Source organism: Seriola dumerili, unplaced genomic scaffold (assembly GCF_002260705.1).
Source record: "Seriola dumerili isolate Sdu_G_001 unplaced genomic scaffold, Sdu_1.0 BDQW01000550.1, whole genome shotgun sequence".
Lineage (NCBI taxonomy): Eukaryota > Metazoa > Chordata > Actinopteri > Carangiformes > Carangidae > Seriola > Seriola dumerili.
The window spans coordinates 784,128-854,130 of NW_019174805.1; the positions used below are offsets into that span (position 1 = coordinate 784,128).

Below are 70,003 nucleotides of genomic sequence, written 5' to 3' on the forward strand. Positions count from 1 at the left end.
TCAGAACTCGGTGACCCCTCAGATTTATGTGTTGTCCCAGTATATAAAACTGTATATAAAATAGTTCATATTAATGGTGTCATATATCAGTCATACAGACCAAACAAGTACTTTTATTTTAATACTTCTGCAGCTTTTTTACATTACTGTGTTGGTATTTTTGCTTAAGTAAAAGATCTGAATACTTCTTCCACCACTGGATTCATCCTCTGGAGACCATGAGTGTTTGTATCACATTTCTAATTGCAATGAATCTTGTAGTTGTTGAGGTATTGCAGTCTGTTGGACAGACTTACTGGCAGACGTTGTCTAAATATACCTTACTATAGTGGTCAACTTTTCATGAAATGTCCAGATCCAGTTCCTGCTCTCCAGAGGATGAAGCCTTTAAATTTTGAAGGCCCTGTGATTTTTCATGTGGTGTCACATCCAAGACAAACTTCAACTGTCCAACACTTTCAGATTGTGGTTGTAATGAACACTGCAGCCTCCGGCAACAGTAGCAGGATTTCAGTGTTACAATATAGGTTCTGTGATATTTGTGAATGGTCCTTTAACTCCTCCTGTTTGGCCTCTGCTCAGTGTTTCATAGAGAAGAGTATAGAAGCAGCTGGTCTACAGATTAGCTTTAGTGTTAATGCTACTGACGGGCTTTAACGCTGCAGCATGCGGGCGGGACCTGCGGGACGCCAACCTCCACTGCCTTCTGTCCATCTGCCACCAATGCCATCACAACCCTCATCCTCATTTGATTTGCTTTGATAAAGGATCTTAAGTTAATTAAAGTTAATTTGTTATGACAGAGCAGCCTGCATGTACATGTCTTGTAGTTCCATGTTGGGGTGGGACATAACATAAGGAGGAATTTGTTTGAAAGTGTAAACAAATGGGATTTAATGAAAGGAGAGAAGTATCGAGTCATTTGATGGGGAGAGCCAGAAGATTGGGAATGTTCAAAAACATAAGCGTTACAAAAACATTTAAACTTTAAAGATTACAAGACAAACACTAGAATTAAAGATAAGGGACATTAAATTGTGAATTAGCAATTAAACATGCATCATAGAAGAATTAGAAGAAACTTCACATACTCGTGTTAAATTTACAGGGTTATGGTGAATTAGTTTCCATTTCAAACTATTAATTGAATGTATTAATTCAGCCAATAGTAATAGTCAACATTTAATGCAAGAAATATCAATTTGTACAGATAGATAAAACAAACTTTAATTACAAGCTGTTTGGAGGCTCCTCCCTATTTTGAGGGCCTTGGATACCTCTAAACAAGCCCAAACCTGGGTCATTAGAATACTGAAAAACCATACAGTCTAAAATATGATTTTAGGATTTTATTTCGTATAGATTTTGGGCAATTTATGACGATTATAATGATGGTTCTTCTATTTCATTCAGTCAAGGGGAAACAGCCTACTTTTTGTTTTTTGTTTACCTTAGGTATTTATTTAATACAATTTTTTATTTAATTTTCTGTAACAAATTACTTTATTTCTATAGAAATGTGGTGTTATTGTTATTAGTTTTGGTGAAATATCTGAATATTTTATTATTTTCCCTAACAAAGCCATCATATACTCAAAACATCCATCATTTTATAAATTATTTACATTTTATATATGGCTCCTCCCCTCTCTGCGTCACACTCCCATCCCGTTCCACGCGCTCCTCCCTTTCCCTCCGCAGAGCTGGAGCTGCATTCCTGCTGCCACATCGGACCGAACCATTTTGTCTTAGCAACGACATTTTAGCCTCGCCGCGAACCAAAAATACACATTCATCGCAGCTTTAACGTAAAGATTAATGTTAAATAATTTCGTTATACCTGTCTGGTCGCCAACTTCATAATGTTATCCACGGTACAGCGAATAATTATAGTTTGTCCAAAGCAACACCCCCCTCTCATCCCTTTTTAAAGTGGTCTGCTCCGTCTTGCTGCCATGTTGGATGTACGCATCGCCGCTGCAGCTGCTGGAGTTTCCGAATGAAAGTTGAGCGTTTATCTGTCTACAGACAGATAACGTATCCTTAATTTTACAGTTAACATTAAACGGAGGAGTTCAGATTCTTTCTTAAGCGGGACCAAGTCAGGGAAAACACTCCCCGTCCTCCTCCTCCGCCCTCCAGCCCGGAGTCGGACTCAGCGGAGATGATCCGGTTGCAGGCCACAGCAACCGGAGCCCGCATGGATTTTCTGTAATCAGCAGAGTTTGCAGAGCCCGTCCGGGGATAACCGCATCGTTTCGGGGTTAACTAGAAGAATTCGGAGCCATGAACAGCCACCCGCCGCCCCGCAGGGTCGCTAACGTCGGCTCCCTCCTCCTGACCCCGCAGGAGAACGAGTGCCTGTTCGGCTACCTGGGCAGGAAATGCGCCGTAAGTTCCCCCCGTTTGTTTATCACCTGCATGTTCAAGAAAAGGCGCAGGTACATTCACCCACACAAAATATAAAAATGCCAGCCTGTGCTTTTTCCTACACTTTACCTGTTTAAGATAATATGAAGCAGCAGAATCATGATTAGACACCTCGGGGGCTTTCAAACCGGTGCTACAATGAAATCTGTGACCCTTTGGACTCTTTGACGTTTTAACTGTTTACACATATTTTGATAGCCGTTAAAAAAACATGGCGACACCGTCTTCATCTGGTTTGTCCGTCAGATTCTTTTAAATAACTGCACGTTAAAGGTACAATCAGTGATGCAGGTGTAAACAGTTCATGAGCTTCTACCTCAAAACTTTGAAGCTGCTTTCAATCTACATGTGATTTTTACAGGTTTTTAAATAGGGAGACTAACAATAACAACAATACACACGAAGTAAATCCAAACATATTAATTACAGTAACACTTGTTAAAATATTTAAATGCTATTCAGGCACCAGAAGTCCAAAGTTACCAGTTTCTATTTTTGTTGAAGGTTTGTTTACATCACTAACGTGTGTTGCTTAGTAATGCTAACTTTCCCGAACGGGAAATGATCATTTGTTATCCACACATCAACAAAACATTAATTCAAATATTCATTTAAATATTTGCTGGATTTTGGCTCTTGGCCAGGCTAAACAAACGATGTGTGAATATGTTAACTTGAGGTTTAAGAAATTGCTAGGCCATTTGTCACTATTTACTGACAAACAACTTGATTATAAATCATAATATATATAAATTATAATATATATATTTATATTTATAGTTATTTATTTATTTCGGTTCTACTTGATTAATTGACACTAAAAATAATTCCTAGTCCAAACTGATGGCCCCTAGTGTGAAGTCTGACTGTAACCACAGTTTATCTGTGGTAACACCTGGAACAGCAGGAGTCCTAGGAAGGCTGCAGGTGGCACACCGGACATGTCAGGCTGTGTTATTAAACTTCATAATGTTGGGTTTGTTTTTATGTGGTTAGAAGTTGGCATGGTGACAGGATGGATAACAGGTTGGGTTATTGTCACCAAGTCTGTGAAGATGCTGAAGATGCTTGAGGCTTTTTTTTTTTAAATCAAATATTAAACCTCTTCAGAAAATGTAAACTTTGTAGCACAACACAACATCTGGCTCCAAGTATTAAATAGGCTCCATTTAGTCTAAAAATAGTAATGCCTTCTTTGTAGCCACTTTTCCTTGACTTGATTGAAAACATCATGAGGTTAAGTCATTTCCAGTTATAAATCCCCAAATGTTTGCGTCATCTGAAAAACTGGTGCAGGGGCGAGGAATTGTTGGGTGGTGGGAGGATGGTTGTTTGTCCTCTGACATATGGAGACAGGAAGCTGTTATCAGTGATGCCACTTGGACACTTCAGGGCCACTTCACGTAGCTAAAAACCAGAAACCTGACATGAGCATCTGAACATAGTTTTATCCTTGCAGCACTTCTACTACCTATAAAAACCCTCTTGGATAAGGACAAAAACTCATAAAATGTGAGCCTGTGGTTTCATCTGATGTAATGTGGTGCTTTGCAGACAAGCTCAGCAGGTTTTAATGTCAGCTGCTGCAGGTTTCAGAGGTGAACTGGAGCAGAGCCTGCAGGCTTGACTACAAGAAGCAGCTGCGTGCACGCAAAGTAAAACACCTGAGCTCAGAGGAGACCGGTTAGGTAGAGGAGGTTGCACTGACCAGTAGGGCTGTGTGGTAAAGCTGAATACTGTTTGGTACTGACTGAAATGTCTCTGCAGCACCAGGTATCAAAAAATGTCATGTGCACATGTTTCAGAAAACTTAAATTAAACCAGTGAAGAAGGAAAAAAAGAGCATTAAAATTATTCACTGAAACTGCCTTCTTTTATATCGTAAACAAAATATGCGACATTGCAGCTGGGACTAACCCTAGCTGTTACAGGATAATTGGTGTGTAATTTAACTCCACTATTGTTTGAGTCACTAGAGTAAGTGTCGATTAAAGACCAGCATTAAGAGAACTTGTATTTCAGACTCGACCTCCTCCTCCTCCACACACAGATGGAGGGTTGTACTCGGAGGGGTATTTCCCGAAGCAGGATTAGAAAGTTAGACAGATATCTATGATGATATTAAAGCTAAATCTTCTGATAGAGATTGAAATCTCAGAATAAAAAAAGGGTTATTACATCTGGTATTAGGGTTCAGTTACGCAAGGTGATGGTTTCTTAAATGGAAAAAAACATAATTTCAGAGAATATCAGATATATAATCTTCCTAAAGTTATGTGGCTAATTTGCTAATCCAGATTTGTGGAGTGCCCCTCTGCACTTTAGATGGCTCAGTGGTGGATTTATCTGAACGCTGAGTGAATACAAAGTTTGCCGTTTTCATCCTTTCATCCAGGGCATTTGGGAGGTTGCACCACTGTTGCACCTGCCTTTACCAACCAAACAAAACCTTTCAACTGGATCTTGTGAAGTCCTTCGACAGAAACGGTGAAGCGATTCCTGTAGAGCTGATTGGTTAGTTTTTGTCACATGACCTGCAGTGCACTTGCTGCATTCGAAAAAAGATGATACACCTGAAAAAACAGGAGCATGTCTCCATAGAAACTACTGAATTTGCACATGCAAAAGACAATACACCTGAACAGCCCCTAAAAGCTAGTATTTCAGTTTCATGATCCATGTTTTAGGTCCCAAAATTCTGTAGATTTTACCACTTTTTATGCAGTTTGTCTCACAGTCTGAGGCAGAAATAAAACATGTTAAACATCTTGTAGCATCGACCACATACTGTATTACAGCAGGCCTAGTGTTTAGTCTGTTAACTGCAGTGCATCTTCCAACATGCTGCACTTTAGAGCTGCACCATTCACCTGATGTGGGTCAACAAAGTTCACTGCTGCATTAAACAGCAACTAAACTAAAGGCAACTAAATGTTGATTCTGATGGTTGAACGATCTTCAGCGAGTTAAAAGTGTCTGGAAGCCGATTTTTTATATTTTTAGAAATAGGAATTCAAACGAAAGCTGCAACTAATTATCATTGTCATCATTAATCAATCTGGTAAGTTTTGTTTAATCAGAGTTTCCAGTGTTCAAGATGACATGTTCAGATCTTGTTTTTTGTCTGATTAACAGTCCAAAAGCTAAAATAAAGTAATAAAGTATAAGTATAGAAGATGGTAATAAAAAACTGCCATTACAGTTTCCCACGGCGATGGATTTAAATAGTTTTTTTGTCCTAAAACCAAAGATATTCAGTTCATTGGAGAAGCTGCAGCCTGAGAACTACTGATGATTTGTTTTGATTGATGAATTAAACGAATCATCTTTTCCCCAAATTAATTCTCTGTTGCGTGACTAATGGATTATTTGATTTAGGACGAAATGGCTGCCTCGAGGGGAAAAACTAAAAACTGATGACTGATCTGGAAAAGAGGCAGAAATGTTGTTATTGTTGTAAGTTCGGTGCTGAGGTGTTAGCTGCTGTAACCTGCAGAGAGCCTGTTGGTCTGCAGTGCCTCAGTCTGTCTTTATTGCTGCATACTTTCCCTCGGTGAGAATTTACAGAGCCTAAATGAGGCTTTTAACAGGTGACCTTTGACCTTTCCTGTGTGATGCTGAGCGGTGATTTCATGGTGAAAAGTGTTTCCTGCTGCTCCTCTGACCTGCGCTCATAAATCACAGAGGAGGAAACCGGCCCAGCGGCATTTCCTCTCCTCTCCCCTCAGCGGAGGAGAGTAACTCCAGCCGCTGAGGGAGAAATCCTGGCAGAGGATTTAACGCAGCGTGACCTCTGCAGAAACCTCGAAACCACAACCCAGAGCGATCTGAGGACGGGACAGTGCTGAGGACAGCAGCTGGACTCTGCTTCCTGTCCTGCAGAAGTGAAGGTTAAACCCTGTGGAGAAATGTCAGATACACTGGATTTCACATCAAACAACAACTGTGAGGTTGAAGATGTTCACATTCACCCTGGAGGGACAGTCGAAGACTCGCGACCCAGTTTACACACAGGCCTCCGGTTGCAGGACGGTGCAGGGCGACGGAGATCTGTCAGACTGTCATGCAGACGGGGCCAAACAATGAAGTGTTTTTGGTGGCACAAGTCAGTCACATGACCTCAGTTGATCTGGCAGTGTGTGTTACAGCTGAAGACCAAACTGAAGGCAAAACAAGAAGGAAGTGAAGTTCAGGCCTGACGGAGCACGAACAGGGAAGAGACGCATACTTTTGGTGTGGGTCTGTTTTTCCTTATTCAGGCCCCTTAGTTCCAGTGGAGGGAAATTTTAATGCTGCAGCACACAGTGATGATTGTGGTAACAAGGTCTGCCCCTAAAATATAGATAATTCTTATAATAATTTAAACCTCGTGTTGTTGAATCATCTCTCCTCTTTCAGCGGTTTGGTTCCAGGGCTCCACTTTGGTCCAGACTGCATCTCAACAACAGCTGTTGATTGGTTACCATGAAATTTTATACACATTCTAAGGTATCAGAAAAACTGACTGGTCACCTGGCAGTGAAATATTTAAACTTATAACAGATGGATTGGCACAAACTTGAGACTTTCATGGTCCCCTGACAATCTGTGTTAAAACAGAGCTGTGTTGTTGAGGGCGTGTTATTTAAGGTAAATAAAGGTGTTTAAAGGCGTATAATAGACACACATGATATTACAACTCAGGAAAGTTGTCATGGTGGCAATTATTTCCTCTTTCATCACAACAATCACAAGGTAAACAGTAAAAATACAGTTTCATGTTACAGTCATCTACTTATAATGTGCACTTGCATGTATGTGATTGGTCAATGCAGCATCTTGCCAGATTTCTGCAGGGCAGCCCTGTTTTCTCCTCCCTGCTTGCACAGACGAAACTGGACTTCATTCATATAAATGAGAGGGCTGCGTTTCTGCACTCAGGGCTCACTTCAGTCTGAACACAGCCTTGGGGGGGGTCACCCTGTTTCACCTCCCTCCTTTCTGCTCGCTGCTCCGATGCTCTCGGCTGTGGTGCTGAATGTTCATGAGGTCTGCAGAGCTACTGGTGAAACCAGATGTTGGCACTGCTTCATCCGGAGAGATGCTCGGCAGTGTGGTTGAGACTATGAAGGCAGAGAGATGCTCAGAAAGAACCAGTCTGTACCGTGCGCCCGTGACTATGTCAGATGTGTTTCAACCTGTTCCTGATGATGTCACTGGAAGGCTGGGTAAGAAGCCCGCCGTCACAGAGAGAGAGAAGATGTGATGTGAGCATCGCGTTCTCAAAGATACTCATCACATTCTTACATGAGAAGTGACAGAAGTAGCTGTGTGTGTGTGTGTGTGTGTGTGTGTGTGTGTGTGTGTGTGTGTGTGTGTGTGTGAGAAAAGAGAGCTTGAAAGACGAGTTCAAACCCTGCTTGCTTTCTCACCTCGGGACACCAGGCTCGCCACTTTTTAATGTCACAAAAGTGATGAGGGAGGATGCGTCAGATGCTGTTTGACCATCCAACAAGCTCTTCAGTTGGAGTCGACTGAGGCCTTAAAAGTCAGGATAGCTCGGCCTCTACTGCTTTGAATTTTACTTTTGCTGCTCTTCACCTGAATGTAAAAGCACTTTGATATAGTTGTTTTGTTATTTTAATGTGCTGGAGTCCAAAGCCAAGCAAAAGAATTAATCCATGTTTTTCTGCACATTTGAGGATCCACTGTTAAGATATTTGCATCTCTGACTCGTAATCCGATTTCATATTTTGCATAATGTTGAGTTTTGCATCACGCAGGTTTCTACTTCCTGCTCTGTTGCTGCTCTGTCACACATGTGCAGCTTTGAGGCTTTTAACAAGGCACCAGATGTGTGTGTGTGTGAGAAGTGTGTGTGAGAAGTGTGTGTGTGAGAAATCTGGACACATAATGAAGGGAGATCACAGCCAGGCGGTTAAAATTCCCCTGACTGTGCAACTTCACCACTCCTGCATTTTTTTTTTTTTTTTTTTTAATGAGGTATGCAGATGTGATAATCACCGTCCTGTCCTCTGTGTGTTCAGACTCTGTGTTCGGCGGTGGTCCAGGTGTACGGGGCCGAGCGGAGCGCCTGCTGGGCGAAGAGATGCTGCGGAGTGGCCTGTCTGGTCAAAGACAACCCGCAGAGATCCTACTTCATCAGAGTGTTTGACATCAAGGTGAGTGAGGCCGGTCTGTAAAGCTTTAACTCAGTGGTTTCTCACACATGTAGCACACAGCAGGAGCTCGTCCATGTCAGACACTTACTGGAAATACTTCGTTTGGCTGAGGCGAGGGGGGCGGAGCCTGGGTACAGTGTGCAGGAAGCAGGATAGAAACATCATCGACACTCCCACTCGCTCACTATGGATTCTCCGGACAATGACCGGCTCTATTCACACATCGGCTCAGTCAGACATTACACAGACTTTGTACTCGGGAGCTGGCAGGGTAACGTCTGGAGTTCAGCGTTGCGGTACAAATATGAGAGTGGTATCAATTTTCCCATCTAAACTCCACCACAAAGCAACAAAGCATATTTCCGTAAATGTTGAGCTCGTGCTGACGAACATTTCCATGATAGTTGTCCACATTGTTCTGTTCCCTCTTTGTCTTTGTCCTCCACAGTGTGTGGCTAGACTGAGTCCACACACTGCAGGCAGTCATTGAAGAAATTAATACGCTGCTTTTAAAGACGAAGTGCAATCAATGGTTCAAACCGTAATGGATCAAAGTGAATTAGCAGCCACTGATGTGTGTTTACTGTCTAGTGTTTCCCACTGGTGGAGAATTTAGTTGTGGTGGTGGGTGGCATGGCGTGTGATTGATGTGCATGCAGAGACTCATGCAGTTTAGATTGGGAGCGTGTAATCAGGTTATTATCTGTAGCCACAGTTCACAGATATCCCCTAAATGCCTCACATGCAGGTTTTTGGTGGATGCTGCAGTTTACTGATGTTCCCTAAATGCCTCACATGCAGGTTTTTAGTGGATGCTGCAGTTTACTGATGACCCCTAAATGCCTCACATGCAGGCTATCCGTAGACACTACTTTTTAACAATGTGCCCTAAACGTTTCACATGCAGACTGGTAGACGTTACATTTTAATGATGTTCCTAAACGCCTCACATGCAGGCTTTTGGTAGATGCTACAGTTTACTGATGACCCCTAAATGCCTCACATGCAGGCTTTTGGTAGATGCTAGCTAGGCGCCAGTGTGTGGCCAAAAGTGAGGAATGAAATAATCCTGAATCCATTTGGATATTTCAGTGTCTGAACATAGAACTGGTTTCAAGTCATTTCAATCAACCTACAGGAACTAAAACATGATGCAGATCCACGACACTTTATTGTGGATCTTTGGGGTGCTGTGTGACCGCAGGGGTCTCCTTGGTGGTGCATTCATGCACATCTTACATCCAGTAATTTAAATTCTTCTACTAAACCTATATCACCGTTAATGAAAACCAGATTAACCATCAGAAAACATGGATGTTGTGAAAAAGAAAATGAAACTTGGTTGTTTCTCGCATTAAAAGCAGCCGAGTCTTCTTCTCACATATCAGAGTATTGATTTTCACAGAAATAAACTGAGAGCAATGACTGTCTGGAAGGAGGGAAAGCTAATTGCGAGGGGTGGATTTCTGTTCATTTGTTTCCTCTAAAGCTCAGGAAGAATCTGCTCTGACTTTTCTTTCCCTGTCTTTTCTTTTTTGCAGGAAGGGAAAACCATGTTCGAGCAGGAACTGTATCACAACTTCTCCATCAGCAGCTCCAGATCCTACTTCATCTCGTTTGCAGGAGACGTATGTGTGCAGCTGTTTTATGATTACCTCAAACCCCCCCCCACTCCAAAAAAAAAAAAAAGCAGCTGGTCTGGCTCCACCTCTGTTTTAATAAAGTGTGATAATAGCTGGATGTGTTAACGCACAGTCAAATATTCACATCAGGGTCGGCTCACGCTGCCGCAGACACTAATGCAAAGCAGCCGCAGGCTCCAGGATGTTTCTGCTGTTTTTAAAAAAGCTGCTGCTGTTTGAGCCGCTGAACGTTACAGGACCAGTCTGTTTAAACAGTAGCTGAACTAAGCAGTGTGTTGGGTAGAAACTAAAACCCACAAACATCAGTGTGGGCAGCGTTTTATCTGCATTAAATCAATTTATGGTGCGACCGTGTTCTTAAGCTGAGGATTTTAGACTTTTATTTTGTTGGAGTTGGAGAAATAATTGAGTAATCCGCTGATTAATTTCATTGGTGAATCCAAACCAGTAAGTAAACAGGCTTATTTTTATTAATCAAATGTGTGTTGATCAAACACCTTTTAAATAAATCAACAGTATGAATAACTCCAGACAACGTTTGATTATTAAGATCTGTTAGGTTTGGTAATGATTGATAATATCAAATATCACAATATTTCCTGCCATATGCAATGTTTTTTATTTATTTTATTTATTTATTTATTTAATAAGTGCTTTTACTTAAGAGCAGATTTTCCAAATGAAATATGAGGTTTATAAGTTTACAGTCGTTCAGCTGTGATCTGCTCAGTGCAGGAAATAAAGGTCCCATATTTTTCAGTACAGAAGTCCTAGACCTGATCTATAATCAAACTACACATGGACAGACCTTTAGACTATATGGGACCTTTAATGCTCTGCGATCTCTCTGTTGAATATTTTCTTTATGTAAAGAAAGATGGTCTTTTGTTCATCTGCGGCTCTTCTTCTCTCCCTCTCAGACCTGTCAGATCGGTCTGAATTTCGCTAGCGAAGAAGAAGCCAAAAGATTCAGAGTTGCCATCAACGACCTGCTCAACCGACGGCAGCGCAAGACCGGTGAGTTTCAGCGTTGTTCAGTTTTTCTTTGTCTGCTTCCTCACCCTGTGTGACCTGTCTCGCCTCACACTGGAGAACTCACCTCCTCTTCTACTAACAACCTGAATCTGGGTCTCACACCTCTCTGCCTCTCTTGTGTCCCGGCTTTATCAGGGAGATGAGCAGGGCTTAGGGAATGAAAACCAAATGTCGACACAGGAAAAAGCTCCTGAAGTTCTTTCATGGTTTTGTTGTGCTGCCGTGATGCTTGAATACATTTGAAAATAGATGCACACAAGCAGAAAGGAAGAATTAGAAGGAACCAAAGAATCCCACACATGTTTGACACCTGAGGGTCGAAGGTCATTTTGGTCCTACAGGAGGAGAAGGGACACGGGACTCGCACATTATTATTATTATTATTATTATTATCATTATTATTATTATAATAATGATAATAATAAGTAGTAGTATTTTTCTTAAGAAGGTTACAAAGTGCTTAATAGAAAAAAGGGAATTAAAAACAAAAGAAACAAACATTAATAAAGCAGAAGAAAGTTACACAAAAATATAAATTGTCCGTATCATGAGAAAATAAAACGCAACATATCAAACATCCATGAAAGCTTTCTGATAAAAGACACTAATGAAGCTGCCTGTCTGATCTCAGGAGGTAGACTGCTCCACCCTGAGAGACCAGCAGAGCCCCCCCCCCCGCCCCCCGATCTACAGTCAACGCCCTGGCACATATGGGGTTAATAATAAATGACTATCGCTATCGCATCACCCGCTTTAATCCAGCACAGACAGTGATGACTCTTTGGAAGCTTCTGCCACAGTATTTGGAAAAATCACTTTCATTAAACAGAATATTCCAACAAGAATCTATGCAATTCTATTTACAGCACAAAACCTAATTAACTGTGGACTTTGAATTTTGATTGAAACTTTGAATGAAGCCAAAATGAAGCATTTCCACGACCCGTCGCTGCGTCTGCGTTAATGACTTCCTGCAGAGTAGCCTCCTATAGAAGCCACTGTGCCATGGGTGGATGAACGCTCCTCTGCTGACGCTCTCCTCCGCCTGTGTTTTGGCTGTTAAGGTGTTTTTCTTAGATGAGAGCATGAATGGAGGGATTGAGTTTTTTTTTTTTTTTGCCGACGGACACTTTCCTCCTTCCCTCTGTGAGCTCGCTGCGTTTCTCTCTGCTGTAGTAAAACTCTCGGCCCGTCTGCAGCGAGGCTCCTCTCTGGCTTCCCTCCAGCTCCTCTCAGCATGCTGGCCTTTTTGAAGTGCACTGCTCAAACTGTGATGATGACTGAGGGTTCAAAGGCTCACAGAGCTGGGAAACAGAAGGGTTTTAGAAGAGGGTGGGAGGGGGGGTTAGTTTATGTCAGACATAACTCAGCTTTCAAATCTTTCGCTTGTCCTCTTCCGCTCGTGTCGAAGACTTCTTGAACTGTCCTTCTGACTGTTTTGTCTACACTGTCGAAGACGTGTGGCAACATCTTCTCTCCGATCTCCACAGACTAACTGAACCTCATCACGCTTTCTGACTCTTGAGCAGCTCACCTTCTTCTCTCGCCTCTTTATCACTAAACAACTAAAACTATCTCAAATTTTACGAAGATAATTTTGCTCTGAAACTATAACTGTGTCAATTTTTCTTTTGCAGAGAAAAGAGGTGACCCTAAAAATGGTATGTTGAACTCTTAATATTGATAATGCAGATTCAGTAAGAGCTCAGAATGACGGTATATTTGTAACTTTCTTTTTTATTGTTTTTTTTTTTTTCCAAATCAAACCACAAAAACTCCAATAACTTTAAGATTCACCCGGCCGTGCCGAACAACAAAACGTAACATGACACGAAAATGGAGATAAATGAACCATTAAATAAATAAGAAAACAAAGAAATAAAGAGCAAAAGTAGGAAAACAGGAAAGGATCCAGATGTTGACCCACAACTGGTTTATCATGGGGAGCTCCAGGTTTTCAGTCCTTCAGTTATAAACAGCTGTTCAAACCGGAACCAAATTGAACCAAAACATTTGTTTTTATTATTGTTATTGTTGCTCAATAATAAATTATATATATTTTTCTATCTAAAGTTTAATTGACGAGGCCTCATATAAAACATATTTTGATTTAATCAGCATGTGTTCTGTTCTTACAAACGGCCACAGTGACCACGACTCATAGATACGTATGCCATACCTGTGTTGTAACTGTAACTACACACCAGCTGTACAGAGATATCACAAGGAGACAATAAGAACTGTGACTGTAAACGCAGTTACTATGGGGAAAAGCACATTACAGCCTTAAAATGAATGTTTTGTGAGTGTAGTGTTGGTGGCGGTGGTTTCAGCAGGTGGAGAGGATGAATTATAAATCTGAACCTCTGTGGCAGAGCTGCAGCAACCTCTCGGTTTCTAATAAATCCACCAAATGAGGGCAGAGTTTTAGTTTCCTGGTTGAACTGATGTGTTCAAATCCCTCCTGCTGTAACGTTCAGTGTTGGTTCAATTGTTGGTTCAACTGTTGGTTTTCCATCCACCACACCTGTAGACCGTTAACAGTCACAGAGATCCAGCTCCAGACTTGTAAATACTGCACATACGCACATAAGTTCTCTCCTGTACAAACAGCTAAAGCTTCATACACACTACACAACATCAAATCTACACAACAAAGGCATCCGGTCGAGTGCTCCTGGTCCCTCCGACCCGGATCAACAAACACGAGTCTGTTTGTGTCTTTGTTTGGACTCTCATTGTGCTGTGAATGGGGTTCATGTGGGTGAAATATAGTCAAGATCACAAAATCTCGTGACCCCCCCCCCCCGCAGTGAAACAGGCGGAGCAGCTCACCGTGTGAATGTCGAAGCAAGACACTGATGAGGAAAAACCGTTCACGTTAGATGAGCATCTCCTACAGTAATAGATGTTGTTTGCACGCCTGGATACAGATGCCAGGAGACTGCAGTGTTTCCTGACACGTCGGCGGTGCTGTTTCACAGACGGCGTGACTCACACACTGACACAGAGTGGAGTCTTCTGCAGGTTAATCTGGTCAGCAGGAGGCCCGTCTGTGCCATATGTAGACCACATGGCCTCTGTTGTTCCCTGTGAACCCTGTTGTGATGCACATTAGGCCTAATCTGTAATCCCCACAGTCACTGCTGCCAAACATTTGTTTTGTGTATAGATTTATCATTTAAATTCTTAGTTTGTTTGTTAAATCGTGTGGCAAACTAAACGTGGATAGAAGTTAATAACAGGTGTATAATGTGATCAGCCATATTGATGTTAGGGCTATACCCGCAAGATTTTTAATGCGTGAAAACGGCATGACTCGTCGTTTCCTTAAAAATCTCATTCCACACTGAAACACCAGAACAACAGGAAAAAGGTTCAATCTCTTCTTCTTCGTCTTCTTTCGGCCGGTATTCAGCAGTTGGGACCGTGGATGTTCTAGTGTTACCTGCACATTTCGATTCTACTCTTTCCGTTGGACAAAAGTTGCGGATAGCACCTGGGTCCAAGCGAGCTGAGACGATACCGGCTCAGAAGGTGACGTGAAAACACTGCGGACTGCTGACTGGTCAGAGAGAATCATCACTACTGTGTCATCGTTGTGCGAGACGGGATGTTCTGAACAAACCAGCCAAGCGACGAGCCTGCTGCATTTATGTTGTTATTGTACAAAACCTTTAGTATAGTTGTCCTCTGATCTAACCGTTCCTCCTCCACACTTAAACACAAGTCTGGAGCTTTTGTATTGTTCCTCTCTGGATACCATTTCATCGGACAGAAGACTGAAACTGGTAGGGAAAAGATGCATTTTCCAATTGAGCGGATAGACGTGACACATTTTTGAAATCGGTGATCACAGAGAAAGTTAGTGGAGGGGGCAGAAAGTTGACCTCGTAACACTTGACGAGACTCGTTTTCAGATTTATCCACTGTTGGAGGTGTTTGGCAGAAAGATCCGTTTCCTGGCTTAGTATGGACTGAAGGCCAAAACAAACGGCTGTGTTTTCACATTTAGCCAGCTTAACGTGAATGTGGTCCTTCTTTCGGGAATGTGATATCTTCTAAATCCTTCGTGTTGATTCAGAAGTTGGCAATCTGACAGGTTCTTTGGGTAAAAATGGCTTGTGAGCAGCATGTACGTCCTTTCTTAGAGCTTTCCCAAAGGTAAATGCTATTTTACTGTTTTTATTTGCCTGTATCTGAACGCCAACATGAGTACATCATGTGAGTAATGGTCCCAGTGCGTCCAAGCTTTAATTTAGACCTTCTCCTCTGCAGCTGTGCCTGCATGTCGTCCCAAAAGACTGTTTACTTCTGTTAGGCCCTCGGACTGTTGGCAAACACTGTAACCGTAAAGAGCAGGATTAACATATACTGAACAGATCAGTCGCCTCTTCAATCAACTCTGTGGACTTGTGCCTGAGATCGTTGCTTCATTGAAGTTTCTCTCCGGTGGCACAGATTCATTCTGACATTTCAGCTGTGAAACACGAGACCAACAGTGGAGCTGGTGTTGTTGGCGGCTCCGTTTGGGGAGATGCATGTTCGCCTCCTCCCTCCTCTTGGAATGTATTGTTCTTGTCCTCATTGTGAGAACGGCAATGAAAACACGTCTGCAGGGGGAAGAAGCTGCCCATGTTGGTCCTTCAGGGATCACCCCCATTGTTTGACTCGCCTGTTGTGAACTCGCTGACGCTCCTTAGCAAATGTTGTCAACTTGAACGGACGCTCACTGCTGTATCCAGCCAAGTAGGAGGTGAAATTATAGGTTGTTGGCTGTTTAGGAGAAGAACCCAGAGTTTAAGCAGCTTTCAGTATGAAATGTGCCGAAGACCTTTTAGTCAGTACGGAAAGTTCAGATCTGAGTTTCCTGGAGCTTGAATGAACTATATTCTTCGTTTCTTGCCAGTTTCGACTTCCTAATTCAAGTTTGAACTCCAGAGAACCCAAGTTTGAACAATGCAAGTCCAAAACTTGCAAGAACAGGAAGATGCAGTATGTTTTAATCTGGATGGACATCGAGATAACCCGGGCACTCAAGGTCCAGTTTGCATATGATTTGAACAGGCAGTCAAATGAGTCCTCACATCTCTGCATCTCTGTAAATGTCAGAACAAATTTTCTAGTAGGTATTATTAGGATTAATTGACCACACGTTTGATATCTATATAAGTGAGAAGTGGCAGCAGTAACCACTTTGTAATAGGCATGCTGGGTCTAAATGTAGAACACAAGAACTCTGAAGTAAGAAAAGCCTCCAGGAACAACTGTGGGTTTTGAAGAAGTAACATCTGTAAAACACCTGGAAATGACTCTTTATATCATCACACGTTGAGACATTCGGTCGTCCAGTTCTCTTAATGCATCCAAGGTGCTAAGTAAAAGCATTTAGATGCCATTAATCTTTACTGCAGTGAACTGTGTTGCCATGATATGGATTACATGAGACATAACTGTTTGAACATAAAACTAAGTAAATACCAACCCAGACAACATTTAGTGAAGCTGTTAGTTCAAATTAGAGCTGGTTATCTTTGAATTCTTTAACACTAGTAGCTACTGATACAAAACAACATATTTTCAATCCCTTACTTTCAGAAATATAAGCATGTTTTGTTGTCTAATCACAAGCAGCCACACAAGAACTCTGTTTAAACTCAACATAAAATGGCTAAAATGATTATTTTAATTAGGAACTATCTGATCAAAGAACAAGCAAACAGGATTATGAATCTGATTTGGCGCAGACTTTCAGTAGAAAGTTACGTACTTTGTCGAAACTTTGTACCAAATATTCCTGCATTTTTCATTAACCTTGATGCAGAAGCTTTTCGGTCAGTACCACAGAAGAACTCATTTGTGAGACCCAGACCTGCACGGGACCAACCCAAACAGCTGTGACTTGAAAGCTGGGAAACGACCACCAGCCCCGTCCTGGTTCTCCGGAGACGGCGGAGTCGAAGCGAGCCTGTTGATCTGGTCGTAGACATCTAGTATTCATGGGGAGTCCAGGGATTTGGACCAGGATTAGCAGTGGATTAGTGGTTATGTCAGATGCTGCTGCAGTTTGCGGAGATTACGAGGGATTCGAGGACTGAACGGCCCCCTGACCAAGCAGGAGGAGAGGGAGCGCCGCTTGACATTTGTGTTAGAAAACATGGATCATAAAAGCTCAGAACAAATTGTTGGTGAACACGAAACACACCACAGAGTTTACACCAGCCCGCTGCCACATTGATCCCTCAGGTACCAGCGATTATTAAAGGCATATTGATGACAGTGTATGAGAGTCAGGAGGGTCATTTACAGTCTGAAGTCCTGCATCTCGTAGAGGACGCAGTATTCCTTGCAGCAGCAGTATCTTACGTCACAAAAGCAATGAATTCACTTTCCTGACTTCCGAAGGTATTGAAGTCTTATATTTTTATTTGCAAACGTGAAAACTACTTCTTCCTATCTGTTATAGCCAGTAATATCAGTGATAATAGAAATCTTCTGCGGCTCCGTGCAGTCAGGAGGTTGTGATACTTCATAGACCCACAATAAACCAGTAGAAAGGTCAACAACATGTGGTGAAAGTGGTCTCAGACTTTTGGACCCCACCGATTATTGAAAGAGTTTTTGCTTTCTGAAATCATTCCGCCTCTCGTCCTAACTCTTAGAAAGATGGAACATAAAATCCACAGCCTCCTGTTTTGAATGAAATGTTCTAAGTTCAGCTGAAACTGTGACTTCGGCAATTTCAGTCCAATCCAGTAGAGAAGTTTATATTTTTCTCTCGTCTTCTTTCCGTGGACAGTGTTTTCTAGCTGAGCTCTGGTGGTTGGAGAGAAAAACAAAGAGGGAATTTTTTTTTTTTTTTTTTTTTTTTTTGTCTGACTCGTTCCAGCTTTGTCTGAATTATTATAGATTCAGCATTTTTGCACAGAATAAGGTCTGTGAATTGTCCCCTCCCTCTTCCACTGGAATGGCATTGGGAAGCGGTCTCTTCACGTGACGAGTAACTCTGGAAATGTACATATTTGTGAGAGTTGAATAAGTCCCAACTTGAAAACATGGAGAATAAAGAATAAGTTGACTGAACATCACAGCTGAGGTAGAAAATCCAAAGGTGAACAGAGGAAGAAATCTTAATCTTAGTATGACTTTATCTGAAACTCACATTAATTTAGTTGTATTATCATTACTACTTCTTCATGCCTCTTTGAAGTCTTACATTTAACCTGATGAACCTGCAGAAACTCTGATTAGTGAAGTGTTGGACAGAAGAAACGACGTCATGATTATTAGGTTTTCTTAGAGTCCTTCTAGTAGTGAAGCTAAAATGTAAAGTTTGTCCTTAGAGGAAACGGTTCATCCTCCAGGGAGCAGGAAAGACATCAGGACGTTTCTTTACAATCAGCCACAACTTATGGATATGTCTCCCTGACCCACCCCCCACCCCCCCACTCTCTTCCCCTCTCTGTGTCTAGGTCCAGCTCTGCCCATGGCCACAGTGGACATCAAGAACCCGGAGATCAACAACGTGAGATTCCACAACTCCCACAGCCACCAGCAGCCGTACCACCTCAACAACATGCTGAGCCACAGCGGCCTGAACCGCAAGGACAAGAAGACCAAAGGCAAGAAGAAGAAGCTGACCAAGGCCGACATCGGCACGCCCAGCAACTTCCAGTGAGTCACACGGCGCATATTTAACATCGCTGAGAGCGTCTGTGAGGGAGACGAGTGATAACACACTCGGCTTTCAGTCATTCGGTTGTGTTAGCTTCACTTCCTCAATCATACTGTACGAGGGGATCAGCAGTGAGGTCAGAGGTCACAGAAAAGCAGAGGGCGAGGAGTTATCACGAAGTAGAAGAAAAAGGAGCAGCTGTAACTACAAATAAAAAGTATTTTAGAGTGTCAAAACAGAAAGGCTCAAAATATTCTCAAGAAAAGTAAGAATAAGATTTTCATTTAAACTTTGACTGTAGTTAAAAACATTTTCAGCGTTTAATTATGGGCTGTGATTAATTGCCTCTTCAATTTATTTCAAGCAGCCACTTCACATAAACCATGAAAACGATGAGGCAGGAAATGAAAGGTTGTCGTAATGTTTTCATTATCTGTTCATTCATTTTCTTGTTTTAATCAATTCATCGTTTCATCTATAGAATAAATAAATAACTCCTCCAGTCTTCTGGTTGGATTTATAGTTTCCCCGGTGAAGCAGAGATTTCCTCAGACTGAGAGTCAGGGGTTTGATGTGCTCAGAGTTTGTTGTTAATGTGATAAAACAAACACTTCACTTCCTCTTGAAAAAAAAACCTCTTCACAAGTTGAAGAGTTTTGGCGAACGCAGGCGCCACTGATTTAAAAAATAAATAAATAAATAAAAGTTTGTAGTTAAAAAGGAAGTTCACTAGTGTTCAGTCACAGACGTGCAACTCAACAGAGTCTGAGAGCGCTCAATGACCACACTGTCTCTGTGACTGATGTGTGAGTGTGTGTGTGTGTGGGCTCACTGTTTAACATGCGCACATGGTCGCCCACGTGCACATGCTAAACAGTTGATGTACTTCTGTGTGTGTGTGTGTGTGTGTGTGTGTGTGTGTGTGTGTGTGTGTGTGTGCGTGTGCGTGCGTGCGTGTGCGTGTGGACGGACACATGTGTTATCTCACCACATATCTGTCCCTTCTTCTTCAGGCACATCGGTCACGTGGGCTGGGATCCAAACACAGGTTTTGATGTGAGTACCCGCTCTACGCACACACACACACACACACACACACACACAGAGGAGCACAATAGTGACCTGTGTGGTGGCTGCATGATGACATCACACAATGGGCTGTTGTTGCTTCCTGCTCATATTCACAAACGTGTCGCTGCGTCTCAGAAGCCGCAGAGACACAGAATGTTCCAGAGAGAATCAGCTGCAGCCTCTTTCACCCACGGAGCTGATTACTGCAGAAATCAATCAATCAATCAATTAATTAATTAATTAAAATAAATACAGAACCATCTCAGGATCCTGCTTCATAACAAACTCAAAAATCACCTAATAATCCTGGATAATTGTGGCTCTTCAGATTAAAAGATGAAAACCACTCTTTGTTAATAAAGTTGCACTGACCTCACATTATTTTCTAGATGTGAAATGCATCATGGAAGTTTCTTCTAAACACAGACGCACTGACCATGTGGTCGTCTCGTTCGTTATCTGTCACTATTTGTTTTCATACCAAAAAAAAAAAGAGTAATGTGATTTGGTTCAAGGGGAGAAAATAAAATCTGGAGCTGTGAGCTTCTGTAAAGCTGCTGATTCTCATTATTAAAATTCTTAGTGTTGTAACAGAAATGAATGACGTGTTGGATCCTTGAATTTGAGGGAATTGGGCCTTGAAAAGTCCTTGAGTCTGATGTTTAAGGAGGAGTGGGAGCAGCGTTTTATTCACATGATTCACATGCGTATTCACAAGGTGGTGTTTTAATTTAGAAAAAAGAAAATAGCTTTCATATTTATTTTTCATATTTAATCAAAACATTAAAAAGAGGGTAAAGAGTTTTGATTTTGAAGGTGTTTAAATATAAAAATATTCAAAAGTAATGTCAACAAAAAATAACTACTGGAAAAGTTTTAAAGCACAACTCGTCTTTTCCTCTATCACAGGAAGTGATAAATCACAAAATAACGAAGTTGAGCTTCTGTACCTCAGAAGGAAAACTGCATTTCTAAATGGAGGAATTACAGCGTCCAGAGCAGAATAACTCAGTTGGATTGTGAACAGGCTGCAACATCACTGTTGTCATGATGATTACCGTTATAAAAATGGAGGCTGTGAGAAACACTGACCGGTTTGTCGCTAGTCATCACTGAGTTCGTCAGACTGACGGGTTTAAGCAGGACCCTGGTTTGTTGTCGGGTCGCAGGCAGGTTGTATTTGCAGCCGTTGGCCACTAGATGTCACACCGACACTGCGTCTGACTGTTACTGTTCACTGCAGAGGGAGAAACTCACAGCTGTCTGCGCTGTTGAGTCAAAGAGGAGCAGGAAACTCACTGTTTTCTTTCTTCCACAGCAAAGTTTTCATCATGATGCACAAAACATTCCTACATCATCTCATTATATACATACTGTGTCTCAAAGCAACGACGATGAGCAGCAGCTGTCCGGCCTCAATGGCCACTGACTACAACTCGAGGCTGCTGGTCGAAAGCCACGTCTTCTTCCTCCCTAACATCAGCTACAGAGAGGCTGCTAGCTGAACTCCCTCCCTGTGTCTCATCTGAGAGTTATCACCCAACATGCTCTCTCTCTCTCTGGCTCTCCATCCTTATATATCTTAGTGATAATTATTCTGCAGGTGCGCAGGTATGAATCCAGCTCAACAGCCGCAGTAACGAGGCTCGTTTCCTCATCCAGCTCCTCACACAGGTGCAGGATGTAGTTTGACCAGCAGGGGTCATCGGTCAACAGTGTTCTGAACTGTCTTTAATGTCTGTTCCCGCTTCACACACTTTTTTTAAAAAAAGGTTCTCCGTGTTCTGTGTTTGTTGACGTCGCAGCTCAACAACCTGGATCCTGAACTGAAGAACCTGTTCGACATGTGCGGCATCTCGGAGGCGCAGCTGAAGGACCGAGAGACGTCCAAGGTCATCTACGACTTCATCGAGAAGAAGGGAGGGGTGGAGGCGGTGAAGAACGAGCTGAGGAGGCAGGGTGAGAGCGCACGCACACACGCACACACACACACACACACACACCGTCTGTTGAAGAATGAAACTCTCCAGGATTTTACTGCAGAATGGCTGAATTGTTGAAAAACACAGATACAGTGATAGTACATGATTACTTAATTGATTTATTAGTTGATTAGACAATTAATTGCCAACTATTTTGGTCATTTATTAATTGTTTTAACCAGTAGAAAAGCACCAGCCACTGTCTTTACTCCCTCCATCAGGAATATGTCCGAGATACAGGCATTTAAATGTTTGTGTTTTAATTGATCCGCCTGTCCTGCTTACGCTGCATCACACAGAGTGATTGACAGCTGCTGTTTAACTCCTGAGGATGTTTGAGTTGAGAACACACACGACTGTTACGTATCATCAAATCACAAGTCTGGGATTTTTAAACCTCGTCTGTTAATTAAAAATTAATTGAGTATCAGGAAAAATAATATAAAAAAATGTCATAAATAAACAATGATGTAATAAATGCTTCTTTTCTACGGCCTCACCGTCGTTTTTATTTATTTAAATTCCTCTCGGCTCCGTGTCGAACTGTCGCCTCCTCGCTCTCTGTTATTTTTCCATCAGACGGTTTGAGGTCTGAAGATGAAACGCTGTTTCCTGTCTGACGCTTTTATTCTCTGTGACAGTTTGTCTCCATGTTTTATTCATGTTCAACCTGAGAGAGACGAGAGGAGTGATCTGAATCTGAATCTGTGTGTGTGTGTGTGTGTGTGTGTGTGTGTGTGTGTGTGTGTGTGTGTGTGTGTGTGTGTGTGTGATCTTTTTCATGCGGCCTCAGTGATTTAAAGATCAATCTGATATCAGTTACCAGTATTTGAATATTATTGGTTATGGATTGGATATCGGTGGTTGTTGACACCGTAACCTCCAGCGTAACCTTGGAGCCTGCGTGCGAACAGTGTTGCCCTTTAATCCAGTTGAGCAGGTGAATGTGACGCCTCTGTGATGTCATCTTGTCTCTTATCTCTCCCATCCCGCAGCACCCCCTCCTCCTCCTTCCCGTGGCGGACCTCCTCCTCCTCCTCCCCCACCCCACCACGCCTCAGCTCCACCTCCTCCTCCGCCCCCATCCAGAGGAGGCCGGGGAGCCCCTCCTCCCCCTCCTCCGTCCAGAGCACCCGCCTCAGCTCCTCCTCCCCCGCCTCCCTCCCGACCAGGAACTCTGGGTGCTCCGCCTCCCCCGCCGCCTCCCACCAGAGGAGGTCACCAGCCCCCTCCTCCTCCCCACCATCACCACCATCACCAGGCTCCACCTCCTCCTCCTGCACACTGTTCCATTGCCCCCCAAGCTCCACCCCCTCCGCCTCCCCCACTGTCCCAGCAGTCTCCAGTCGGCGGCGGCGGCTCCGCCCCTGCTCCACCTCCCCCACCTCCTCCTCCACCTCCCCCGCCCGGCCCTCCTCCCCCTCCAGAGCTGGACAGCGGAGGCGGAGACTCGCCTCATTCGCCGAGCCCAGGCGGGAAGTCGGCGCTGCTGGAGCAGATCAGGGGAGGGACCCAGCTGAAGAAGGTGGAGCAGAACAACCGAGCGCCGGCCTCCAGCACCGGCCGAGACGCTCTGCTGGACCAGATCCGACAGGGGATCCAGCTCAAGACCGTAAGACTGGATCTGATTCAACAGATCAATATATATGTTCAATATATATTTCAATTCTAATTAGAAAATCAATAAATAAAAAGAAAACAGATGAGGAAGCTTCAAAATACTTCAATTTTACCTGCGCAGGAAAACCTGTGATTTCCATGACAACAGAAACACGTGTTTGTAACTAACTGACCTGGATCTACGTCTCGTTTGTCTCCAGGTGTCGGATCACCCGGAGTCCGGCCCCCCGACGCCGGCTCCCACCGCGGGCATCGTCGGCGCTCTCATGGAAGTGATGCAGAAGAGGAGCAAAGCCATCCATTCCTCAGGTGAGTCCGCCGACTGTTTGTGTTGTCGTTCAGGGTTCTTACCTGAGCTGAGACCGTTTCCCGGGAAATACAGGAAGTTCGACGTTTTGGGAAACGTGCCGACTCGTTTTCCAGCTGTGGGGTTGATGGGAAGATCAATACCAGATACTCACATCTGTTTGTGTGTAAAAAGTCGTCTCTCAGAGGGTCGTGTATTGGACTATTTCTTGGTGGGGACTAGACAGAAACCCCAGTTAATAGACCGATCCTTAACTCCGTTTCAAACACCTGTATGTCAGGTTTTTATCTCGTTTTTTTGAGACATATTTAAGATATAATGTGTTAATTGGTGAACTTTAGGGATGATGTACCTGTGGACGGAGCCAGGCTAGCTGTTTCCCCTTGTTTCCAGTCTTTGTGCTAAGCTAAGTTAGCGGACTGCTGGCTGTAACTTCATATTTACAGTACACACGTGTGGTGCCGCAATCGCCAAATTATGGGCCAAATAAAAGTATAATAATCTAAATATATAATAATAATGATTTTTGACTGACGTTTTCAGTTTTATTTTAAGAATCTAATAAACACAATATCTTTTGTTTTGTATTGCGATCACCCATTTATTACATCATGTCATATCAGCCAGTTAAATGGCTCGTTTTTCCCGCTCTTAGAGGTCCAGCCCAGTTTTCTCAACAGGAAAGAGAGGCAGAACTCTAAAGTTTTTACTCTCTGGATTTTCACTCTTTAAATGATCGTTTCATTGTTTTTCTTTCCCCAGACGAAGACGAGGATGATGACGAAGACGAGGACTTTGAGGACGACGACGAGTGGGACGACTAGTGACGACTCTCCTGTCCTCAACCCAGGTCCCCCACCCCCCACCCTCACCCCTCCTGCACCTATCTCTGACACTAAAATATCTTCTAAAAATCTTCCAGAATCTGACTAAAATTGAAATGTAAATGTTGTATGAATTTGCTGTATATTTATTTTTCTTTATTTTCTTTTTTTTGTTTTTGCTCTTTGGGTTTTTTATGATTATGATCATTAATCTGTGCAATACCTCATCCGTTAAATCTGCACCCTCGTCATCAGAGACACACACACACACCCCCCCACCCCCCCTTCAGGACATCCAGTCATTAGAAAAGCACTTAAATCTGTCATCAGCACAATGTGGAGACACAGCCGGCGACATTTCATTAATTAATAATCAATAATCTAAAACACTAGCTGCTCCACCGAGAGGAGTCGGGAGTCCTCGTGATCCTTGGGAAATATTTCATGTGTTCATTTCTTCATGTTTCATTCCTTTTTGTTTGAGAAACTTTTAAAGGGAGACGCAGGTGCGACCGAACAGGCAGGATCCTCTTTGTGTTTTGACAGCGGTCGCTTTAAATGCGAGATAACACTATTTTCTTACCGTGCTTCTTTTCATACCTTTTCCAGTTTTTTCCTAATAAATTGTAGTTTAGTCGTGTTATTTTTTCATGAAGACATTCGTTGACCAAAACATGGCGGCCCGGTCGCCTCGCGTGGATCTTCAACTTTTATTTTTTACGTAACGAAAGCCGTTTATTTGCACACAGTTTGTATGATAGTTCAGTTTTGTTTTTGTTTTTTGAGTGTGCGTTTGTCAGAAATAATTTTTATTTTATTTCAGGCAGGATACAGTGACAAACACTTTTTCTTTTCTTTTTTTTTTTCTTTTAAAGCTAAAGGTTTCGCAGCCTTTTAAATGCGATTTACAAACGTGACTGACGATGTTTGAGTTCGCACATTTCTTTGGCTCGATGCAAAAAAATATGTCCACACACGTTAACTCACACACACTGTGGCGTTTTGTGGAATGATGGGAGTTTTTTTTTGTTCTGATGTCTGGTTGGTTTTTGTTCCGTTACTTTCTGCAGGAGGAAGCATCAACAGCTCTGGTCAGTATTTCAAACAAATATCACACACTACACAAAGAAACAAAATAATAACAATAAATAAAACAAAAAAAAAAAAGAAAGAAAATATCATCCTCTTCCGTCCTTCAGTTAACAAACTATAATTTTATGCAATGCGACTGTAAATGCCTCCTTATGGAGAATAATAGAAAAAATACAAATAAAGCAAATAATGAACCAAATGTGGCATTTGCAAGCAGCTTGTGGGTTTGCCGACGCCTGTGATCCTCCGTCTGTGAACGGTGCAAAGAAAAATAATCGACGCTCGTTTTAACTTGTTCGTCTTTAGAGTTTTTACCGTCCTCCAGCGTAGAGGCGTGATGCTGCATCGAGAAGCCGAGATACTGACATCGAACCTGTGAAAAGGGTCGGGGAGGGGTGGAAGGGTTGGTGGGTGGGGGGTGGGGGGGGCAATGAGAAGACTAAATTGTATACTTAAATAAATGTTAATATTTACAGAGAAATTTGTCTCTTGGTGTTTGTTAAACTGATTCTTGACAGACTGAACTCATGAACTCAAAAGTGTGTACATGAAAACACACTGCAGCAGGAAACAGTGGTCCAGCACTCCAGCAACGACATCCTCACAAGGTAATAAAAGGTTTTAATTTAATCCACAAATGTATTTATTATAGTTTCTCTTTCCTGCAGTACATGATCTATATGATTATTGATGATTGTGCAAACTAATATTGGGAATGTTGTGACGGAGGATTGAGGCTGTTTCAGTCAGAACCATCACAAAAAACTCAAAGCGAGTTGGTCACTTTCAGTCGGTGAATCCATCAGATTCATAAACATAAATAGACATAAAATAATATATAATGATTGTAGGTCATGTCCTCGCTACGTTCATATTTTGACCGGTTTAATATGAAATGTGTATTACATTACTTTCTGCTTGTTAAAAAGGTCTTAAGAAGACCTCAGGTTACCTTTTAAAAGCTCCAAATTTTCTTCTTCTTCTGTGTTTTATTTGAAGTGTTGATCCATAAGAAGATATATTTAAACCATCTCAGTGTAGTTTCACATCTCCTCTCTCAGGCTTCTCTCTGGAGCTCTAGTAACAACAGGTCGGTGAGCCAATCAGAAGAGAGGAGGCTCTGAGCCTCTCTTCTGATTGGCTGACTGTTTTCTGAGTGAGCCAATAGAAATATAGCAGATTTCAGGTAAAAACACTCAGAGAAACCAAATCCTACAAGGTTTGGATGGTGGGTCCAGGTGGGCGGGGCTTGGTGACTGCTTTGTTGTGACATCACAAAGTTCCAGAAGTCCTGACGGCTGGTTTTAAGGCTCAGTTTCTGAATACAGGCTGTGTGCATTTCTCTGTGGACTGAGGCTTTGATACTTTCACAGTATTAATATAGAAGCTAGAGCTGATCTATAATCACACTACACATGGACACAGACCTTTACACTATATGGGACCTTTAAGAAAAACTCTGTAACAGCGTAGAAACAGATATTTACAGCAACGACAAAACCAGGTAGCCTTACTATGTGGAGGGTGGCAGGTAAGTTTCTGTCTAGAGGTCAGATTTAGGTTAAAACGTATTTTTCTTGCGGTGTTTGAGTATTTGTTTTTAAGCCACGCTAGCATCTCGAGGGAGGGATAAACTGCCATGTAATTGCATACAAATGTTCACGGTCCCCTGAGGGTGATCTTCCTGTGATCCCCCTGACTTCTGACTTTTCCTCCAGCACCACTGTGAAGGTTTTGAGTGAAATATCTCCACAGCTGTTAGATGGGTTAGATTGTCATGACTCGGCTACATACGTTCACGCTCCCCTGAGGTTGAATTCTGATCACTTCCTCCTGTTTCATCCAGTGCCATGCATCATGAGCAGGATGAACAGATGGGACTTGTGTTGCTCTGAGTAACACAGTGAGTACGGTGTCAGTAACTCGATGCAGACACGCTGCCGTGTCTCTCAGCACTGTGTAATCACAGGATTTTATTTCCCTCCAATTAAACATGAGTAGAGAGATCTAAGTGGCATTTTATTAAAGATGTGAAATGTTGTAATGAGGGGGGTCACTTAGTCACAGTAACCCCCCCCACACACACACACACACACACACACACACACACACACACACACACACACACACACACACACACACACTCACACACATCCCTGAGGGGGGAGCCCGTGTTTACTTTGAACAGCTGTAATAATGAACTTCAGTGAGTGTGTAAGTAACTGGATTAGAAACTGATTCATACACAGACATGGATCTGAAGCTCTGCTGCTCCTCTGCCAGATAAACTCTGTGTTTACTGTATTTACATCACACTGTAATTACATCGCAACATAGGAAATCTAACTAAATACAGCTGCTTTACTATTTTGTTTCCTCATTTTACTTTGCAGACTTCAGACTGTGACGTTGTTTGTAGACTGCAGGACTGACCTTTCTTGATTTCAAGCTTTAAAGGCTTTAAATTTCATTTTATGTTGAAGTTAAGAGTTGAAGTGGCTGAGGCTGTAATGCTCATTAACTTTTCTACTCTCTGATCGTTTCCTTCAGCGGAGTAAAATATGTAAAGTTTGTCCTGAGGGTGGCGCTGCAGGTTACCATGTTGGTACCTGAATCAAAAAGGTGTATCCTCTGGAGAGTGGTCATTGAAGATGTTTGAGACTCAGCTTGTCGGACTCAGCTGCTATGCTTATTTTTTTGTTTGTTTTTGTTAGCATGCTCATATGTTAACCTTAGCATGTTAGCCTGCTAACACCTGTACAGTGAGCAACATTTAGTAACATGTAGCACGTTAGCTTGTCAGCGTGATAACATGATGATTTGTACAGCTCCTATATTTTATATATAACGTTGACTTATATTATTTAATGAGAACTCTTCATGTTGCTTTTTGCAAAACAAACAAGACAATTCAAAAGCTGAGTTGGGAAGAAATCACCTGTCGTGTACAGTGTGAAGTGTCTGCATCTCTGTCCTGTATCAGTGTGTGTGTTGATGGACAGTAAGCAGCAGCTGCTTCAGTCCGATCATGTAACTGCTCTGTGGGTTTGTAGTAGAGTAATCCCTCTGCGAGTGGCCTTTATTAGAGAACACAGTGAGCTGATCCTCCTCTATGAGCACAAATATCTCTCACTATGAACATTTATATTCAAATTTGAATCGTTTCGCTTGAATAATTGGATTTAAAATCTGAATCGCATAGTTAGAAATTATTTATAATAATATATTGATGATAATATCAGATTCATCGAAGCTTATAATTAAAGAAAGTGCTGATTTAAACCGATTGTGATGTTTTACCTGCCTTAAACTCATAAGAACAAGTGCACACAGCAGCCTTTTGTAGCAGAGCTAATTTCAAATAATAAAAAGTAGATTCATCTGCAAGACTTAAAAAACCTTATTCTGATCCTGAGCCAGAGGAAAAACTGAACAAGTGGGTAGAGAACCTTTCATGGGTTCAGTGTTAACGAACGTGAAGACCGAGGCAGAACATAAACTTTTATTTCTCTACACATCAGTTTTCACAGTCGGTTTCACACGGTAACAAAACATAACAACAGTAACTGAAACAGGGAGAAGTGCAGTCTGCCGCTTCACTGTGTGACGACTTAAACAACATACTGTTAAAAAGTGACGTTTGAGGTGAAATAAAAATCTTTAAATATTTCAATACAAAGTGAGAACAGTTCAGGTGTGACGAGTCGGAGGGGGGGGGGGGGGGGGGGGGGGGGGGGGGGGGGGGGGGGGGGGGGGGGGGGTTCAGGTCTGTGACTGATCCACCTGCAACGACAAACATCACACACACGTTTATCAGCTGCAGCAGATTTAAAACTGGACGGATGGAAGTTCAATTACTTTCCAAAACTTTAAAAAATTACATTTTATTTTTATTATTAAGACACCCAGCAAAATTGATTAGTTATTAGTTATTGTTAGTTATTAAGAAAAACTAACAAGAAAAAAACAACATTAGATTATTCGAGTTCAGACCTTATTTGAATTTGCACTTATTTTTATGATCCCATTATTTCAAGATTACAAGTTAATTATTTTTTATTGTTATTTATTATGTCATCTCAAAAAACAAAATAATAATAATAATAAAATAGAATAGATTATATCTTGGGTTGTAGGGCAGCAGATTTGCGTAAATCATGAAGCACAAAGGTTTAAATTTAAAAGAAATTGTTTTCTCAAGAAGATTATGATGATAAATATGTTGTTATCACAACAACAACAACAAAAAACATTATTCTGAGAAAACAAGGTAATAAAGTTTTGATGACAGGATAAATCAAAATAAAATAAAAATACTTGCATCAACAGCCACTATCAGCTTCCATATAGAAGTGCCATCATTACAATCAATAATTAGTGTTGCTTAGGAACTGTGAAAACAATGCATCACTATTGGAAAGATTAAGTGAAAAGCCACACCCACTACCATTATCTTCATCCATAATTTTATTTAATTTTATCTTATTTTAAAACTGTATTTATCAAGGGCATGTTAAGAATGAACATCCTGCTCTTTTCTCACATTGTTCCCTAAACAATCTATAAAATTGAGTTTCCAGTTGAACTGTATGGACGCTGCATTAACTTACATTAATTCCCAGGAGACTTGCTGTTAATCGCTAAATGTCTCACCCCAACCATCACCCCTGAAACCCTGACCTTAAGTCTTAACCCCTAAAACTTAATGGTTCACCACGTGGGGGGCAAGTCTCCGTGATCCAGCTGCGTGAACAGAGTCGTCCCCGCAATCTGACAAACAGAAGAACCCACTTAAAGACTGATGTTTACATAATGTTTACGTTGAATACTTCTATATTGGTTTTTCAGCTCGTCTGCTCTCTTCCCAGCGGCTCCCGGACCAATCAGTCTTATCAAACAGCAGTGAAGAAGTCAAACTATTTATAACCTGACAGAGAGTTGAGGAATTCACGGAGCGACAGAGACCGCCGTCTGATGACAGCAGGCTCTCGGCAAACGGGGTCTAATGGCTTTTGGAGGCTGAATTATGTCTGTGATGCTTCCACTCAAGCAAAACAAAATTCCTCCAAACCCTAATATAGATCAGTCAGTGACGGACTCGCAGGAAGTCTTACCCTTTTTAAGGACCTGATGCTGCTTCCGCGAATCGCCGCCATCAGGTCGTCGCGGCTCGACCTCTGCGGCGGCGGCAGGTGGGCCGGTTCCTCTCGTTTCTTCTGCAGCGACGGTTTCAAGCCGTTCTTCAGGTCTTTGAGAATGTCAGCGCTCTCCTTCTCGTTGGCGCCGTTCTTCAGCTTCTTTGACCTTGGTTTCCTCTGGTTCGACTGACCCTTCGTGCTGTTTGAGCTTTCGTGCTGTTTGACCATTTCGGCGATCTTCCTCGTGGGCGGGTCATGGGATGGAGGAGGAGGAGGAGGAGGAGGAGGATTTCTGTTCTGCTTTTCAACAGTCTTTGAAGATTGCGGCAGCTTTTTTGATGGTCTTTTTTCTGCAGTTGAAGCAGGAACTTGCCCCGATACCTCTGGAGGACTCTGTTCCTTCTTCTGTTGAAGCCTCCTCTGTCGCTGTTGGTCCTGGTTGCGTGTCAGGATGCCAGTCGCTGTCATCCTGGGACCTGGGAGGTCGAACTGGTAGCCGAGCTTGAGCAGAGTGGTGTTCTCCCTCAGCAGCTGGACCATCTCCATCTCCACCTTACCCCCGCAGATGTGCCGCTGGTTGTGGAAGCGAAGCTCCACCAGCGTCCTGTTGTGCTGCAGCGCCGCCAGCAGAGCCAGGATGCCTTGACCCGACACGAAGTTGGACTCGATGTTCAGGTTTCTGATGGAGCAGTTTTCACGGAGCATCTTGGAGATGGCAAAGGCGACCCGGTCATCGGCGTGGGTGTTGGCGAGACTGAACATGTGCACGTGAGTGTTTGTGCACAGGGCCTCGGCAAAACGAAGCAAGGTCTCCTGGGAGATGTCTTCAATGTTGTTGAGGTTGACTTCGTTCGTGGCGGGATCGTCACCCAGAATCTGCTCCAGAGCTGTGTCGATGACGATGGGGTTGCCGCTCGCTCGGTCAGAGGTCGTGTTCAGGTTTTGGTCTGTGGTTTCAGTCCTCCTCACTTCACTCCTCGAGCCTTTTGAGACGCCGTTCCTCTGGGGACATTTACTCCTGATCGGAGCTTCCTTTTTACACTCGTCTTTCTTTTCTGCCTCGTTTACCTTTGCGTCGTTTTTCCCAGAAACACTCTGTGCTTTCTTCTCCTTATTTGAAACCTTCTTCCTGTCACTGCCCAGAGTCTTGCCGGTGTTGCTGCCGGTCGCTGACACTCGTTCCTCCCTGCTCTTATCTGGCCGCCCTTCCTGCAGATGATAACAGGACGGAAAATGAGGTCGAACCCTGACATTCTGCAGCCCCAGGGCTTTTAATTAAGAACCCTCTCCAGCGCTGGCAGCCGCTCATTAAAGCTGGCATTTCTCAGACAGGCTATATTTTTAGACTGTTTTTTCCAGTGACACGTTTAAGTAAAATGGACACACGTGACACTTTCCACATCATTATATATAATAAAGTTTCATTCTCTCATTGACCTCAAAGTAAAAAGCTTCATATAAAAAACCACACACAACATGGGAGGAGATATCCCGATTTTTAGTCCATCGTATGGGTCACGTTCTTGGATCCTACATTTCTCAAAATGCAATTGGACCTTGAGTGCTTGGTAAAAAAAAAACATGTCTCTTTTACACCTCCAGTTTGTGAGGAACTCTTAACCCTGACAGGATCCCTATGCTCATTATCCTCTGGAGTCTTCAGCAGACATATATATATATATATATATATATATATATATATATACACAACTGTTGTTACAAGCGGAGTAGTGCTAATGTGATGAGTCAACTGATCTTAAAGTGGAAAATTGTTGGAGTGGTCCTTTAATCTTGAACTGAAACTGAATCTGTTTTCTGATTTTTCTTTTAAAGAATAAGTTGTGAGGGTGTTGATGCGGAGTCTTATTTTGACAGCGTGAGACAGTTTAGTCGTGTCACTTAGATCTATTCACTCTGCATGTTGTCTTTATTACAGTCTGTCTGCTGTTTGCTGCTGGTCATGTTGTGCACAGTTTGATTTACTGGAGCTTGTTTGAAGAAAACCAGAAGTGGACCTGACGGTAGATGAGCTGTGAATCAAAACTACAAAATAAAAAAGGCTAAAAAGCTTTGTACAACTTCAGGGTTGTTAATAGTTCCACCCATTTCAGATTACATGTTGCTGTTTAATTGTTAATGTGGAACCTAATAGTGCAGCTTTAAACATTCTTGTCACTTGAAGTTAACAGAATTTCTGACCATAGGTTTTCTTTAATGCAACTTTAACTATTTAGTTTTTTAATTTTCTCTTAAAACCCGTTTACAGAGACTTGAAACTTGCTACTGTAAAGAGATAATCAATCACAGTCGATATTTGATCAAGCGTTATTGTGTCAAAGTTAATTATCGTGTGCTGATGCAGAGACAAGCAGAAAAAAACTCTCTTTGCTGCTGTAACATCCGTGAACTGGATTTTACAGCAGCAGAGAAGCTTAACAGAGAAGACAACAACAACAACAACAACAACAACAAAAACATGGATGTTGTGAAAAGATCATTTTGTTTTAGTCATTTCTTGCATTAACAATGTTGCACATCAGCAGCCAACTGTAAAAAATTATGTATTTCCTCATGACGATAACCAAAAACTGTAAATCATTAATCAAAAAAACTGATGGATGATTTCACAGATTTTCAATAGAGATGTTGTGATTAATTGTCACTTGGTAGTTAAAATCTCAGGTACTGATTTTTGTTCTTACCTGTACAACGTTGGACTCCACCTTCTCGTCCTCCTGCAGCTTCTTGTTCTCCTCCTCCCAGTACTTCAGCAGAGCGTCCCTGTCAAAGTTCCCCGTCGGGGTTTTGGCGGTCTGGTCTTTCTGCCTCAGGCCGATGGGGACGTTGTTGTCGGGGTCGAGGTCGGCCAGCTCTCTCTCCAGCTCCTGGAGCTCCTCGGAGGACAGCGTGGCCAACAGCTCGTCTTCGTCCACCTCCTCGTACTTCTTCAGCTCCCTGCCATACCCCAAGGTACTCATGGTTCAGTGCTGGTTTCCGGACTCTCCAAAACGCTTTTAAATCTCTAACTTCAACTCTTCTCTTTGCACTTTTACTCCTCGGATACTTGATTAAATCTTCCTTAAGTTGTTCTCTCTCTCCTGCTTTGCTTCACTGGCTTGTCCTCCATCAGATTCCCTCAGATCAGGGATGCTGTGGGTGTCTGGTGACTCCTTGTTCATCTACTGTGTCCCAGCTGCCAGAGGATCCTGACGGGGAGAAGGGGGAGGGCCGCCATGCCTGTGATGGTCCTGTCTTTTTTTAGGGTGTTGGGTGGTGGTGGTGTGGTGGTGGGGGGGGGTCAATGAGATAGGCTTACTGCAGGAATGTGAGCCCTCTGAGTGGCCTGCGCTGAGAGCTCATCAGCGACTCGTGCCTCGAAAGAAAAGAAGGGAACAAAACTCTGCTGGGAGACATTGGAGATGAAGCACAGCGGCGTTATGTAACGTGTCAGGACACAGAAACACGCCGTGGTTGTGGTGTTGTCGGGGAAACACTTGTTCCCCCCCGAGGATGATGGGATTATGTACAGTGCAGCTCCGGCTGGCAGCGGGGGAGGACTGATGGTGGACGCTGATGTTTACACCAGAACACAACAACATCAAGTCAGGACAGACTGACCTGTAAGACTGCAGAGTAAAAACCTGCAACTTTCTCATGGACATTTTCATCTCCAGAGTTTCTCATGTCAAGTTCAAAACTGAATGTCATATCAAACAAGAAAGATTAACTACAGCGATAAAAGAAACTGTCCCGGTGCCAATCAGATAAAAGCAGTAACTGCTCTGGAGCTTCTAATCATCGTCTTCATCAGCAGTTGCTGGTTTGTTGTGTGGTTGCCAAGACAACCATCAACATGCATCCGTCCCTGAGCGTGTTTAACAAGCTGTATCATGTTACATGTCTCATCCTAAATCTGCTGTAAATTTGACCTTTGACCTGGATTACTGCTGATGAGCATTAGTCATCCAGCTGCAGAACAAAGGACCAAAGTGGTGATTGCTGCGTATTTTAACCACAGACTGTCAATAAAGATGGAAGGAGCCTCCGCTCAGAGTGAGCTGCTTCACCGTCGCCATCTTGGCAGTTTCTGATTCCGAGCCTAACTCTTGGTTAATCGGAAAATGGATAAAGAGGTGGAGCAGAGACTTTGATGCATGCCAATTTGTGGCAAGCATACACTCACCCACCTGTCACTCAAAGCAGCTACGCCCTCAATTATGCAGAACTTTAAGGCAGAGCCAATCAGAAGAGAGGAGGCTCTGAGCCTCTCTTCTGACTGTTGTCTGAGTGATCCACTAGAAATATAGCAGATTTCACGTAAAATACTCACAGAACCCCAATGCTGCAAGGTTTGGATGGTGGGTCCAGGTGGGCGGGGCTTGGTGACTGCTTTGTTGTGACATCACAAAGTTCCAGAAGTCCTGACGGCTGGTTTTAAGGCTCAGTTTCTGAATACAGGCTGTGTGCATTTCTCTGTGGACTGAGGCTTTGATACTTTCACAGTATTAATATAGAAGCTAGACCTGATCTATAATCACACTACACATGAACAGAGACCTTTTTACTATATGGGACCTTTAAGATACAAATTCGTACCATTGACCAGCTGCAAACCCTCTCGCCAGTGTTTACCTTTGAGAGAACAGAGAGTCCAAAATGGAGGGAGCTCTCTTATAAGCTGTGTGGTACCATGGACAGTTTATACTGTAATAAACTGTTCCATAAAAGAGACAACTGCACATCTTGTGTAAATAAACTTGAATAAACAGTGTTAGCTTGTTGTCTGGCTTGTGACTCAACCAGCGAGGCCTGCAGTCAGTCAGTACTACACCAAGTTTCCAGCACCACTTTCTTTGCAACGATGCACAGATGAATCTTGCTGTGTGACTTTCAGAGTCTAAACAGGAGCTTTAGTTGGGAGCAACTTGAAAGCTCAGACCTCCACTATGGAAGCAGGTATTAAAGCCGACAACAACGGCGTAGATGGTCGTTATCTCTCCACTCCGGTGCTTTTTATTGGCAGGATTGTATCATGTGTGATGTGCATCGCTGCCCTCTTCTGTTCATCTCTTTATTTAAAGTTACTTTCTACATATTGTGGGTTATTCCTGATGCCAGCAGCGGTGCTGTCAGCATCTATTTATAAGAACGTGTTCTCATTTTGCAGCTAACTTTATCCGACATGCTGATATGAGCGTGTTCTTCGTGGACTTCATCAGAGAATGCCAGCTGCTGCCAGACGTAAATAATAATGTGATCTGCCATTGTTGGTGCTGCGTGTTGTCATGCAGCTGTTCCTATTAATCTGTGTTACTGCAGGTGAGAACCAGAGAGAATCCACCTCAGAGACAAACGCTGTTTCAGGAGAGCTGAACTTCACCTTGAGTGTGTCTGTGTTGTTTTAAAATGAATCATCCTAAAGATAACACTGCTTGTTAAAGGGCCTTTAATTAATGGCGCTTGCAATTATGATGCGACAGCTGGTGGAGGTGCGGATGTCGAGCACCAGATAGTGATAGTGTCAGTTGAACATATTTATATTTGTATAATAAGGAAACTGAAAGAAGCTGAAGATAAAATCTGATTCAGTCTCATTGATTTAAAAGAGAGAGTCATGACACCTGTGATGTGTAACGTACTCCTGGTTTTATTGTCTCCCTTTAATCTGTATGTGCTCTGCTTTGTTTTAACACATTAACACATCTGCTGCGGTTGCGGCCGCCTCAGATCTGACCCGATTTCCAGCTGGGTGTGTAAACAGTCTTGTAGGTCGTTCAAAACAATGTGACCTCCCTCTGTTATCAGGTTCTCAGGTGACCTGCCAGAATGCAGAGCCGTGTTGTTGTTGTTGTTATTTCTGCAGGTCAGGAGGTTAAATTTAGAGTCTGTCATCAGGAGGACGCGGGTCACACTTTCTCTGCGTGTTCGCTGTCTGTCTGTGTTGTGTTCAGGGAAAAATGAGCAGCTGCAGTTCCTCCAGCGGCCACTAGATGGGGAGAAGAGACTCAACTTCTCATGAGAAAGGCAGCAACTTGATTCAGACTGACATTCCCAACTATCGAATGGATTGCCATGAAATGTGGAGCAGACATTCTTGTTCCTCAGAGGATGAGTTCCAGTGACTCTGATGATTCTCTGACTTTTTTCTCTAGTGCCACCAGCAGGTCAAAGTTTTAACTTATTCAGTGAAATATCTCCACATCTAAAACATGAACAGGAACTGACATTCATGGATCCCACTAAACATATTGTAATAACATAAAAGTTTAATAAAACACAGAACAAACATATTTACAACTGTTAGAAATGTGAGAGTAGAAACTTATTCTTAATACTGATAACGTCATAAATTCTCAGACAGTAGCGAGGACATGACTTTGGCTTTTATTTTATTTCTAATTTCTCCTGTTTTACTCGTATATTTTCAGTTTTCTTTATCTTGGTAAATTCAGCATAACAATAATAATAATAATAATAATAATAACAATAATAATAATAATAATAATAACAATACTTCCTGCAGATATTTCACATTAAAAGTCTACCAGGAACTGGATGGATTATGCCCTTTGAGCCACTGAAAGGCTTTTAATGTGAAACATCTTTGCAAAAAGTGAGTTTTACTGACAGTAAATCAAAAGTGCTCGAAAATAAAATGGCAAAGTAGCGGAGACTGGAATTAATTATCGTTGAGTAGTTCTTAAGACGTGAGCGTTATTTCAGTATCGGCTTTTATTTGAGAATTTACAGTATATACATTTCCTGCTTTGGGTCATGTAATGGTCTGAACTTCACCTGGTCTGGTAGATTTCCTGAGTCACCTGACGCAGTGATGAAGTGACAATTATCAATGACTAACTGCAGATATTTTCTGGTTATTTTGTGCAACAGTCGGGACAATGATAATCTTTAGTTAATGCCCCTTTGAAACAATGTTAAAAAAAAAATCATTTACAGTCATACAGTCCAAATCAGGGCTTGTATTTATCAAACTGCTTGGACGTAATTCAATGGTAAAAAGTAAAAATTCAAAGATAATTGCAGTGCAGAAACAGAAGCGAACACACTTTCATGTTTTCATGTGACACATTAGCTGCTAGTTACATAAACCACAAAAGTAAAAAAAAATCAAAGTTGCTAATGTTTAAGACGCAGTTGATCGGAGGGAACCCGTCCCCTCACTCCTCCCTGCAGATGATTTTGGAGTACAGGTCGTTGTCTTTGAACAGCAGGTAGTCCTTCAGCCTGTTGGGCAGGTGGACGGACATGAGGCTGCTGCAGCTCAGGTGTTTCCGGATCACCACTCTGCTCAGGTGAGCCAGAGAGCGAGGGTTGCCTGGAACCACAGAGAACAGTGGTTTGTACCAAAGTGACACCAAGCATGTCTCCATGTTATTAACCAGAGAGCGAACTCACGTGTGGTCCTGTGGATGTGAGGCCACTCTTTGTGTTTCTCCAGGATCTTGGTCAGTTTGCCGCAGAGAGACACCTGACCAACGTACTCCAGGAGGATCGGCACGACTCGGCCCACCAGGTTCACCATCCAGGAGACGCTGACGAAGTCACAAAACTGGACAACAGAGGAGATTCGTGTGACACAGACAGGTAGTTAACACCTTTACGTTGAACTTCCACACTCAAATCACTGTTAAATTATTGTGGCTGTAATGAACACTGCAGCCTCTAGAGGTCACCAGCTGGACTTTGGACTTGATTATCATTCATTCATATATTTTCATCATATATCTGCTTATTATTTTAAAATGAAAAATTACCATCACAGTTTCCCAGATCTGAAAGTGACTTATTTAGATATCCTGCTTTGTCTGACCAACAATTCAAAGATATTTAAATCAGATTATTATGATGTAAGACAAAGGAAAGTTGTAAATCCTCGTTTTTAAGAAGCTGGAACCAACAAATTCTTGTTTATTTTCGTTTGATAAATGACTCAAAATACTTGTAGATCTTCTGCCGCCAAAGCCAATGTCAAACAACATCCACCAGGCTTAAGAGAAAAAAACTAAAAATCATAGTAAACAATCTGGATCTGCACCAAAATGTAATCGGTTCATTGTTGGACCATGACTCGTCCCTCCGCCAAGTTTGGTGCAAATTGGTTCAATACTTTTTGCGTAATCCTTCTGACAAATCAACAAACAAACCAGGTTTCATGCTGTGAAACTTACTAATTACTTCTTTGGTAAGAAAAGAACTCACAGCGACTTTGTCCTCCTGATGCTGTGAGTATTCAGACTCGCTCAGCTCGTCCCAGTCGTCGTCATGGTTACAACAGAAACACTTTTCGGCATTGTAGCCGTTGTTGAGCAGCAGCCTCATCATCACCTCGTCCTTCAGGCAGTACTGCAGCGCCGTGGGAAATACTGTGTCGTTCACCACCGTGAAGTAACAGTTCACATCTGCTCTGGCCGCCAGCAGCAGCTTCACTATCTCGTAGCGTCCCGACCGAACCGCCACCAGGAGGCAGCACAGCGGGTCCAGGTCGGGTTTGGCTCCCGCCTTCAGCAGTATCTCGGTACAGGTCGCGTCCCCATTGGAGACAGCGAAGTACAGCGGGCTTCTCCTCATGTCCCCGTAGTTGTCAGAGATGTGAGGGGCTAACAGCGCGTTCACGTCGAAGCCTTTCTGCAGCAGGAGCTCCAGGCAGTGAGCGTGGCCCCCGTCAGCAGCTGAGTGGACGGGGCTGTGGCCGGACAGCCGCAGAGCCCGCCGAGTGGTGATCGGGATGAAGATCCTCAACGCTCTGATGGAGAAAAAGATTATCCTAGAAAAAGTGCAAAACATTTGAAACCTTGGAGGCGAGGCTATAGATCACTCTCTGAACAAACAGATTCACCCCAAAAGTATTGATACTAACAAAACGATTTGTTTCACTATCAATGGGATTGATAGCAAAATTAAAAAGGTATTGCCGACCACTTCTGTCTGTCCAACAACACTTTCTAGACAAAAAATTTCCAGAGCTATGGAACCAAAGGATTTAAACTCAGGGACTCACCTGGGATCTGAAATCTGAGGAACCCTAAAGGTTGCTTTGTTCTTCCTGTGGCGTGACTCGATGTTTGAGTTGGATGTGTTAAATAAGGAGACTGAAACCTCCAGAACACCACAGTGTGTTAGATGGTTATTTGTTTCTACCTTATTAAGTAACGTTTCAGCAAGTAAAGCCTCGTTGTGTTGTTCATTCCCGAGTTTTCGGTCCCTCTTCTTCGAACTAGTCCCAAAGCCGACAACAGGCCACCGTGTTAACGGGCGTGTAACGTTGACGTACTCACAGGTAGTGTCCTTCGTACGCCGCTCGGTGGATGGGCAGCTGAGAGCTCAGGTTGTGGATGTTGGGGTTTGCTCCGTGCTGCAGCAGGATGTTGACACAGTCTGGATTCCCTGAACCCGCGGCATCATACAGGACGCTGTCGCCATTCGGCGCCTGAGCGTTTACGTCAGCACCTTAATGTGAAAGCAGAATAATTTGTCAGATTTTGACACTGAGTAGATCGCTTTTCGGCCGGGTGAACATCTTTTCCTCACCGCAATGAATCCCTCCAGCGTGTTCTGGGTCTGCCCCGGGTTTCCTACAGGTTGGACAGAACCACCAGAACCACCAGGAGGCCCTAGATACCCGAACTACCTCAACTGGCTCCTGTCAACATGAAGGAGCAGCCTCTCTCTAGCTCCTCACCTTATCATGTCCGAGCTCCTCACCTTATGTCTAAGGCTCAGCCCGATTTCAGTCACTCGTATCCTGCAATCTCATTCTTTCAGTCACCTAAGATCATGACCACGGGTGAGGATCAGAATGTCGATCGACTAGTAAATCAAAGCTTTGCCTTCCCGCTCAAAATGAAACAGTAAAATGCTGGACTTTTGGAGCCAGAGTTCTTGGGTACAAAACATAAATTGGACCTTTCATCCGTTGCTTAAGTTGCTGTGTTATCTTAAATAAAGTTGGAGAAAGTCTGCAGAAGAAATCTTTCGCTAAATCCGAAAGAAATGACCAACTCAGATGAACCATGAAGGATGTAATGCCAAGATCATGGCACATTCAAGATCTGATGGCCAGAAATGTCCTGATATTAAATCATAATCAATTATTTTGACAACAAGTGACCTCATGATTTGATCCATTGATAGCATAAAGATGCAGCTTTAAACATAGATGGTTTAATTAATAGTGTGTTTTCAACCCAGAACAATGGAACAATAAAAGAGATGTGAAATGGAAGTTGTGTGGTATTAGTGGTTCACCGTGTTTAATGAGGAGCTCCAGGACTTCAGCGTGGCTATATTCTGCAGCGATGCCCAGAGGAGTCACTCCGTACTGGTCAGTCTCCAAAACCTGACCTCCGTTCTGCAGCAGGAGCTCCACGACGTGGACGCATCCGGCCCTGGAGGCCTCGTGCATGGCCGTCCACTTCTTCAGGCACACCTGCTCCACCCGAGCTCCTCCAGCTATCAGACAGGAAGCCGTCTGAAGAGATCCGGCTCTGACCGCTGCAGGGAGGACACGAGAGGAGGAGGGACTGACGGTGAGGACGGACAAAACTTGTCTCGGGGCATCGCTACATGTCAGACGGCGTCCTGACCTAAAAGCAGAGGAGACTCGTTCTTGCTGTTGGTGGTGTGAGGAGAAGCTCCGTGGTCCAGCAGCATCTTCACATTTTCCACCAAACTGGATTTCACTGCTAAAGTCAGGAAGGTCTCACCCTCCAGAGTCTTTTCCTCCAGAGTCAGACGGAAAGACGCTGAAACACAAGTTACACTTTATTTCACTGAATTCAGCTCGAGAATCAACTTCTGCACCAGCACATACTGACTCATGGGATCATCTGTTAACACCAGCTGTTTAAAGCCTGATGGAAGAAGCTGAACATACATCATACACTGTATTAACTGTTCTGCATTCATCCTCTCATTTGGAGCATCCTGTTGACGTGAAGACAAAACAGCAAAAACACAAAAATAAGATAAAAACAGAATCATCTTCATTAAAATTGTAATAATTCCAGATTTAATACTTCAAATATCAAATATTTTCACATTGTTAGTATGAATTGATTGTAATGAATTATATTAGAATCATTTATGTTATAATTTAAGACATTATCAGTGTTAAAAATGTAATATTTCATACATATATTGTCTTGTATCTGTAAAAGTGAAGTGGTATAAAAAGATCTTTGTACAGCAGCTTATATTTTTAATGAATCTTTAAAAATAAATGTTAATGTAGTAGTAAAAGCAACAACAAACCAGTAAGAATCTCATTGTGCTGCCATCTAGTTTAATCATGTGAAGTAAAAGTTTGGACCTCTTACCCACCGTACAGCACCCTCTCCAGGACCGTGGCCAGAGGTTGCACCGCCGCCCTGTGCAGAGGATACCAGCCTCGCTCATCCACCGCACTGAAGGCTGCTGGGAAATCACAGAGCTCCTGCAGCGCCAACATGTCGCCTGCAGAAACAGTTTCAGGTCAGGAGTTTATCCTGTTTCTGAAAAGTAGGACCACATTTCCCATCAGCCACGGCGCCTCCTGAACTTTGTGTGTTCAGGGATGAATCTCGTTTACAGAGCACCAGCAGCAGTTTGATTTAAAGTCACCAGTGAAGATCAGCACCTTCTTCCTGTTTTGTGCCCAAACCTTGACTCAGATATGTTTGTGTTGTGTTAGTGTGTCCGCCGGTCTCATTACCTGAGCACAGAGAAGCATCATCTCTCACAAAGTGACAGATATTAATGAATATCTTTGAATATCTTTGCAGTTGTGATGTAAAAAAAATAAAAATAAAAATACCAACTGTATGTGACCTTCACCTCGTTCAATGGCGTCCACAAGCTTCAGAGCTTCACTCCTAAACGTACAAACGAGAAGATGAAGGTCAATTTTTTAGAAAAAACGCGTCATGTGATCAAGGTTTTGAGGATCTGGACTGTGACGCTGGTTCATGTTCGCACCTCCCTGATCCCGACAGGTGTTCCTTCTGACACGACTCCTGAATGATCATCTGAACGTCGCAGTCCAGGAGCTCGTCTTCATCCAGGTCGTCGGCTGCATCCATCCCTCTGACGTCACACAGGTGCAGTCACACAAAGTCACGACTTCAGTTCAGTAACAGCACAAGTCATAACATTAATTTCTGCCAAAAATAATCCTGATCTTTATATTCAAACTAAAAGAAATAATCTGTTACCTGCTAAATTAGCAGTTAAGAGACATGTTTGTTCTGTAGATGCAAAGGTTCTGTGTTGATCTTGGTTTCACTATTATAAAGTTTTACTTAAGTAAAAGTACAAAATGTTATATGTTATAATGAAAATGTTACTTGAGGAAAAATATGTAAGTATTGTCAGGAAAATCTACTTAAAGTACTAAAAGGTTCCCAATGCAGACAAGTGTCCTCTGTGACTATTATACTATTATATATTATATCATTAGATTGTTATTACTCATGTGTTAATGGAAAAGCATCATTTTAATGTTGCAGCTTTATTGAAAGTAATTTTAACTATTCTATATTGGACTGCAACTAATGATGTTAATGTTTTCATTATGGATTCCTGGGAGTCTTAATAAAACGAGAACAATCTATTTTCACTATAAATCCATCCATAAGTAACACAATGACAGAATCTGAAACTATTTTACATGAATTTCCCCGAGAGGATAGATAAAGTCTGTCTATCTGTTTTCTTCATGGGTTTCAAAAACTCTGTAATAAAACATCTGAAAGCAAAACTCCTGTCAGACGGGGTCCGTGGTCTAATCTGTCGGTTTAGGGGAACGTCCTTGACTTGAAGTTTGAGAACCACTGGTTTCATCTACAGCTAAGTGTAGTAACTGTAGCTTTTATCCAGTTGTAGTTGGGTGGAAGTATTAAGTATTTCCCTCTGAAATGTTGTGAAGAAATATAATAGAAAGTAGCAGAAAATGGAAAATGCTCAAGTAAAGTACAAATCCCTCAGACTTGTACTTCAGTGCTGCAGTGAACGAACTCTCCACCACTGACTGTTGGGAACGTTAACATTCAGGAATGAAGTGGGTCAGCAGCTGTCAGAGTAAACCGAGAGGCCGACACTAAAACCACCTCCTTTCTCTTTCCTGAGCTCAAACTTTTTTTCTTTTTTTGTTTTGTTATCAGCTCTACTTTCAGGACACTTTGACCCCTGACCTCGTTACTGTCGATCAGATATAACACCGGCAGCAGCTACACAGTCTTTGATTTTTAACATCACTCTGTTGAGGAGAATCTGAAAAATACACCTGTAACGTTATAAAAACCTAAATTTCATCTTTCTCACCTGGTAAATGTTGAATTCGCAGGACGAAGCAGCAGCAGCAGCAGCTCAGTGTTTGTGTCGTGGCTCAGCTGCCCCCCCCCCCACTCCACCTCTCAGGGCCCACCCCTGCTTACACACAAACACACACACACTCCACCACGCTATTTATAGGTGTCACCTGTTCCCGTGTATTTAACATGCAGGCCGCTCCACTGAGCCTAATGGAGTGTAATGTCACTCTGCACACATTCTCCAGCGCTAATGACAAGCAATAATGAGCCGGCCGCTCGTATGAATATTTATCACGTCATTAAGATTCATCAGACGAAAACACGGAGATCCGGCCACGTGCTGTCAGACGACAAGTCGATGATGAACCTGCTGAAGAAGAGAGTGAAGTGACTGGTGGCAGATTTACAGCTCTGACCTTTGACCTCTTCATTAGCATTTTGAGGGGTTTTTGAGAGCGTTGAACATGCGCCTCAAAATTAAGGGAATAAGTACATCACTGGTGGGAAATAACTTCACAGGACAGGTGACTGAAGCTTCACATTTAATACAGTTATTGCAGATGAGTCGTCAGATCACACGAGCGTTGAACCTCCATTGTCAGTATATGTACATGAGATGCATCAGGTGAACGATATTCAACAATCAATAAGGCGATCAGCACTGAAACTAAAAAGATTTACATTCATACATATGGAGACAAAAGTCTTAATTTTGTTTCTTGATACTTTCCAACTTCTCTAATGTTTTTCTGGACGAAGAAACTTTTAAAACGCATCACAAATGTAAAGTTATTTCATAACACAGTCTGTCCCTGTAGGTTTTAGCAACAGTTGCTCAAACATGATGAAATAGTACATTCGTCTGGGACTATTTTTAGCGGCGGATTAATCCACATTTGGTGCTTTAGTGCGTGTGTTCATGGTGACGCGTTTTTTAATAGTTTTTATGAAGAGTGGAGCTCTGCGGCTCAGTGTTGGTTTTGTCTTGTAATATGTAAAACGGTGATTTTAGAGTTCCTTGCATTAAATGTTGATATTTCAAAAACAATTGCAAGTGGAATTGGAATCGTTTTAATTGCTGTTAAATTGAGAATCGATTCAGAATCAATGAATATGAGGAAAAAACTGTAAAGTACACTTGACATGCAGTAGATGGGTTGAAATGTGATAAAAAAAAAGCACCTGTTATGTGTCTAATATTTACATTTTCTGTAAAAACAGATTCTGTCAGAATTCTCACAATCTATTATAAATTGTACTTTAAAAATATTGATATGTTTAAGAGAAATAGAGATTACAAAGATTTTAAAATTGTTACATCCCTTAAAAACAAGCAGGACTATCTTCACATGATGCGTTCAGGGTCCCGGCTGTAGAGGTCGAGCTCCTGGTACAGTATGAAGTTCTTCAGTCTGGGAGGGAACACATGCGAGTTCATGATTTCATGGTTGTTGAGTCTCTTCAGGGTCAAACGGCTCCTGATGTTCAGCCTGCAGAGGTGCCTGAGGGAGCGAGGACTGCCTGGAGATCAAGGTTCAGAAAAATCGTTATTACTTTATTAATTCATGCACAAGTGAGAGGATGAAACAGAATAACAGAGAATAGAACATCACGTCTTTGTGCAGAGACAAGGCTGAATCACTGCTAGAAGTAGTTCTGCTTGTTTTTCCGTCTGATTTTATAAAAGTGTGACGATTTAAACTCACTGAGGATTTCACATATATCGGGCCACTCTTTCTGTTTCTCCAGGATCAGTCTGAGTTTGGAGCAGATGTGGATGTGGTTGACGTAGTCCAGCAGAATCTGGACCACGCTCCCGGACAGATGCTTGAGGCAGCAGAGACTCATGAACTCGCAGAACTGAGAGCAGACGAACATTCAGAAGGTTATCTATTTATTCTTCTGTCAATGTGTATAAGAGCAGACTCATGAAATTTAACTTTTTGCACCTTACTCCACGATAAAAACATATTTTCCAGCATGCAGCTGTATCTACAGGCGAGACGGGGCTCCCACTTGTGGTCTCTGCTGCTACAGTGAAATTTAACCCCTTGTTTTTTGTATTTAGTTGCTTTCTCTGCTGAGATATTCATCTTGAATGATTTAAAAAAGTTCATCTTGCTGTTTAATGCAGTTTAAAATAGAATTAACATTAAAAGGATGAAAGCAATGTAGATATTAGCAAAAACTTAAATTATGATGGAACTGAACATTTTGGTTATAGTCCTTCAGATTTCAGTCCTGGTTGATCTGTGGTTACTGTGTGTATCAATGGTATTACCAGACGAGAACATTGATATCTTTATAGTAAGCTAAGCTAAGCTAACCAGCTGTTTGTTAGTTTTGCTAACGCTACATAGCCAGCGTTAACAGCTGTTTACTTACCAGTCTTGGCAAGAGTTTCAGCCATTGTGTTGCATTTACTTGACAAGAGGTTATAATACGTCCTCTGAGCAGCACTACTTCCTCAGGGCAGACTCGATGCTACACTGACTCGGTATCGGAAAGTGACGAGACTGTCTGACCGTGCCGGGACTAGCTGGTTAGCACGCTAACTTCAGTAGTAAAAAAAAGAAAGGGTAGAAATAGAAGCAAAACAAGAGGGTTGCTTTCCACCTCTGGAGACAGCTCTTGGTGAGTAACGGAATAAAGTTTGATGCTGAACTCACTACATTTCTTCTAGCGTGGTAAGTAAACAGCTGTTACCGCTAATGTTGGCTAGGTAGCGAAAGCAAATGAAAACACTCACTGGGATTTTTCCGTCCACATCATCCGCAGCATCGAAAGCTTTGTCATGGTGACAGTGGAAGCAACTCCCCACCTCGTAGCCGTTGTTGAGCAGCAGCCTCATCATCACCTCGTCCTTCAGGCAGTACTGCAGCGCTGTGGGAAACACCGTGTCGCTCACCACCGTGAAGTAACAGTTCACATCTGCTCTGGCCGCCAGCAGCAGCTTCACTATCTCATAACGCCCGGACCGGACCGCCACCAGGAGGCAGAGCAGCGGGTCCAGGTCTGTTTTCGCTCCGGCCTCCAGCAGTATTTTGGTGCAGACCTCGTCCCCGTTGGAGACAGCGAAGTACAAGGCGCTCCTCCTCATGTCCCGGTAGTTTTCAGAGTTTCTGGTGTTCATGCAGGAGTTGACGTCGAAGCCGCAGGCGAGGAGCAGCTGCAGGCAGCGGCTCTGACCTCCCTCCGCTGCAGAGTGCACTGGGCTCTGGCCTGCCTCCTTAATGGCCTTCTTATCGGTCAGAGGTATCAGCATCTTCAAAGCACTGTGGGGAAAGAAAACAAAGGGTGAGTCAGGCAGTAATCATCAACATTTGCAGATTGACTCACACGGATGATTTAAATCTGTACCAGCTTTTCGAGGTACATTCGGTTTTGGTGAATTTTGACATGTGTACCTGCGTTATTGACCAATAGCAAGCTGTCTTGACGGTGCTGACCTACGACAGAACTGAAAGTCCAAAATGGAGGAAGCTATCGTATCGGCTTTGTATCGCCATCCATTTTACTCTATTTTACCTCATATTCTGGATTGGATAAAAAAAAAGATGTATAAATTAAGTGGACATAACAAACTGGTGCTAGCATACTCCTGGCTTGCTAGCATGTTAGCCGTTAGCCCCACGAAGCATCTAGCATTGCCAATATCGTGGAGATCTGCAGATGAATTTTGCTTTATAACTTTTGGGTGCGACTAATGCTTTAACTCCCTACAGGCCACATTGTTCATTACAGCCCGTGATGTGACGGTGTTTGACTGAAGGAGCTTACTCATAGTGTCCGGCGTACGCTGCCTTGTGGATGGGCAGGTGTCCGGTGATGCTGGGGAGGTTGGGGTTGGCTCCGTTGTTCAGCAGCAGTTTAATACAGTCAGTGTTTCCTGATCCGGCCGCATCCAGCAGGACGCTTTCCCCGTTACAGGCCTGAGAGTTCACTCTGCTACCTGAGCAGGGAAGAGAGAGGAGATCGGACATTTGCACACCGAACAATGGAGACAGTTCTGTAGAGGGGAAGCTAATAAAGATTTGACAAATCCTTCACAGTGTCCCAACTAGTCCCAACCAGTACAAAGACCTTTGCCATTGAGTTCCACTTTCATGACTTAAAAAAGTTAGTCAGTTAAAACTGTCTTCAGACTGACCACAGTTCAGCAAAATCTCAGCGATGTGGAAGTGTCCGTGCTCTGCCGCCACGGCGAGTGGCGTCACTCCCGTCACGTCCTTCTGGTTTATCCGGCCACCGTTCCTGAGCAGGAGCATCAGGACGTCCACGCTGCCGACTTTGGCCACCTCGTGCATGGCCGTCCACCTCTTCCGGCAGACCTGCTCCACCCAGGCGCCGTGAGCCACCAGAGCAGATGTCATCTCGTAAGAGCCGGCCCTCACCGCTGCAAGGCGAGGAGGTTTGTTTTAATCAGCAGTGATTTTTACGGAGGCTGTGATAAACAACCAAGAGGAATATTTAGCTTTTCTACTCAAGGTGGGAAATGTAAAGTCTGTCCTGTTTGCACTTATCAATATTTTCATTTGAAATCAATCAAGCGACTATGTAGGCTGCATGAAATAGTGACGAACGTCCAGACAATTATCTTCAACTTCTAGCTCATAGTTTAGGTGTTTTGGAAAGTTTTGGAAAGTCCTCAGTCTAAATTAATGTGGTCTAAATTAATCTGTTAACACTTTTGTTTTCTGTACTGTAACGACCTTCAGTGGCTCATGGGACCATTAGTCCTCTCCATGATGAACCCCCCCGCTCTAAGGTATTTTACCCAGCAGCAGCGGCGACTCGTTCTTGCTGTTGGTGTTGTGAGGCGAGGCTCCGTGCACCAGCAGGCTCTTCACGTTCTCCACCAGTCCGGCTTTAACAGCCAGTGTCAGCGGTGTCTCTCCCCCCACGGCCGTCCTCTCCTCCAGGCTGAGCCCCTGAGCCGCCCCACTAACCCACACACACACAACACACACACACACACACACACGACAGCACACACACACACACACACACACACACACACACAACACACACACACACACAACACACACAGAGGAAGGGGCGTCAAACCGTGTTCATTGCTGGAGTTCACACAGGGCCGACAGCTGTGCTGACCCGGCAGGTGAGGCAGTAAGCTGCGGTGGACACCTCGCTGCTGGCTGACCTCCAGGATAAATGAGTGAGCAGCGACATCACAGGTTATTTTAGATCAAGAGGACTGTTGACATCAGATTTCAGGAGGAGGGCAGCGAGTATATTCTGCGGATTAATATTATTTCAGGCAGCCATTATTTTGATGATGCCACCGGTCCTGTCGTGTCAACCTTTACTTATTTATTGGTGTCACCTCCACTGGGTAAAGGTAGGAGGAGGTTATATTTTCACTCCTGTCTGACTGTTGCTGTGCCACTTAGCATCTGACCAACATAGCTTTGGTTTAGGGTCAGGATATACTCGATCAGAACTAGTTCATACTACGTGTTGTCTGACCACGTCAACAATCAGCTGCGGCTCAAGAGGTAAAACAGGTCGTCCACTAATCATAAGGGTTGGCGGTTCAGTCCCACGCGCCACATGTCAAAGTGTCCTTGACCAAGATGCTGAACCCCAAGTGGAGAGGCTTGTGTTTCTTTGTCCTTTGTAGGAAACACTGTATATAAGTGCAGTCCATTTACCATCAAAAGTGTTCATGAAGCCAGCTGCGACAGAGTAAAGGGAGACACGTTATCGTTTAAAAATCAGGATAATGGTGCAGTTTTTCCCCCAGGAAGACATCCATTGTGTTGCAATCACTTGTTCACATGAAAAGTGACAGAAATGATTGTGCTGAGAATGAAAAAAAAAAAGAAGAGCTTGAGAGGAGGAGAAGTTAATATCCTGGCCGCTGTGCAATTCACGCCGTGATTGAAAAGCTTATCAATCACAGAGTAAAGTGGATTTGAATGAACGTTTACGAAAGTTGCAGAAATTGCCGACATTGTGTGTGTGTGTGCGTGCGTGCGTGTGTGTGTGTGACAGGCAGAAAACGTATATTGTACTTGATCTGTAAGCTTGGCCTGTACGTTAAAGCTGCACGAATCAATTTTCGGATCAAATATTTGCGTGTGACGTTAAAGGCAGCTGTGAACCGCTGTGGAGTCTCATCAGCTGGTTCAGCCTCTTTTAGCTGCTGGTTTAGGTTTTACAGCACATTTACTGTCTGGTTCAAGTGTCGGTGTTTCCATCAGCAACTTCGTTCACTCGTTCTGCTGCCCCCTGCTGGTCGCCCTTTTGATTATCACAGTCTGTACTTTTAATACAAATGTTCACCATAGATCAATCATAGAATATAATAACTTCCTTTAAAACATACTGCAGCATTATTGTTCTGTTAAATATTAAATTTGTAGTAAGAATTGTTCATAAAATAAGTCTGTATTTATTTTTTGGTTCATTGACTTATAGCCTCAGGTGAGTGAACAGTCTGCAGGTGTCTCCACTGCTTGACGGACTGACCTCATGACCTCCTTCACCACTGGACTTGTGCTGCTGCATTAATTAAAGCACTGTTGCCATGAACTGAGGTTAATCAGTAACCCTCCATCTACAATCAAGAATGAACTGAGGCAGGTGTAGCACATTTTAAATATATTTGCACATTATTATATTTGTTCGACACTTATGACGGTGTCACCTTCATGAGATCATACACAGAGAGTATTTGTTTAGAAATGAATAAAATCTGATGTACTTACATCTCAGGACAGTCTCCAGAACCTCCAGGACCGGCTGGGATGCAGCTCGATGGAGGGGAAGCCAGCCGCGACTGTCCGACTCCCCGAAGGCGAATGTGTGACACAGCATCTCCCTGAGCACCAACACTTCACCTGGTTACCACGGGAACAAGACAACAGCAGCCCAGGTGTTTTTTGTTTTTTTTCAGGAAAGACAAGGAGAAAGAAACAGACACAAAGCAGGACTCACTGGAGCTGAGACGTGCTGGATAGTGTTCTTTACTTTTTTCTATCAACAGTCTCCCCCTTTCCCTTCTCCCATAACACATCTTTGTTCTGGCTCTGTTTATTTATCTCCCTCTCTCTGTCAGGCTGCCAGCCTCCTGATGCTTGGCAGTCCTCGCCTACAGCTGCTGACCGTGTGACTTTGGCTGCCGGCCTCAGAGGAGAGCCAACACACCAAAGCAAAGAGGGTCTCTGCGGTGATGGTGAAGGTATTTCCAGCGTGATGTCTGGCCTACCTTGCTCAATGGCAGCCAGGACTCTCAGGTTTTCATCCGTCACTGCTGCTAAACTAACATCCAGGAGCAGAGGAAACAGAGGACAGTCAACTGGGTTTTAATATTTGTGGGGTTTATTTTGAGGAAGATGGAGTTTGGATGTGGCTTCCATACCTGGCTGCAGATTTTAGAAAGGCATCCTGGCAGGAGTCTTGAATACTCAGCTGGATGATATAGTCATTGAGCTCCTCTTCACCATATTCTTCATAAGTGTTCATCACTTTGCAGGAAAGTAAATGATTCCAGTTAGTTCATAAACAGCTCGATGACAGTCCATATTTCCAAAATTCAAGACTTTAATTTTGAATTTCAAAGACCAAACCGGTGGTCATGCATTTTTCAGCACATTAACGAGAAATCATCTACTCTTAAAGTTAGATTAATTAATTTTTGGCCACTTGGGGGCAGCAGACAACACAACTTGTGTTAGCTAACATGTTAGCATGTTAGCTAACAGCAGCAGAAACAGAATTGTATTCTGATTTGATCTCCACCCACTAACTCTTGAAAACATCTCACTCTTTAGCTGCAAAATGTTCCACTTTCATTTTTGTCTTTTGTCTAAAATTAAGATTACCAGATTCAAACAAGCACTCTGCCATATATGTCATATTAACACCACATTAAGTTTACTGTTTATATTAAATGACAGTGTAATATCAATTACTTACTAAACTATTCACTAGAACTGAAAACAGTGTCATTCTGACATAATTGATGAAAATGTTCCTTCTTTTTTTTTTTTTTTTACAGATTTTCCAGCTCTGCTTCCAGCTGGGACACCAGGACGTACATGAGGGTGAACAAATCAACAGAAACAAATCAATAAAGATCATGGTGTTGAATCAACACAGAAAATAGAGACTGTGTTGAACTTGTCCACTTCCAATTCATGAATTCCAATTAAATCCTAGTGTAGCCCAGAGAGTATAGTCACAGCACAGCAGGTCAGCTGAGTGTGTAAATATGTGAAATTTGTCCACAGGCAAGCCGATAAGTCAAGAATACAGTTTGCAGTTATTAATAACTAATGAATTAACCTTTTCTTGGCTTTTAACTTTGCAGGAAACTCTGTTTTTCCAGTAATTAATAGCAAATTCCACAGAAACTAATCAGGTAATTGTTCCAGAATTACAGACTCTTAAGATAAAGCATTACCTAGTAAAAGTAATGCATGTTTGATTCACTAAAAACACACCAAGAAAACATCAATTACATGCCAGTGCAAAATAAATAAATAAAAAAAAAACACAGAATGATGAATGACAACAAAACAAACATTAGATTGCAGACCATGTTGTGTTCATGTTATTATGTCCACTGTTTGCAGACAGAAAAAAATGCACAAATCCTTGAGAACAAATTCACTTCAGCAGACACCCCCCCCCCCAGCCACAAAAATCCTGACTCTGCCGCCAGCATCCAGCCAGATCTTTTATCTAATAAATCAAATACCTGAATGTCTTTGCAGATAAACCCAAAAATTCTCACCTGTGAGGTATGTTAGCAGCACTCGCTGATGGGTTCAAACTTTGCTAACAGCTCAGAGAGTTTTTATATTTAGGTGTGTCCTCTTTTCAGATGCCTGGCAGTCCCGGCCGCTGAGACACAGCGAGGGGGCGTGTTGGACGACACCTGGCCTGCTGCTCTTAAATATAGCCATGTTACGTGTGCTATTGTGTGAGCTAAGCCAGGTCTTTGGCGTGTTTGGCGGGAATCTTGCATTCAAGATCCCATAAGCATCTGGGGCTTAGGCTGTGGACCCATGCAGCCAACGAGGTCACCGTCCATTGTTTCGGGGAAAGCAAAATCAATCGGGTCTATTTTTTCCTCCACTGCTGCTTTGTCTGAGAAATATGAGATGATGGTCCCATAAAATGCTGCAGGAAAACTGGGCAACCAGGTGACAGCAGGGGTCTCTGCCAGGCTCTAAATCTTCTTTTATGAGGAAACAGTTTTGTAATTGTTTCCTGGGACAATTTTTTTTAATGCTGTGGTCTTGTTTTCCGTTATTAGACTTATTGACTTTCAAAGACTTTCATCCGCTTGGTTCAAATTGTTTTTGACTTTGCTCTTGCCTGGTTATGTGTCTGTAATGCAATAGCATTGAAGGTATATATTATTATTCTGCATTCTTATTTGTCTTATTCCTCTTCCATATCGAAATCTCGTTGCGTAACTAGTCCTGCATGTTTTGTAACATACCATATTGCATCACATCCTTTTCCATTTTACTGTAAAACCACATGCACAACAACCACATGATCTTTAGACTCAATCAAGTAAGAATCATATGAGACCAGAGGGACCAAATCCCAAGTTAAAAATAGGACAAAAGAGTCCAGATGTGTTAACCAGTCGGCTCCCACTGTGTATGTAAGTGTCTGAATGTGATCCTGGAAAACTGCTAACATGACAAGCAGGCCACTGCTAAATGAACACCTGTGTGTGACAGGTTTACACAGGGGCCTGGTCCTCCTGCTCCGCTGCTGGTTGTGTGATCCCTGAGGATCCAGCAGATGTCCAGCAGCAGATTAGTTGAGCTTTACAGGGGCCGCCATGTCGTCTCCTCTGGCTCCCTGACTGAAATAGCAGCGTACAGCTCAACGTAAAGCTCCTATACTGTCAACATCCACAAAGAGAGGCTGTGAAATGACTAAAATAACACTGGTTCTCATTCTCACAGCCATCTTTTAAAGTTCTTCCATCTATCCTAACTTAAAAGGTGTATTTGTTCAAGTTGATTGTGGTAATGGAGAGAATTTTTCAAAATTTACATATTTTTTCGAACAAAAGTTCCCCCTTTTTTGTAACTGTTCCTCCATTACTTACATTCAAATCTCATTATGAGGGGATTTTTCCAATGACTGGTATGGACAGGAAGAATGGGTAGAGCAGGGGAAACCTGTTTTGACTTAAATACAATATGGGCAACTGATTATTTTAAGATACAGTAGACTTAGAAAATTGATAAAACATCTACAATACCATCCATATCATTAAAAGTTCAGAGGGTTCCAATCAACAGAAAAGTCTTAAAAGAAATTTCTAATAGGCTGTTGTTGCATTTACCCACAGATAACTGTACAAATTCTCTTTTTAACAACTGCTGTATATCTTCAGTGATGTTTAATTTATTGGAGAAGTCCTGTTGGGTATGATAGTGGAGCTAAATTACCAGAGCCCAACATGGCGACGGCCCTCACGAAGCCTGGAATGAAAACATTGCTCATAATTAGTACAATAACTATTAGTTCGACGGACTGTTTCTTTTATATAAACCATATGTATATATCTACCTATGTATTGTACAATATTATTTCATTTATTATCATTAATCAAGAGCCCTGACTGTAATACTGTAATCCTTTAAATTTAAACAACGAATTCAACTGATTATGAGAGTGACGTTTGTGGTTGCCGTAGCAACGTGTAAACTCTGCCGTTGCATGGAAACCAAGATAACGTTCGGAGCACAGTGTTAGCTGCCTTGAGCTAACTCAAAATCCCGCTAAATAAGTAAAATAAAACAGGAACGGGATTAAAGAAGAAGTTTAAACGACTGACGGTGGATCTGTTCCTCACCGTGTCACCGCCGTTCACGGTGACTTCGCGCTCTGGCAGGTTTAAAGCGCCTGTGTTCAGTTTCAGCTCAGGGGGAAAGCTAATAATTTAGCATTAGTCGGTTAGGCAGTTAAAACTGTCATGTCTGAGCAGAGAGAAGAAGAAGAGCAGGAGCTGACAGAAGAGGAGGAGGATGACAGGGCAACAAACCCACAACCAGGTGGAGGTACAGGTGCAGAGGAGCCGCCAGTGGATGACGGAGAGCCGGGAAGTGATGGAGAAGAAGTGCAGGCTGACGGGTCGACCCCAGGTGAGTCCGCTTTGAGCCCAGGTGAGGAAGGGTGAGAGACTAGACTGTCCAATGTGACCTCAGGTTAAGTCAGGCTGCTGGAAGCCCTGACAATGTTTTAATATTTAATCCTTAAGTGTAAATAATAATGAATAAATGCTTTTTAATTCAAATTTGAATTTAAAAAACTGGAAGAAAATAAAAATTTCAAAGAAACTCTTGCTTTAAAGAATGAGATGAGTTCAAAACAGTGAAGTGCAGCTTCCTCAACATTAATTACAGCTGCAGGCATCCTATAATGCATTTACTAAGAAATCAAAATGGCTACCTAAGTCAGGTTTGACAGGTGCACTTTTATTGACATTCATTGTCATTTCTTCTTATCTTTATGGTCTGTGCAGATTTGCTGGAGGAGGTGGAAGAAGCTGAAACTCAGGCTGATCTGCCTGATGACACCGAGCAGCTTGAAGAGTCTCAGACAGCAGAAAATGTGGTGAACTCAATAGAAACTGGTGAGAAAATCTCAAAGATCCTCAACGTAATGTATTATTATTAAGACAGTGTGATGAAAATATGAGTTATGGATGGTTTAATTTGGTTTTCTCTGTCAGAAAACAGTTTGAGAGAAAATCGGCTGATATTCATAGTTGTTTGTCAAGTGTTGTAGCACATCTAGTGTTTGGCAGGTGTAATTTTTTTTTTTTAATCAAAATTCATATGTGTTTATGTCCTACTCTTGTCTGGTGGACGAAGCTGAAACTCAGGCTGATCTCCCCGATGATACGAAGCAGCTCAATGAAAATGTTGGAAACTCGACAGCTACAGGTGAGTCTCTGATTAAATGCTTTTATAAAAATATGAACTGGACCCTTAAATAAATATTCAGAGTCTGATATTGCTCATCAACAAAATTTTCGATTGAACATCTAGTATTTCATATGGTTGGTTTTGATTTTACTGTATAATTTATGTGTAAATATGAACTTTAAATTAAAGACATACCATAACATATTCAACTAACTGTGCTCATTGTACTGTTTATTGATTTTGATATGGGCTCCAGAAATAGCTGTTGCTGCCAAGGTAACAAGTAACAGGGAGCCAAATAACAGTAAAGTATTATCTATGTGAAGAAAATAACTAAAATAAAAGGAAAACAAAAGAATATGTTACTTATACAGTGACAATAACAAGCTGTTATGCATAAAAACCGAGGGATGATACAAGAAAAAATGCAGTAAGATGTAGTGGTTATAAACACTCATCATCACACTGGTCCTGATGGGATTCATTCAGTTTATCTTCCAAATTAAATTCTGTTGATTTCTATATGATAGCAGTTCCGTTGTACATTGATCACTCAGTTTCATGTTAATTCCGGTTTGATATAAAACAGAGGCTCAATATAAACATGCTAAAACAAAAGAATAAAGATCATACTCAAGTAATCTAAACCTGGCAAATATCTGTGGATGAAGCGTAGGCAGTGAAGTACCTGACATGTGTTTGTGCTGTTTCTAGGTAACGTGCCACAGGATCTATACACCATGACGATCAATACCTTGTTAAAGCTCTAACACGTGGATGAACACGGTGGAGATCTATATGGAAAAACTCAGGCATTGTCTGAGAGTTTCAGTTGAAGTTTAATGAAAAATGAAAAAAGCACTGATTATAAAACTTTCAGAATGCCACTAAAATCACATTAGTCATAAAAAGTAATTAAAAAACAGGCTGTGATTAAATCCCATGAGGTAAAGAAATGACAGATTTCAGAGGTAAACCTACAGACTGTGACTGGATGTCTCTGTGATTGCAGTGAAGGTGGTGCTGGTGCCGGAGGGTCATGTTATGACGGTGGCGTTCGCCATCGGTCTCAGCATTCAGGAGCTGAAGTTTCACCTCGCCGCGGAGCTCAGAGTTCCTGCGGAGGTGCTGCAGATCTCTCTGGACGGTACGTCTGTTTCTCCACCAGCAAACACTGAGACATGTTTTTTTCCTGGCGGGTTTGAAGTGTTGTGAGGGTGATGACTAAATCGTGGTAACCATAAAACCCCAGCTTGACACTTGTGAGTCAAAACAAACGCAACCACAGACATTTAAGTAGAATATTAAATTTTGGTGTTGCCACCAAGACTCATGGTCCCAAACTTGTTTCTCTCATGCTCTCGCCTTGGAAGATGTGAATATCTAAAGTCACTGTCAGCTACCTGCTTTCCTGATGGGTAAATTGATTGAATTTTTTCAGCTGGTAACTATATCTTGGAAACTACTAATAAAAGGAGCCAAATTCACCAGTTTTTCATTTCTCATTTGTCCAAATCCCAACTAATATTCTACCTTACATGCCATTTTGGACACACATTATCAGACCACTTGGTTGTTTTTTTCTTCACATTTCTTCACACAACTTCACATTTTCCCCTGAGGGTTTTCACAGACTCACCAAAATCAGCTTCTCAGGGCTTCACTTTCTTTTGAAAAGTAATTTTGGGTTTGATTTTCACTGGGAAAAATTGCATTTTACTATATTTCCTTCACTGGTTCCACTTGCACTGTAAAACTCAACATCCAAATGTGACTAATTACCAGCATGTGGACTGTGACGTCCTTGAATGACTGGTCGATGTGTTGTTGTCTTTCAGGCAGGGTGGTGGAGGAGAGGCAGAGCCTGATGGAGCTTGGCGTCCGGCCTCACAGCTCCACCCGGCTGGAGATGAGCTCCACCGACCCGACTGCCCACCCACTCCGCCCCCTCCGTCCCCCAGAGCACGACGACATGCCGGACGTCATCACTGTCCGAGTCCAAACAGGTGAGAACACCCCGCCCACTGCACTGTCCCTTACATACTGAGTGTGTATTATGAATTATTGCCATTTCTTTTAATATTCAAATTAGGTTCTTAAACATTAAATTGATAGGTTTAGAAGAACTATTAATTTTTTATTTGAAGACACATTAATAAACTAACAATAAAAACATTTAAAAAAAAGAGATCATTTAAAATCACTTGTGTATTCAACGGTTGAATAAAAAATCAGGAAGTAGAATTATTGATTGCCAGATTTATTGATGCATTTAATGTAATGTTTTTAATGTAATGTGTTATTGAAATGCAAATGTATTTAATCAATTTATATGAATTGAATGTATAGATTATTATTAAACACTGTAAAAAGATTCTTTAGTAACAACCAAAATGACAAAAAAAGAGAAAAATAAAACTGAGTATAAACAAAATTTATATTGTTGTAAATTAGGAATATAAGAATTTTCAAATATTATATTGTGTTATTTTATTTTATAGAATAGAACAAAGCACAGATACTCTAGATGAAGTTATATATTTTTGAAAATCTAATCACTTTATGTTGAATTTTTGGACACAGAATGACAGAAACATTATTTACAGCCAACAAAATGACGACAAACTTCACACTTTGAATAAATTATAAGTCAGAAACACATTTTTAATAACCATCTCTCTGGCTTCCAGATGACGGAGTGTTCCAGGAGGTGGTGGTGGAGATCGAGCGGCCCCGCCAGCAGAAGGCCTTCAGGGGCGGCTACAGACACCGGCTGACGGGGGTGGAGTACCACCACGCTGCCGTCCAGACCTGGCCCAAGAGGAGACCTGACAGAGGAGTGGTCGTCGTCAGCCGTGACACGCAGGTACAGAACGGAGCTTCAGAGGGAAAAAAAAAAATCACGCCAACAGATTAATGATAGAAAGTAAGATCATGTCACATCAGCCGAAGAGACCAGAGCTGCAGTTTGAAGCCGGATGTGTTAAAGGTCACTCATTACTGCAAAACAGGGACAGAACATGACACTTTTGTGCAAATTAAAGGATTTAATTACAGAGAGAGAGGAGGAGTGTCAGTGAGACACAAGACGAATGGTCCCAGAAACACCTCTCTGCTCAGCCTCGGGTTACACTGATTTGTTTGATTCTGACTCTGCTTTAAGAATTTGAACAATATTCAAACCATACTGCACCGTTAACTGTGCAGTCTGTTGTTGATCCTGAGATCATTTTCCAAATCAGCCATCACTTTACTTCTTCTTTACTTGGTTGAACCACAACGTGACTGTGCTGCACTAACCAAGCGGTCATCAGGTCTCCATACTTTTCCCATCATTTTAAAATCCGGGGATATCTTGTTGATTTTAAAAACAGATGTATGAACAATCGTATGGTCAATGTCAGTCAAACAGGTCCTCTTAAAAGTTCACTTTCTTTGAGGTAGAAGAAAACACATGAGTCTGGACGTCTGCATTTCTTATAAAGTGAAAATGTGAAACCTTTGTTCATTTAATATGAAATGTAATTATAACATTTTTCAGCTGTAAACTGCTCTTTTAGTGAGAAATGTCCCTGTGCTGATTTTCTGTTTGTTGCCCACGAGTCACAGCATCATTAAGTTAATTAATTATTCAAATCAGCCTGACCTGGCGACAGGCGTCCTCATGAGTCCTGAGCTCCATCAGAGCTGTCAAAACATTTTTATTCACAGCAGAAGATGAGATAATTGTTCCAGCTCAAACATATGCGGTGAACCTTTAAAAGCACAATACAGAGGGAAAGGAACATACGTTAATAATATATGAAAGAAAAGCATCATAAACCTGAATAAATATAATTTCAAGGATTTATTTGCTGTTGTGGCGCGGCGTGAAATCCTGGGAATCTCAGATGGAGCGTGAAATGTTCCCAGAAGGTAATTGTTTTAAAATCACAGGAAATCCTTCGGCCTTAATCAGAAAGGAGTGTTTTTTTTTTTTCTGGTTGTGGTGAAGTTTGGTTTGAGACGTTGAGTTCTCTGTACGTGTGTGTATGTGTGTGTGTGTGTGTGTGTGTGTGTGTGTGTGTGTGTGTGTGTGTGTGTGTGTGTGCCTGTGTGCCTGTGTGCCTTCATCAGATGGAGGTAACATATGACTCACTCAGCTTCACCCTCCTGCAAGTATGTCACATAAATATGACACACACACACACATACACACACACACACACACACACACACACACAAGTCCTCTCTAATGAGATGATGGTGGTTGGCTCATTACAGATGTACATACATGAAGACACACGCCGCTGCAGAGAGACGTCACCCCCAGTAAAGGCTGTTTACACATCACAGAGCAGCAGCGTGTTGAACTCATGATCCTCCTTCTCTCTTGTTCCAGCATCATCTAATATGATCCACGGTCATTAAAGGAGTCGGGTCACATTTACATGTTTCCCTTCCATTTTTCTAATCATTTCCCCTGAAGTGCCTCCGTCAAACAGAACCACCAATGAAAAACAAGAAAATCTATCTATAATGGTGATGGCAGTCTGTGCAGTTTTCATTAATCAGCTGTGACAGCTCAGACATCTCTGACCGTTGGCTTTGTTGCTGTACAGTAGTTGCCTGGCTGGAGCTGCAGCTTTTGAAAAGTACATGTCTGTAAATTGTGTTTTTACTTTTAATGTGAGTTTCAGTGTTTCTCAGCCGACAAGACAAACAGGACTCTCTGGGATTGGGTTGCACCAACTGTTCTCAAATCCATCTGTTCGCTCATGCGGGGGAAAGGGAAGCAACATAAAAAAAAACCATGATGTTGTTGGTCCAACAAAGTTAGGTGGTTAGAAAAGGTGTGTACACAAACATGAAAGGCAAGCTGAGAGTGAAGCAGGGCTGGTGGCCGCTGAATTCAAACAGTTTTTTAGGCGAGCTGAAGATGAACAATGACGGGATTTCCAAGCTTTTCCAGCCTCGGTACCAGGAAGCATCCATGTGATTGGAGGGCCGGACCTGGCTCCAGCCGGGGATCACACATCCTGCTTAGCATCTACACAAACTTCTACGAGAGGGTTAGACACATGGTCGGGTGTAACACCATCCCTTAAGTTCTTAGTTACTGTTCACTGGTTAACTTAACTTAGCTAACTTATGCTGTGCCGCCAGGGCTTGAAACCCCGGCTAATTTGAGAATCAGGCAGGAAATCTGCTCGATTGGCTGATGGACAATCAGATGGATTTCTGGCAGGTCAGATATTTTGCTGTCAACATTAATGATGGCTCTTTGGGCTCCTGAATTTTGGAACCGCTGGATTATTTCATCGATAAATAAAACTCGGCCTCCCTCAGTGTGGAACGGCTTCATCAACCGGTACAAAACACGCCGCCACGGCTGCTCCTCCAGAATCAGGATGTGAGATGATTCAAATTTCAGTGACTTTTAAGATCAAATGTCAGACTCCACCTTCAGCCCAGCTCCCTGATTGGATGTTTCTTACAGCATTGCCCTCTGGGACTCGTAGTTGACTTCTCTTCTGAAGTTGTTCGGGACGATTTTTTGTTCCAGCTCAGTGTTTCTCATTTGTCCTGATGATTCAACCTGGAGGGGTTCATGTTCATCACAGTGGATGGTCAGTCGCCCTCCATGGGGAAATGAATGTAACTCTACATACTTACTCTTCCAGTTGTTAGTCACGTCAGTGGTGTTGGGATGTTATAAAGAGGCACTTACACAATAAGCGTAGCAGCTGAATGCATGTAAAATGTGTGTACCGTCCTTCTGGAGATGAGATTTAAAAAGGTCATTGATAATTAAATGTTTGAGTCTAAACAAATTTTTTTTCAGGCTCCTTGAACATCATCAATCTGTGTCACACACTTGGAAAATGTACAGTGTTATCCACCAGCTCATCTTTCCCGCAGTGAACCTCAATTAACAGCCTGAAGCCTGCGACCTCGGCCGTGGCCTCAAGATGCTCACAGCGGCCCTGCTCCCCTGCATCACACAGCTCATCCATATCTGCTCACAGCTGATGTGAGAGTCTGTCCGCAGGACGAGAAGCTCATCTTCCCTCAGGCACTATCACAAAATGTTATTTATATTTCCTCAGTTTTAGTCACTGAGAGTTTTTCCCCTCATTGGTTACCTGTATTAGATGCCTTTTAAAGTTGATTCTGTCTCAGATCCCTCAGTTGAAAGATGGATGGACGGAGATGAGACATCAGCTACGTTATCTGTGTTCTTTAAATTCAGTGTCTGTCTCTCTGTCAGACTGTCGAGCTGAAGTCTCAGACCCAGCAGTGTCCGGTCAACGTCTCCACCCAGATGACCGGGATCGGCTGCTACGTCTCCTGTATGAACGACAGGCTGGTCGCCCCCGGCAACTACATCACTGCTGAGGAGTACCACAACAGGAGGCTGAGAGCTGTGGGTGAACACTGAGTGTGAGCGTGTGTGATTATACTGCTTAATATGTTTTTATACATAATGTATGAAAAAACAAAAAGTCGTGTTAGTTGTCGTGGTTACATATGACCATTATTAGGAATTTCTACAGCCCATGTACAAAAGTGATTAATATTTATAATGTTAAATTTACATATCATATGTTTTCTACTTTAATTTAGGAATTGTTCCATGAAAAATTCCAATTTTATTATTTTAAATAGAATCAGAAAATAAAGCTGCTTTTCTTGGTTCTTTAAAAAAATGACAGTTTGAACATAAATTAGTAACTTTACATGAAAATTATTTCTCGTGTGAGGATGATTTCTCACCTTCATACTGACTGTAATGTGGATAAATACGAGTGTCTTCACAGTCTAATAACACTGTATATTTAACTGCTTCAAATCATCTTTTAAATCCAGGTTCAGACATTTTTTTAACATGTCATTAATTAATAATTTGAGGTGGTAAAATGATTAATTATTTGAGTCCTACAATATAAATCATGCAGCGATGGTACAGTACATGTACTATACATGCACAAAATGTAAATGCACACACAATAAATATCTATTCAACTTTCTGTCATATATATTTACAGTAATAGACACATAGAGTGCCATGTGCCATGATACAGTATATAAATAAAATAAAATAGAATAAATAGTAAATGAACAAATATTATTTTTACATGGATCTCCTGATGACCCCGACCCCCCCCCAGGTGATTTGTCTGCAGTCGTTTGCACGGCGCTGGCTCGCCCAGCAGGCGGTGGACCACCTGAGGAGGGAGCGGGACCGGCGGCTGGCGTGGCTGGAGCTGCAGGAGAGGAGGAGGAGGGAGGAGAAGGAGGAGCAGCTGAGAGACCGTCGCCAACGCTGGCTGAGCCCGCAGAGGAGGGAAGACTTCAATCTGCTGTACCACGCCCTGGAGAGTAGGCTGGAGGGGAGGGGCGGGTCTCACTTTGTTGGTCAGGTGTAAGTGATGTTGATGAAAAATGTTCAAACTGTGTGTTTCAGAGTGGAGGTGTGAAGAGGAGCAGCAGATCAATTCGTCCATGCGAGGAGCTGAGAGGAAAGCCGCGCTCTGTTTGCTGCTGCAGCAGGAGACTAAGCTCATCGCCGCCATCGGACGCCATCGCATCGCCGTCCAGAACAACAACTATGACAAAACCATCAGGAACTTCCTCGACAAGGTCAGAGGTCACTGAGATGTTTAACTGTATAAAATCTCAGAAATTAGTAACAGGTGAAGATGGAGGAGGGAGAGACGTGGTAGTAGCAGTAGTTGTTGTAGAAACAGTAGCAAAAGTATTAGGTGTGGTACTAAGAGTTCAGTAGCTGGTGCAGTTGTAGTTATTGCCTTCTAGTACTACTACAAGTTGTGGGAGTACTAGTATTGGTAAAAACTGCATGAATAGTAGTAGGACGAGTAGTAGTAACAGAAGTTGGAGCAATTATATCAGGAGAAATGGAGTAGAAATTAAAGTAGCAGTAAAAGCAACATTAGTGGCAGTAGTAGTAGTAGTAGTAGTAGTAGTACTTGTAGGAGTAATTGTAGTCATCATCAGTGTTTTCAGCAGTAGCGTCCATCATCAGTTGTACTAACAGTATCTTGGCGTGTTTCAGTCTGCGGCTCCTCATCGGTGGCGAGCGGCAGACGGTCGACTGCTGGAGATGGACAGTCAACACACTGTCAGAGCCAGAGAGCTGCGAGACCTGTACAACGACGTCAGCCTGCCCGATGTCGGCCAGGAGCAGAGACTGGACATCCTGATGACACTCAAACACACCGTCATGGTACCACACACACACACACACACACACAGACACACACACAGACAGCGTTACTCTGAAGTTGACCAGTCATTATCTGGAGTTGTGGATTAAATGTCATGACGGTGTGTAGTGGGTCCAGCTCTGGGACAAGAACCACATTTCCCAGAATGAGAAAAGAATGTGAACAGAAGTGCAGTTAAAAAGAAAAACGTTGAAAGAAAAACTTACAAATTCTACATGAAAACATATTTACATCCATAAGAAAGAAAACACTTCAGAGAATGAAGCAAAAATAGAAAATATTATACCAATAATGTTAACGGTACCCTTCAAAATAAAAGCTTTTGCTTAATACACAGCATTTCAAAGGAATTTATGATGAGTATCAGTGCTACAGATGGTATCATGACTGTCTGTATCCCTAATGTGCAGGAGCATGAGTGTCAGCTGACCCGGGACATCGTGGATTTGATTGACAGGGAAGTGGACCTGATGATGAGGGGGGTCAAGGCAGCCAGTCTGGAGGGGCTGAGGAAGAGGATCTCCACTCTGCTCCTGCAGTACATCAAAACACCAGCGTTTAACCCTGAGGTGGCCAAGCTGCTGAAGGTGAGCAGAAAGCCCTGCTGGTCTGAGATTATACTTTGGACACTTTTGGACATAAATAATCTTCCATATGATCTGAAATGTGTCCCAGGTTCCCCAGAATTCTTCCCAGCTGAAGAACGACATGTTCCTGTGCCGCAGCTGTCATCGTTACCTGCGCTCCGCCAACTTCAGCCCGGCCGCCAGCGCCCGTGTGAGCGGTCAGTGTCGGGACTGCGTCAGACTCGACAACATAGCTAGATCCCGCGATGACTTCACCTGCTACAAAAACATCCTGAGCAGGCTGAGAGCCGACGAGCAGCGGCTCAATGAGGACGCCAAGATCCCCTTCCTGCTGCAGGTGACCTGCTGCAAGGATTCAGACGATTGTGTGTTTCCTGCACAGTTTGCTGTGATGCTTTTATGGCTCAGACACCCACACTTGTGTCTTCTCAGGCGCAGGACGTGCGGTACCTGGTGGAGGTAGTCTGGGCGTCCCGTTCAGCCTTCCAGGCCAGCAGCGACCTGTACAACCTGGTGTTTGTCCGCTGGGAGCATAAGAGGGACTGGAGCCCCTGGAACTGCATCCTCCTGTCCAAAGAAGAGACGTCAGCTCACCTGGAGGTGCAAGACGTCCACAAGGTTTGTCCATGTAAACATTTACACTCACATCACATGTGGACTCATCTCTACCTGGTGTCATACCTAGATAATGATCAGATCACAGACTCATGTATTTATACCTTCAATTAATGAACTTTCGTATTATCTCGTCGTAGTAACTTTTTAACTATTGCTAAATATTGAATTGACACCTTAAATATATGCTCTTAGATTTTGGCTCAGCTCCCAATAATAAGAAATAAAAGCCTGTTTCTACTAGAGGAGGAATTCAGGAACTTTTTAAGGAACTCAGGAACTCTTTCTCACATTGGACCAGAAGAATCAGGAGCCATAGTTTCAGGCCATTGGGAAGCACTTTCATGGCACGATGAATTTTGAGTGTTAGTTTTCCTGTTAAAGTATAAGTCTGGTTTACTGCAACCTGGATTTTATTTTGGTAGTTTCGTCCTTTATTTGTAAGTTAATAGCTACGTTAATGTCTGAGGTCTGCGATGTTCAAAGAGAGTAAGAAAGTCAAGTGTTGAAAGGTCTGGTTTGTCTTTGAAAGGAAAGGTAGACGATGATGCCTACTTCCTGTGTTGGTCACTTTGTCTGGTGGTTTTTATTTTATTTATTGTTTGACTGGTCAAACAGTAAAAGCAGCTGGTGAAGTTTGTTTGACTTTGTGTGTGTGTGTGTGTGTGTGTGTGTGTGTGTGTGTGTGTGTGTGTGTGTGTGTGTCAGGCATACGAGGCGACATTCATCTGCAGGATCGAACACAAACACATGCTGGCTCGACGCCACTTCAGCCAGATCCCCGTCATGGCCGAGTACCTGGACTCTCAGCCGACTGCTACCCTGGGCAACCAGCTCGTCTCCAAGCCCATCACCATGACAGTTAAGCACGCCACCGACTCCACGTCGGACTCAGCTCGTTAGCTCGTGAAGAAACACCCTGTTGTCTTCTTCTGTTTCTTCTGTCACTTTCTAAAACATTTCTGTCTGAAATTCAAAATAAAAGTCTCTGTGGTTTCCTGTTTTTGTCTCATGTACATTCATTTCAGTTTGAGTGTTTGGAGATGCTGGACTCCAACAGTAAAATACCATTTACATATTGATAAAGCACCATTATAAATATTCAAGGAACATTGATGAAATCCACAATCAGAATATTTCCAGCTTGGCTGAAGTCCATCTACTGCTCCTTCTGGTATGTTCCAGTGAAAATAAATCTCTTGCGTTTTGATAATCTGAGGTATTAGCTTGGAGTCAAAGGTCACAAATAGAGTTAGCAACTGTTTAACGGCCCTCTCGGGACTTTAAGATAAGGAGTTAAAGAATACTAGACTTCAGGAGATTCATGTTCACTTTTCCTGTGTCTGTGAAGAAGAAAAGACAAATCACACTGCTCTGTTTTTTGTTTTATCCCGAGTTCATCTCTCCTGTGACGTCCAGCAGCAGTGAGGCCCGTTAAAGGAGGTTTTAATAGCAGTGATGTATGCAGATGCTTTCACACCCAGAGAGAGCAGCAAGGTAAGTTATATCACTCTTATTATCAGGAGGTAATTCTCACTCAACACACAATATTATTGTCTTAAAGGTCTCATGCATGTTCTCGACAAATATACATTTAGTTTAATTTACAGAATTTTCAATACATTTTTTAATTTGCTCTCATCTGATGTATTTTTTGCTGCTGATGATTTAAGCACAATACTGTGTTCCCTCACTGTCCTCACAGTCCAGTGGCTTCTGAATCCCTCAGGTGTAATTGTGTAATGCACCCAGGTATAATTTATCTGCGCTGAACTCACTGAACTTTCCGGTGAAACAAACTGATTCTTTTCTTTTACTACTATACTTTTAGTTTTTGACATTTTGAATTTTCTAAGCAAATATCACACGTTGTGATAAACTAAATTCTTATTGTCTTCTGTATTTATTTATTTTTGTTTATAGCTTGCGAATATTTGCATCTAGTGAAGACACTTAAAAACATTTAAATTTGGGCAAATACCACTAATTATACTATCATAAACTTTCTACAACTTGTACCTCTTTTTCAAGGTCCTAAAATTGGCATAAGAAAAAGAATGCCAAGTTTCTTTAAAATTTGAAAGTCTCTTAAAACAACTATCAATTTAAAAATCATACCCACTTTGGGAAAATATCACATATTGTTAATCTTATCTACAAATTACCCCTAATTCATCATAAACAGTAGGACAACAAGTTCACCAAGTTCATCAAGGTCCTGAATTCCTGGAGTTCCCCTGAAAAGGTTTTGAGGAAGCAAATCCTTTACATTTAACCAGTGAAACTCAAATATTAACACGTTTATATTGCCACAGAAGTGTAAACATAGATTAAAGTGTTAAATCCACTAATATTGCCCCTTTAAAGTGCCATAAATTAAAGGCTGTGTCACATTATCATCTCACGTTTGTGTTGGTGCAGTGATAACCGGCAATTAGTCTGACTAGTCTTGCTCAATAAAACTCCAGCAGATACGGACACATAACCTGCAACCTCCAACAGTTTGAGGCTCGAGTATCTGAAAAGAAGTTTCAACCTCACAGGTCAGTCATTATCTGTTGTAAAGTCTCTCAACTTTAACAACTGTCACTTTTCACATACAGCAGGTCTAGACCGTTCTCTTTATAATATTGATTACAGAGACCCACCATGAGCAAGCGCTGTGAGAAGGACGACACTGAGAGAATGACAGAAAGAAAAGAAATTCTGCAGAGGTTGTGCAAAGGATTGTGGAACTATCGCAGCATCGCCCTGATTGTCCTCACGCCGCTGCTGCTTCTTCCTCTTCTTCTCGTTGTCGGCACAAAGGTGAGTCTCCAGACCAAACAAGTGCAAAGTGCAACAACAATATTAGTAATAAAGCTGAAGTTTATGAATGAAAGTGAAGAGATGAAAGAACTTTACTGCTCTGAAAGAGAGAAATATGTTGTTAATATTTAGTTTTAATTACTTTGGTGACACTGAGTTCACCTAATCTGAGGTGTGGGAGGGGCTGGGTCCTCCTCCTCTGTTGTTAAAGCTGCAAGAATTAATCATTTTCACTGTAATGTGAAAGGTATCGTTGAGGGTGTCTCCAAATTAATTTTTTAGCTTCTATTAACTCCTTGCTTTGGTTTTGTGGCAGATTTACTTCACGGGTTAGCAAACAGGGTCTGGTAAATTCACTACACACTACTTGCCCAGCTCCAAGCAGATTTCAGTCCAACTACAAAGATTAAATTCTAAAGGAATTTCCAGAAAAATCTGCAAAATAAATGCACTTTGCATTTAGCTTTTACTGATACACCAACTTTTCTACCTGCCACTCAAGTGTTTGTGCACAAATTAAAAAACGAGTGCCTGGAAACACACTTGGATGAAGTTCAAGACTAGCTGGTAAAGAAACAGGAATATCTCACAGTCAAAGAGCTCAGGAACTGGTGGAGACCAAACCAGAGCTAACAGGAGGGTGATTATTGGACATTTATCGTCAGTTCCTTCATCAGTGTTCCAGATAATTGTGATGAAAACATATATAACGTCAAACAACATACAACAAGAGGGAAACCCATGGGAAAAGAAAGATTTAATAAATATAAACTGATATGTTACTATGACAGAGAGAAATTAGTGGATTTCCCAGTCAGTTTTCTTGAAGCAACATCTAGTGGACATAAGAGGAACTGCAGCTACAGATATGAGGACTGACTTCAACACTCAGCTGCGTGGCTGCTGATTGGTTGTCAAATTGATTAATGCACACACTATTGTTTTTCTTCCGTACAGTCTTATATTACACATAAATGCAGCGTTATATGTGTTTTGTTGCTGTAGGAGGCAGAATGTGCGTTTGTGTTGCTGCTGATGGCGACGTACTGGGTGACGGAGGTGATTCCTCTGTCCATGACCGCCATGCTCCCCGCCATCCTCTTCCCCATGTTTGGCATCATGAAGTCCTCAGGCGTGAGTCCATCTCTCTGGTAGCAGAGCAAATGAAAGCAGCTATAATCAATATTTTAAATAAGATGACAGAGCTAAAAGAGAGGGAATGCTTGACTTACATTTGCCAGGTTTAATTTTTTGTCCTTTATAATATGTCTCCAAATGAATGTTAAAGTTTCTCTATAACTGCTGGATATGGAAATGAGCTACTAACAAGTTCACTATAGCAACTGAAAAGTAGATGATATGTCAATGTTGTGTTCCCAACTTGTCTCTGCAGGTTCAAAGAAAAAGTTTCTAGTTGTAAAACGTTGGTAGTCTCAATCCCTCCTCATGATTTATTAAGATAATGAAGACGAAGAAATCAATGATGAGTCTGGCTGTATTGCTAACTACAAACTACTTGCTAACTACAATCAGCTTAAATGCTTGGCACC

The 70,003-nt window shown here is 42.4% G+C and overlaps 6 protein-coding genes across 7 annotated transcripts in view; 3 read left to right on the forward strand and 3 right to left on the reverse strand.

The window, feature by feature from the left end:
- The first annotated feature begins 1,973 nt into the window (after positions 1-1,973).
- Positions 1,974-24,999, forward strand: LOC111235999 (neural Wiskott-Aldrich syndrome protein-like). Of its 2 annotated transcripts, XM_022764581.1 has the most exons (11): positions 1,974-2,391; positions 8,457-8,591; positions 10,133-10,219; positions 11,155-11,251; positions 12,907-12,930; positions 18,742-18,943; positions 19,958-20,000; positions 21,821-21,974; positions 22,993-23,609; positions 23,818-23,926; positions 24,687-24,999. In XM_022764581.1, the coding sequence occupies exons 1-11, from the start codon at positions 2,287-2,289 to the stop codon at positions 24,746-24,748; spliced, it is 1,635 nt and encodes a 544-aa protein (XP_022620302.1). In that variant the 5' UTR covers positions 1,974-2,286; the 3' UTR covers positions 24,749-24,999. The 2 variants fall into 2 exon arrangements, with proteins under 2 accessions (XP_022620302.1, XP_022620303.1); XM_022764582.1 differs by lacking the exon at positions 12,907-12,930.
- Positions 25,000-29,581: 4,582 nt separating this feature from the next.
- LOC111236000 (leiomodin-2-like) lies at positions 29,582-34,141 on the reverse strand. The gene is made up of 3 exons (XM_022764583.1): positions 33,681-34,141; positions 30,955-32,187; positions 29,582-29,623 (listed from the first exon to the last, which is right to left on the reverse strand). Exons 1-3 carry the CDS (start codon positions 33,954-33,956, stop codon positions 29,603-29,605), a joined length of 1,530 nt encoding a protein of 509 aa, XP_022620304.1. The 5' UTR covers positions 33,957-34,141; the 3' UTR covers positions 29,582-29,602.
- Positions 34,142-38,156: 4,015 nt separating this feature from the next.
- On the reverse strand, positions 38,157-43,055 carry LOC111236028 (ankyrin repeat and SOCS box protein 15-like). The gene is made up of 9 exons (XM_022764616.1): positions 42,952-43,055; positions 42,811-42,848; positions 42,319-42,450; positions 41,583-41,741; positions 41,245-41,490; positions 40,275-40,446; positions 39,199-39,742; positions 38,395-38,548; positions 38,157-38,314 (listed from the first exon to the last, which is right to left on the reverse strand). The coding sequence occupies exons 1-9, from the start codon at positions 43,053-43,055 to the stop codon at positions 38,157-38,159; spliced, it is 1,707 nt and encodes a 568-aa protein (XP_022620337.1).
- Positions 43,056-45,558: 2,503 nt separating this feature from the next.
- LOC111236025 (ankyrin repeat and SOCS box protein 15-like) lies at positions 45,559-51,773 on the reverse strand. Its single transcript, XM_022764614.1, has 9 exons — positions 51,670-51,773; positions 51,517-51,569; positions 51,013-51,148; positions 49,063-49,229; positions 48,436-48,681; positions 48,066-48,237; positions 47,035-47,560; positions 45,992-46,145; positions 45,559-45,806 (listed from the first exon to the last, which is right to left on the reverse strand). Exons 1-9 carry the CDS (start codon positions 51,771-51,773, stop codon positions 45,631-45,633), a joined length of 1,734 nt encoding a protein of 577 aa, XP_022620335.1. The 3' UTR covers positions 45,559-45,630.
- Positions 51,774-54,440: 2,667 nt separating this feature from the next.
- Positions 54,441-66,555, forward strand: iqub (IQ motif and ubiquitin domain containing). The gene is made up of 15 exons (XM_022764533.1): positions 54,441-54,444; positions 55,301-55,429; positions 55,810-55,920; positions 56,162-56,233; positions 57,228-57,362; positions 58,054-58,221; positions 58,906-59,081; positions 62,466-62,621; positions 63,367-63,577; positions 63,663-63,838; positions 64,272-64,442; positions 64,854-65,030; positions 65,119-65,367; positions 65,463-65,648; positions 66,354-66,555. The coding sequence occupies exons 1-15, from the start codon at positions 54,441-54,443 to the stop codon at positions 66,546-66,548; spliced, it is 2,316 nt and encodes a 771-aa protein (XP_022620254.1). The 3' UTR covers positions 66,549-66,555.
- A 2,918-nt stretch (positions 66,556-69,473) lies between these two features.
- Positions 69,474-70,003, forward strand: part of slc13a1 (solute carrier family 13 member 1) — a 10,325-nt gene continuing 9,795 nt past the window's right edge. Inside the window, exon 1 of the mRNA XM_022764534.1 lies at positions 69,474-69,587. Within this exon, the coding sequence (XP_022620255.1) occupies positions 69,489-69,587 (99 nt within the window). The 5' untranslated portion in view covers positions 69,474-69,488. The remainder of the gene's footprint in view (positions 69,588-70,003) is intronic.

Excerpts from the sequence above, each read along its gene's own strand:
- LOC111235999 (XM_022764581.1), top strand. The coding sequence starts at position 2,287 with ATGAACAGCCACCCGCCGCCCCGCAGGGTCGCTAACGTCGGCTCCCTC. Across the intron at positions 18,944-19,957 it reads GGCACGCCCAGCAACTTCCA|GCACATCGGTCACGTGGGCT; the intron begins GTGAGTCACACG and ends CTTCTTCTTCAG. Across the intron at positions 21,975-22,992 it reads GAACGAGCTGAGGAGGCAGG|CACCCCCTCCTCCTCCTTCC; the intron begins GTGAGAGCGCAC and ends CCCATCCCGCAG.
- LOC111236000 (XM_022764583.1), bottom strand. The coding sequence starts at position 33,956 with ATGAGTACCTTGGGGTATGGCAGGGAGCTGAAGAAGTACGAGGAGGTG. Across the intron at positions 32,188-33,680 it reads TGGAGTCCAACGTTGTACAG|GAAGGGCGGCCAGATAAGAG; the intron begins GTAAGAACAAAA and ends TATCATCTGCAG. Across the intron at positions 29,624-30,954 it reads GCATCAGGTCCTTAAAAAGG|GTGGATCAGTCACAGACCTG; the intron begins GTAAGACTTCCT and ends TTGTCGTTGCAG.
- LOC111236028 (XM_022764616.1), bottom strand. The coding sequence starts at position 43,055 with ATGGATGCAGCCGACGACCTGGATGAAGACGAGCTCCTGGACTGCGAC. Across the intron at positions 42,451-42,810 it reads TGTGGACGCCATTGAACGAG|GCGACATGTTGGCGCTGCAG; the intron begins GTGAAGGTCACA and ends CTGTTTCTGCAG. Across the intron at positions 40,447-41,244 it reads GGAGCTCCTCATTAAACACG|GTGCTGACGTAAACGCTCAG; the intron begins GTGAACCACTAA and ends TTTCACATTAAG.
- LOC111236025 (XM_022764614.1), bottom strand. The coding sequence starts at position 51,773 with ATGAACACTTATGAAGAATATGGTGAAGAGGAGCTCAATGACTATATC. Across the intron at positions 51,149-51,516 it reads CCTGGCTGCCATTGAGCAAG|GTGAAGTGTTGGTGCTCAGG; the intron begins GTAGGCCAGACA and ends CGTGGTAACCAG. Across the intron at positions 45,807-45,991 it reads CGATATATGTGAAATCCTCA|GCAGTCCTCGCTCCCTCAGG; the intron begins GTGAGTTTAAAT and ends CTTGATCTCCAG.
- iqub (XM_022764533.1), top strand. Across the intron at positions 55,921-56,161 it reads GGTGAACTCAATAGAAACTG|CTGAAACTCAGGCTGATCTC; the intron begins GTGAGAAAATCT and ends TGGTGGACGAAG. Across the intron at positions 59,082-62,465 it reads TCGTCAGCCGTGACACGCAG|ACTGTCGAGCTGAAGTCTCA; the intron begins GTACAGAACGGA and ends TCTCTCTGTCAG.